The 72089-nt window shown below is 39.1% G+C and overlaps 1 protein-coding gene and 1 pseudogene across 2 annotated transcripts; both read right to left on the reverse strand.

Annotated features, from left to right (window-relative positions):
- Window positions 1–613: 613 nt before the first annotated feature.
- On the reverse strand, window positions 614–1130 carry LOC110541782 (cytochrome c oxidase subunit NDUFA4-like; annotated as a pseudogene).
- A 9906-nt stretch (window positions 1131–11036) lies between these two features.
- On the reverse strand, window positions 11037–56634 carry Klhl15 (kelch like family member 15). Of its 2 annotated transcripts, none has more exons than XM_021628477.2 (3): window positions 56072–56634; window positions 35412–36123; window positions 11037–16345 (listed from the first exon to the last, which is right to left on the reverse strand). In XM_021628477.2, the coding sequence occupies exons 2-3, from the start codon at window positions 36114–36116 to the stop codon at window positions 15236–15238; spliced, it is 1815 nt and encodes a 604-aa protein (XP_021484152.1). In that variant the 5' UTR covers window positions 36117–36123; window positions 56072–56634; the 3' UTR covers window positions 11037–15235. The 2 variants fall into 2 exon arrangements, with proteins under 2 accessions (XP_021484152.1, XP_021484153.1); XM_021628478.2 differs by lacking the exon at window positions 56072–56634 and adding an exon at window positions 50421–50571.
- Between the last annotated feature and the right edge of the window lie 15455 nt (window positions 56635–72089).

Below are 72089 nucleotides of genomic sequence, written 5' to 3' on the forward strand. Positions count from 1 at the left end.
TTTTGTTTGATGTAATTTTTTTCTCTCATTAGTTTTTGTTTTTTTTTTAATCAATCTTCTCCGTTACTTGGGAGGCCATAGATAATTTCTTTTGGAGCTAATTAAGTACGGTCTTTAAGCATTCTGAGTCTGGGAAGAACACATGCAAGACTTTGTTTTGTTTTGTTTTGTTTTGTTTTGTTGTTTCTTGAGATAGGATTTCTCTGTGTAGCCTTGGCTGTCCTGGACTCACTTTGTAGACCGGACTGGCCTTGAACTCACAGAGATCTACCTGCGTCTGCCTCCCTGAGTGCTAGGATTACAGGCATGCGCTAGTGTACTTGACCACATACAAGATTTATAGAGTGGTTTCACTGTGTGTGTGTGTGTGTGTGTGTGTGTGTGTGTGTGCAAATGAAAGTGTGCATGTGCCAGGACTTTAATGGAAGCCAGACGATGACTTCTTTGGGTGTTGGGTGTTGATCCCCATCTTCTAATTTATTTGAGATAAGCACTGTGTGTGTGTGTGTGTGTGTGTCTGTCTGTCTGTCTGTCTGTCTGTCTGTCTCTTCTATTTTCAAAGATTTACTGATCAATATAATAAACTTCAAAGAATCAACATAGTATTAAGTATTCAGATGAGCAATATTTCTTGGTTAAGTGGCTTCTGAAAGGCTCTTAATTTCAGCAGTTTGGAAGTTGGGACCTTCTTCAGTTTGCTACAGTCCACATTCACCAAGAAGAACTTATATTACTCATGGGAACCCAGTTTGCTCCAATTGACACCTGGATTGAACAATGCCAGATGCATCACACATTGTGCTGCTCCAGTACCTCTAGCTCTAAAAAATACAAAGAGGGAAATCAAGCTTGGGTGCTTCTTGGCCTGATTTATGGTCTAGTGGAGCATGGTTGCAGAGGAGGCCTACATGCACAGATAGTAGCAAAATGCCCACAGACTGCAGGCTAGGCAGCTTCTGCTGAGACCTCTGTCACTACATCTGCATCTGCCTTTGTATAGGTGCCGGGGATTTGAATTCAAGTCCTTATCTTCTGATAGCAAGTGCTCTACCCATAAAGACATCTCTCCAGCTGCAGTTGATTGTGTGTGTGTGTGTGCGTGTTTTGAAATAGTGTTGCTATGTAGTCCAACTTCCCTTTATCTTGCAATCCTCCTGCCTCATCTTCCATGAGTGCTGGGATTAAAAAGATGTGAAAAGACTATAAAATCCTACTTGATCATGGCAAACTATCTCAGAAGCCAAGAGAAAGAGCTTTCCAGAAGCCACAGCATAGTGACATGAATGTTAGTGTATATACCTGGAGTAGGCTAAGACACAACCAAGTTGGAATCTGTTAGCTGATATTATTACAAAAAAAAAAGGAAACCTTCATTGTTTACCTTCTTAAACAACTTCATTTTCTTTTAAAGAAGTTTATAGCACCGCTAAATAAAGTATTTAATCAGAACAACAATATTTTTTTATGTTGGCAATTGAACCTAGGGCCTCACGTACTAGAGCAGGAATTCTACCAGAGAGACATGCCCCAGTCTCATAGCAACAATAATTAATTTTTTAAAAAGCATCCCCAGGCCTATATTGCCTACTTGTCAGCATTTTTAAAATGAAATAGTATTCTTTAGTTCTTTGCTATTTAGCTAAGTTGAGTTCATAATTTATTTCCTCCCTCTTTGTTAATAAACTTTTAGATTTCGATATGGATGAATTATTCAGACTCTTAAAACTGCCTTTGTGGGGCTGGAGAGATGGCTCAGATGTTAAGAGTACTAGCTGCTGTTCTAAAGGCCCTGAGTTCAATTCCCAGCAACCACATGGTGGCTCACAATCATCTGTAATGATATCTGGTTCTCTCTTCTGTCGTGCAAGTGTACATGCAGGCAGAACACTGTATACATGATAAATAAAGACATCTTTCAAAATATTTTTTTAAAAACTGCCTGTGTAGTTTTTACACAACTTCCCCAAGTTTTTACCACTTGGGCTTTTTAATCTTTTATTGTCACGGAATATTTTTCGCTGGATTCTTTTCGAGATAATGTGAACCACTGTTGTTTTTTAACCCTGGCAACAGAGATAAGCAAAGGGCTTAGGAGATCAGGCTGTCTAAGCTCCCTTGTAACTCTTAGATCAGTCAGTCATGTCACCTCCCCGGACTTCGGTTTCAGTAAGACATGGATAGTAAGAATTCCTGTTGGGTTAGGGTTAATAAGTCAAAAGTGGGTGACTCAGTCCACATAGCAATGCTTACCATCGGTGCCTGCTCCACACGTGTCTAAAACTGGCTGGCTATAATGAAATTGTGAAAGGTAATCCAACAGGCCTTACAGATCAGCACCAGACAACAGTTTTTTCCCAAAAGTCTAGCTGTGACCGTTTTCTTCTTGAAGCTTCCTTCCGGCAGAGTACTTGGTGCTTTGGGGCCCACCTGCCTTAGCATGCATGCTAGCTCTATAACCCCCAAGCCATGTAACATTAGAGCATCTGTTTGGTCTCTTTCATCTAGACTGACATCCCTGGATCCCACACAGTGGAAGGCGTGGAAGGACAACCTCCCCAAGTTGTCCTCTGACCTCCACATTTGTGCCATGGTGTGTGCATTCATATACACACATACATAAATAAAATTTAAAAGGTGGCACATATATGTAGGCCTGAGGATAACTTACAGGAGTTGCTTCTTCTGCCGTATGTGGCCTGGGGATTGAACTCAGGTTGTCAGGCTTGATGGCAAGCACTGAGCCATCTCACTGGCCCATTCAAGATAAATTTATTTAATGGTTGCCAAACGTAGCTACGTGTAGGTAGTCAGGTCTTTCTGGAGTGTCGAGTCTTTCATTTTGGAGATAACCATCTTCTAAAGCTCAGGGCTCCCTTCTCTGTAAACTGCCATCGTTTCTGCTCTGAACTGGAACAGATTCTATCTGTGTGCCCCTATCTATTCTGGTGCGGGCTCCGTCTTCTCAGTATAGCTCCTCTCTTTCAAAATTCTCTCTGCTGTACCTGTGAAGGCTGCGGGTCCTCGGGGCGTGGCCTTGGGTGAAAGCCTTCGTCTCCAGAGCGGCCAGATTCCTTGTGCTGGGTCCAACATTTCTGGGTCTTTGAGGCACAGGGGTAAAAGCTAACGTGTCCCCCCCCCCCAGGGCCAGCTGAGGGAATGGGCTCTGGCCGTTTCCTGGCCCCCATTATCTCTGTAGCAGCAGGCGCTGGCAGGTAAGTGCAAAGTGTGACTCACCAGTGACAGGACTCCAGGCTTGGTGGAGTGGGACAGAAGCCAGACTCTGCAGGATGCCAGAACCCCGCGCTGCTCAGAGCAGCTGCAGCAAGCTGGGGCCTCCCTGTGGAAGCTGGCCACAAGGGCAGACCCACCTCAGGCCCAGACCTGGACCAGCAGCCCAGGACTGTGTGAGCATCTCAGTGTGCGCAGCTCTGCTGCAGAGCACAGGCTGCGCTGGATTTTTTAGTCCTAATCCTAGTTTTTCTATCCAGTCAGTTATCTCACGCAAAATCTCCAAGTGCCTCGGCAGACCACCTCATGGATGGCTCTGTCTCTCTCTGGATTTTCGTGTGAAACACAACGCCCCTCCCCCTCACACACACAGTGGTACTATCAAAACGCTGGGTTGCCAGGCACCTAGGAGTCCTGTATGCACAATTCAGACTTCATTGGACCCTTCTCTTTGAGTACTGTCCAGGGCTTGCCTCACTTTCCTAAGAATTCCCAAACTTCTACAGCTTTGAGCAGCTTCTGTTTGTTCTACACATGAGAATCACATACTTGAATACTTTCCCGGATTTAAGGTACAAATCACTTTGTTCCTACTGGCTAACCCTGGTCTACCTTCCTTCTCCCGTATGGGCTCAATATTACCCAACAAGAAGAAGTATTCATGACCAACACTGGTCACTGTACAGCAGTGGCCTGACTGCTCTCATCTTAATCCACCATGACTCTCTGAGGTAAGTTCCAAGATTTCTACTTAGCAGATGAGAAGACTCAGGTTGGACTAATATATCTAATATATTAGATCTTTCTTTTTAGGAGAGTACTATTTTTTCACAGAAAAAAAATCAATAATAACATTTGTATCATGATGGGTTATGGGGAGATGTGTTCCACTGTTTTGTCTACTGTGTTTCTCCCGTTTCCATTCCTGTCACAAACACTGGAGATAATCCACTTAGAAAAAGTTTAATTGGCTTCATTGCTTAAGAGGTTCCTATGATCAAGTAGTTTTGTTGTATTGGGATCTGCAGGAAGGCAGTCCATCATGCCAGAAAGCAGCTTGAAGCCAGGAAATAAACAAAGGAAAAAGGAAGAGAGCAGGATTCCACAAGAGTGGCTGAGGGAAGCCATTCAATGACCTAACCTTTTCTCACTAGGCCCCACCTCTGAAATGATGCAGCACCTCCCAAGGGACCCACACTGTGGAGCAAACCTTTCTTTTAGAGAGTATACCACTAAAACGCCTTTTGTAACTGAGTATAATCTTGAACTCCTCGGTGCTAGGAAGTATAGGCATGGTTAATGTGGTGCTGGGAATCAAAGTCAGGGCTTTGTGTATTCTAAGCAAATACTTCAGCAGCTAAGCTACATCCTCAGCTCCAGCGATCACTTTTTTACTTTTTTAAAAGACAGGATTTCCCTCTGTAGCTCTGGAACTTACTATGTAGACCAGGCTGACCTTGAAGATCAGCCTGCCTCTTCCTTTCTAGTGCTAAGATTAAAGGTCTTCACCCCCCCATGCCCATTCCCAGCAATCTTCTAAAGCTATAAAGTAGTTTCAATTTTTTTTTTTTTTTTTTTTGCTTCTGGATCTAAAAGGTAAACATTTTTCAGGGATATTTTTGGAATCTTCTAACTTGTTTCCAGTTCCATGTTGATGGGCACCACTTCCAGTCCACATTTTTGCTGCTAATGCACTTTCCCTTAATTGTAACTCTTTAGAGTCTGGTAATAACTCCCATTTTTCATCATCTTCTCTAGTTCAGAAGCCAGTGGTCGTGTGTGGGACAGTCTTCTATATGTCTCAGTGAGTTATGAAAGGGTCCACTCTATGCTGCTGTCTAGACCATCATACTCTCATTTTCTACCTAGCTCATCATTGCGATTATTCTATTTTGATCTAAAAGATGGTGGGTAGTGCTGGAGAGATGGCTCAGTGGTCAAGAGCACTGGCTGTTCTTGAGGAGAACCCTGGGTTCAAGTCCCAGCACTCACATAGTGGCTCACAACTATCGATAACTCCAGTTCCAGAGGATCTGTAGACCATTTCTGACTTCTGCAGGCACCAGACACATACATACATGCAGAGAAAACATTCACACATAAAATGAATAAGATCTAACCCCTTCCAAAAAAAAAAAAAAGAGAGAGAGAGAAAGAAACAAGATAGATACAACAAGAGACAAAGCTCATAGTGTGGTTCCTAGAACCAGGCTCTAAATGTTTAGTCCTCTGCCCAGGAAGGCCGGAGCCTGAAACAGAACACAATTGTTGAAGCAAGAATGACACACATTGTAAAACCTTCCCTCCAATCTTTTCTTTTATAAAGTATTCCATGATATAAAGTATGGATTTATTTTTCTGTCTAACTCCACTTACCTTCAGATTCATTTCAAGGATGCTCAGGATTTCACATTGTTTTCTGTCAATCTCACTATTTTAATCTTTTCCTCTAAGGCCATGGGATGCTTTAGTGAAAATTATAAAGTGATTTACTGGGAAATTGTAAAATCTAATTTTCCTCATATCCACTTTTTACAAAGTCATCTGTAGTTCCACAAATATTCATGAATGTTATTGTTGCTGTTTCGCATCTACTCCCATAGTTCTTTGGTGAGGAATTCCAACACTCCCAAAGCAATCCATATGCTTCTCCACTCACATTTACCCTTGCAATTCCCTCTGGTACAAATCCTCTTTATTTTCGGCCTTTTGCAATTCAAAAACAGGACTGTTCAACTCACTGTCTTGTTTTGAGCCTGAAGACACTGACACAGGTTCTCATTCTCTTATCCCAGCTAGCCTAGAACTCTCTTTGTAGACTATGTTGACCCTGAACTCACAGAGATCTGACTGCCTCTGCTGCCGAGTGCTGGGATTAAAGGTCCTGTGCCACCACACCCAGCCTGACTCCATTTGTGTGAGTACAGCCAGGTGAACTTCAGTTGAAACAATAGGATGCATTTATTTGTGGCAGAGGATCTTGCAGTGGAGCACAGTCTAGCCTCAAATAGTAATCTTCCTGCTTGACATTGTTTTTTTTTTAAAAAAAGATTTTATTACTATTTATACAGAACTCTGCCTGTATGTCTGCCTACACACGACAAGACGACACCAGATCTCATTAAAGATGATTATGAGCCACCATGTGATTGTTGGGAATTGAACTCAAAACCTTTGGAAGAACAGCCAGTGCTCTTAATCTCTGAGCCATCTCTCCAGCCCCTTCATATTTCTTTCATTTTTTAGATTTATTTATTTAAGATAAATAAGTTTATTTATTGTTTATTTAGCATATATATAAAAATAAACTCATATATATATTCAAATCTGAAAAGAAGTCAAAGTATCACTGTTGGTAGATTATATGATAGTATACATGAGTGACACAAAAAAAATCTGCCAAGGAACTCGTTCAGCTGATAGACACCTTCAGCAAAGTGGCTAAATACAGGATTAAACTAAAAAAAAAAAAAAGGAATCTGAAGCCCTCCTGTATACAAAAGACAAAGACAAATGGGCTGAGAAAGTAATTAGGAAAACAACACCCTTCACAATAGCCACAAAAAAAAAAAAAACATAAAATAATCTTAGTGTAACTTTAACCAAGCATGTGAAAGACTTGTATAGAAAAACACTTTAAGTCTCTGAAGAAAGAAATTGAAGATATCAGAAAATGGAAAGATCTCCCATGCTCATGGCTTGATAAGATTAACACAGTAAAAATGGCCATCTTACCAAAAGCAATCTACAGATTCAATGCAATTCCCATCAAATTACCAACACAATTCTTTACAGACCTTTAAAGAAAAATTCTCAACTTCATATGGAATAACAAGAAGCCCAGAATCACTAAAGATAAACCTCTACAACAGAAGATCTCCTGGAGGTATCTCCATCCCTGCTCTCAAGCTGTACTACAGAGCAATAGTAATAAAAATTGCATGGGACTGGCTTAGAAACAGAATGGTGGATCAATGGAATCAAATCGAAGACCCAAAAATAAACCCGTTCACCTATGGACACCTGAGTTTTGAGAAAGATGCCAAAACCACACATTGGAAAAAAGATAGCATCTTCAACAAATGGTGCTCGTCTAACTGATGTCCGTATGTAGAAAAATGCAAATAGAGCCATATTTATCACTCTGCACAAAATTAAAGTCCAAGTGGATCAAAGACCTCAACATAAAATCAGACGCACTAAATCTGTTAGAAGAAAAAGTGGGGAAGAGCCTTAAACTCGTTGGCAAAGGAGACAACAACACCAACAGCACAGGCTCTAAGATCAACAATCAACAAATGGAACCTCCTGAAACTGAAAACCTTCTGTAAAGCAAAGGACACTGTCAACAGAACAAAACAACAGCTTACAGACTGGGAAAGGATCTTCACCAACCCTTTATCTGACAGAGGGCTAATATCCAGAACATATAAAGAACTCAAGAAATTAGACACCAACCAACCAAATAATCCAATTAAAAATGGAGTACAGAACTAAACAAAGAATTCTCAATAGAGGAATATTGAATGGCAAAAACACTTAAATGCTCAACATCCTTACTCACCAGGGAAATGCAAATCAAAACAAATCTGAGAATTCACCTTACACCAATCAGAAAGACTAAGATCAAAAACTCAAGTGACAACACATGCTGGAGAGAATGTGGAGAAAGGGGAACCCTCCTCCATTGCTGGTGGGAGTGCAAACTTATACAACCACTTTGGAAAGCAATCTGATGCTTTCTCAGAAAATTGGGACTAGCAGTACCTCAAGATCCAGTATACCACTCCTGGGTATATACCTAAAAGATGCCCAACCATTCAACAAGGACATTTGCTTTTTTTGGACATATGAAGGACTATGGTCATAGCAGCTTTATTTGTAATAGCCAGAATCTGGAAACAACCAAGATGTGCCTCAATGGAGGAATGGATGCAGAAATTGTGGCACATTTACACAATGGAATACTATTCAGCTATTAAAAACAAGGAAATAATGAAATCTGCAGGCAAATGGATGGAACTAGAGGAGATCATCGAAAGACAGGCATGGTATATTCTCATTTATAATATAAGCTAGCCATACTAAAATTTGCAGACCTAAAGAAGCTAAGTAAACACTAAGGAGGACCCTAGGGAAGATGCTTAAATCTCATTCAGAATGGAAAACAGGATAGACACCAGAAGTAGCGGAAGAGGGGCAACAGGATGGGAGCCTACTATACAGGGTCCTCTGAAAGGCTCCACCCAACAGGAATCGAAGCAGGTCCAAAGACTCACAGCCAAACTTTGGGCAGAGTGCAGGGAGCTTTATGGAAGGAGGGGGCAAAGGGAGATAGAAGGACTTGGAGAAGACAGGAGCTCCACAAGTAGACAAAGCTAAAAAACCTGAGCCCAGGGGGTCCTGCAAAGACTGATTCACCAACCAAGACCATGCATGGAGAGGACCTAGACCTGCTCAGATGTAGCCAGTTGGCAGCTCAGTCTCCATATGGGTGTCTGAGTAAGAGGAACAGGGGCTGCTGCCTCTGTCATGAACTCAATCGCCTGCTCTTTGTTCACTTGCCCCTGGTGATGCAGCCTTACCAGGCCACAGAAGATGATAAAGGCAGTCCTAATGAGACTTAACAAGCAATGGGCAGATGGCAGGAGAACTGAAAGGGGGGGAGCCCTTTCAGTGGACTAGGGCAAAGGGATGGGGGGAAGAGAGAGGAAGGGACTGGGAAAAGTTGAGGGAGGGGACTTCATATTCAAGTAATGAATAAATTGTGAAAAAAAAATTAAAATTAAAAACAAGATTTAGTTACTTATACAGTACTCTGCCTGCATGTCTGCCTACTCACAAGAGGGCACCAGATCTCATTATAGATGGCTGTGAGCCACCATGTGGTTGCTGGGAACTGAATTCAGAACCTTTGGAAGAACAGCCAGTGCTCTTAAGCTCTGAGCCATCTCTCCAGGCCCCGTCACGTTCCCTTAATATTTATTTAAAATAAGTTTATTTATGTATTAATTTATATATGCAGGTGCACACGTATACCATAAGACGACATCAGGTATCATTATAGATGGTTGTGAGCCACCATGTGGTTGTTGGGAATTGAATTCAGGACCTCTGTAAGAGCATCCAGTGCTCTTAACCACTGAGCCATCTCTCCAGCTCCCCATTTCAGATTCTTAAGACTATGCACCACCATACTAAACTCCATTAGAAAGAATATATTTCTATTGAAAGACATGGGGCACACCTTTAATCACAGCACTTGGGATGCAGAGGCAGGCAGATCTATGTGAGTTACAAGTTTCTTGTCCAACCAGAGCTTAGTGAGACTGCCTTTAAAAACAAACAAACAAAAAATGTATTTTTCACTGGGTGGTGGTGGTGGTGCATGCCTTTTTAATCCCAGAACTTGGGAGGCAGAGGCCGGTGGATCGGAGTTTGAAGCTGGCCTGGTCTACAGGGTGAGTTCCAGGACAAACTAAGATTACAAACACGGTTCTATTGTTTTTGCTACTGTCAGTTTATTTTAACTTATGTTATTTGAAAATTTTATACATGTTTACAATATATCTTGGCTATATTTTACAGTGTCAGTTTTGTTTTTTTTTTTACCAACTCTTCAATATTTTCTGTTGACAGTTGTTTTTTTAAATTCTCAGAACAAACACAAGTTAAAATTAGTCCAGGCATTTTTTTTTCATTCAGATAAAATTTCACTAGGCACTACGTCATGTTATTTCTACCTGCAATAGAATACAGCAGAATCAAAGAATCAAATGTTCTCCAAGCAGGCTAAAGTCGTAGGCTCGGGGTACATGTCTCTGTCAGAGCATCCTGCCTTGTGTGACTTCCACATGCATTTTTGTCTTTTCTTTCTTCGCCGCCCTTTTTTCCCATATCCTCCCAGTTGAGAAATCCCATTTAATCTGCACAATCCAATGAAAAGTCACTCCTGCATAACCAAGTACAAAGTCAATTCTTCCACGAAACTGGTCCTTGTCTTCCTCAATGGCTATTAAGACCCCTGAACTCCCACAACAGGCTACTTTTTCCTCTGGCACTTTATTTTCTTTTCTTTTTTTTTTTTTTTTTTTTTACTGCTTCATATTCCCTCATTAGCATAACCAAGTCCTCTGCCTATTTTCTAAGTAAGAAATACCTTTAAGAACAACAAATGAAACATAGTAGAGAAAATCTAAAGCTCACCAACTGCCTTTTCTCGGTTCTATTATTTCTATTCTGGGCGACTACAAAACTCTTTTTAGTGGACCTTTAACTACTTGGCTTTGTTTTATCATTTCCACTGCATAGAATATAAATAACTTTACTCTAATGCTCTCATTTGAATAATCTGCTGAAAACACTGGTAGAAACCACACTTTTCTAAGCATGTTGAAGGGTTACAAAATGTACTTGATTTATTAAGTTATTATAGTGACTTGAATGCAAAGGACTAAATTTAAAAAAAAACAAATAATCAGGCAGCTTGGTCTTCATGTGTGTCTCCTAGTAAGAGGAGGAGGGGCTGCTTCTGACGAGGACTCTGTTATATACTTTTCGAGCACTTCCCCTTGGTGGGACTGCCTTGCCAGGACATTGTAGAAGATGTGCTCAGTCCTGATGGGAATTAATGTACTGGGAGGAGTGGGGCGGGGAAGCTGCCCTTTTCTGAGGAGGATGGGAAGGGGGAAAGGAGAAAGAAGGAGGGGAGGGTGGGACCAGAAGGAGAGAAGGGAGGGGGCTATGATTAAGATTTAAAGTGAATTATTTATTTAATTAAAAAACTAAATAATCAGATAAAGACATAGTTTTAAAGATTAAAAATATTTTATTTAAACTTTTCTTCATAAACACTTTTAACTTTTTCAATTTAAAAACAGAATGGATAGCATAAACATGTTGAATAGATTATATCCACGGCTTGGGAAAAATTACCTGACAAAAAAATGTAAAGGCTTTCAAAACAGGTATAAAAGGCAAACCTTAAATTAGTCTAAGATTTTAATATCGGCCCTATGATTATTTGACTATTGGCCCCAAAGGTACCTAAAGGTCAAAATATTTTTCTATAGACAAAGTATACCCAAGAGTATAGGGCATATACGAGTTAGGTTTAAAAAAAAAAAGAAGAACCTTTCTGATCACCTCTTAGGAACATTCCTAAACAACACCCAATCTTTAGTGATATACTTTTACTGATATAGATTAGTAACTTTTAATGCAGTTGTTCCCAAAGACATCAAAAGAAAACCCAAGAATTTTAAGAGGGAACAAGCTGATAGCTTTTCAATGTTACTCACATATTTGGAGTTATACTGATATAGTGAAAGGATGAGATTTCCATGAAATTATCTATTCCAGTCTATGCCTATGGACTATTTGAAGTAATAAACTCTCAATAAACTAATTTTTCAGAACTTTAATTTTTAAGATAAATCTCTTTTTTTAGAAGATATTTATTCCCCGACTGACTCTAAATGTAACTGAACAACTGTATGGTCTCTCAAAATGTTCAGAATACAAAAAGAAAACTGAAAATGTTGTAGGCAAACAAGAAAACTGGCACTAGCAGTTTCATTGCCGTATAGCCCTCAATTATTTCTAATTTACACTACTGTCTATGTTGTTTTACCAGTCTAAAACTTTAAATTACGTATTCTCAAGAGAGCTAGTCTCTTTTGAGAGATAGCTTATAAACTGAAATATCAATTTATATTATAAACTGAAATGTATGACCTATACCCACATATACATATATAAAAATAGTCCCACAAAACATTAGACATGTTTAGATTATGCAGCTCAAATAATTTGTTATAAAATATTTTAAAGCTTAGTTTCATGTAATTAAGACAAATCTCTCCATTTTACCACTTCTTCCCACACAAGTGTGTATGTCCTTTACTGTGATTCAAGCAAGCTTCCCAGAATGAGGTGTCCAAAGGTGCTGCTTTAAAACAGATATGTGAAGGGCTCAGTAAGTATTTCACAATTAGAGCAACACTCACACAGAGCAGGGCAATGAGAACACAGAAAAAGCTATCAAGAAAAGCTAATCATTCTATAATGCTTTGCCTTTTAGTAGCATTTCTTCTAATACAAAACCTTCAACATGAGAATCTTGTATTTTATGAAGAGGCTGGAGTGCAAGGATTTTCTTTAACATCAAAACTTAGAAGGTCAAAGACATATAAGAAAATAAGTAGTGCCATTAAAATGCCATTAAAGAAAATCAGCTTTTTTTGTGAAGTCTAGTATTTAAAATGTGAACTGGAAGATGACACATTTAAAGATCCTAACAGTTAAACCATATAATTTAAAACCACTTACTGAGTTTTTTTTTTCAAAATGACAATCTTCAGCATATATAATGCATGTTAACAAAGTGGTTTCAAATAAAGCACAGAAGAGCTTGAAAAAAAACTCTGAAAAATTTTCCATAGTTTAGTATAATAAAAATAAATCTATTGCAGCTATTAAACCATAATTTTAAAAGGGAATGTAAGTTATTTGTGGATTTATAATCTAAATTAGAACTACAGTTTCCTGATACATTCAGAACCCAAGCAATAGTAACTAGTCTTAAAGCTCAAAACTGACTACTGCTAAGATTATAGTCAGACATGACTTACGTGAAGCTGAACCCAGAATCAGTTCAAGTTAAGATTTCATGAATTTTCTGAAACAATCACTGACCTTGGCCTTGTATCTTCAAAATGGAAGACCAAGAACAGTCAATTGTTTGCGCAGATGTTAACCTACACAGGACTATGGAGTTGTATCAAGCAATTACAGAAAACTGCTACTGGAGTGTAAAGTTTTTGATATGAGTACCCTGTCTGATGTCCTTTCCTTGGTCATTTCCAGCAAAAGATATCAAGGAAAATAACGAAGACATTTTCTTTAAAGCAACACATATAGACTTCTAAGTATATTAAAAAATAATTAGATGGCTAACCTAATTTATAGTTTCCAAAAACAAAATAAACTTACTTAAAAAAAATTACCCACATTCTAAGGGAAACTCAAATATCAAACTTTATTTTCCAAAATAAATAAATGAAAGACCACCTAATGAAAATTGAAGAACCATATAAAAGAAGCCACTACTTTGATTCCTAAAAGAAAAAAAAAAAAAAAAGGTTTTCCTTTTTAAAAGCTACTTGTGTACCTGGCACTTTCTAAACCTCAAACACCTCTGGTTTTACAGTTTTGAAAATCAGGCTTTCTTCACACTATGAACTGCAGTGTGGTGGGAAGGGGAGAAAAATAAACCAAAATCGTCACATTTCCATGACTTCACACTTCCATTTTATGTTCAATGGTGCCAGCAGCAAAAATAAAACAAAATAACCAGAAAGTTTTATACAACAGCAGCCATATAGAAGGCATTATTACAATATTGCACCAAAAATCACATATCTGGCAATCTATGCCAGGTTAAGATTTAGTCACATACAGACTGTTCATGAGAAACAAAAATGGCATCAGTTTGAATTATCCACTCACAGATCACTCTTGTTTAATTCTGTCAGCTATATTTCCTTCCTTTGCATTTAAAGAGTTGAAATGTGCAGCTAATCCTAAACCGTTTATTACAAATGCCTTTAAAACAGCTATTTGAGATTCATTCTAAACCTTCTGGTGACTATCCTTCATGCTAGTAGCTTTCAGAAACAAAAAACAGAAGAAAACACTGAGGGTTGACATCTCTCTCTAGTGCCACTGAATTATTTTGTACAAACTAATCAAGCAGATATAACCAGCAACATTATAACTTATTTCTTACCTGTAAGTCAAAACTGAGCTCAAACTGTGTAAGAACTGCTGCCCCACAATTAACACCTCCAGCAGCCTTACTGAATAGAAACAACAGGAGTTGCACTTTTAAGGGGCGTTTACTTAGGAATCTGGTATTACCTAACTTTTCTTTAAAAGTGCTTACATGATGCAGGGTCAGAGCTTGACACAGACCACTCCAATTCTCACTAAAACAGGGCAAACAACATTAAGCATACTGCAAAGAAAAACACTTTCAAACAAGAAAAATATACAGCAATATGAAATATTAATGTTTAGTTTTGAAAACAAAATGTCAAACATTAGTTTTAATAAATCCATACATGTTTCAGAAATAGAAGTTCAAATTTCACTGAACTAGTATGGACTGAAGATAGACTACTTTGATACAGAATGAGGACTCCAGTTATTTTAACTTTCTAAAAATATTAATACATTAAAGACATTACATCTAAATTTCAACAAGTACAGCGAACCGTGTGTGCAAGTGCACTAGCTTAAAAATATAGAATCCTAACCACACATAAAAGGGATGTGCCTTATATATTTATAGGATGTATGTGAGTATGGGTATGCTTTCACTAACACAATGCAGATAAGAGAAGGCAGCTTAGAAATAGTGTTCTGATATAAAAAACTTTTGTAGAAAATTTAAATTTTTGCATTTTCAGCAAAAGCCATGCAAAAAGGTCAAGAGTTTTAAACTTTTAAATAATAAACCAAAACATATAGCAGACTAATGTTCAAAAAGAGTTCAAACGAAGAGGGAGTAAAATCACATCCAGTGACACTTACTGGGTCTCCACTTAGAAGATGCACAAATCCTACACTAACATCTGAAAGAAATGTTTAAAGCAGAAAATCAACTTCCCAGGTAAGTGAAGCAGTGTATAAACTGCTTTTGGGAGTAGTTTCAAGAGCTAGTGCTTCAAATGAACTTATTGCATGAGTTTGAGGCCACTCAAAAAAAAATAAATAAAAGATGCTAGCACAAAATGAAAAACTTACAATTTTAGAACAATGGCTTTGATAGTAAAACTGGTGAGGTTTTTCTTTATGCTTTTAAACTACTGTATCACAAATGCTTTTTTTTTTTAGCCTTTTTGTTGTTGCTGTTTTTTTTTGTTTTTGTTTTTGTTTTTTTGTTTTTCTTTTCTTTTTCTTTTTTTTTCTTTTTTTTTTTTTTTTTTAAGGGAAAAAGCTGTCATCAGTTGCAACGTCTAACCTCATCCAGTACATAGTCCGGAAAATGTAAGTTGCAAACTTGTAAACCATCCAGCTTGCAGGGCATACGAGGGTACTCATCCTCCTTCCACTTATTTTCATCTGGGTCAAAGGTGAGAATGGAATCACTGTAATGGCCATTATAACAAAGGCCCCCAAGGACCATTATCTGTTTGTCCAGCACAGTCACACCATGGCCACTTCTACCAATCGGCATGGACGCCAAGATGGTCCACTGATCAGTATCTGGGTTGTATACCTCTGTGGAAGGGCAGCCCTGAGATTCAAAAGAGGCCCTCAAGATCACACAGACACCACCGAAGACATAAAGCTTGCCATTGTAAGAGATCATCTTGTGAAAGCATCTGGCGTAATTCATCTTGCTCTTATTCTCCCAGCAGTTGGTGACTACTTGAGTTCTCCTGGTCCTCTGTTCTATGGTCCCTTCTTTACTGGGGTCAAACACACACACTTGTTTAGATGTAGAAGATGAAGTTATTCCTCCAGTGATAAACAACTTGTTACTGAGCACTGTCCCCTCATGTCCGTATTTGTTAACTGGATAAGGATCTACAAATTCCCACTTATCATTAGTGATATCATATCTCTCTGTTGAGTAGAAAGTCTCATCCCTTGTTCTGCCAGCTACAGCATAAATAAACTTCCCAATAACACCAACAGCAAATTCTGAACGAGGTACAGACATGTCTGCCATGCGCAGCCAAGAATTTTGTCTTGGATCATACCTGAACACTTTTGATGAGGCATGGAATTCTCCATCTGGGCCCAGTTCTTCTCCACCTAACAGGAATACAAAGTTATTGACAATAGCAAGGCAGTCTGGCCTTAGAGGTACTTGGGGGCCCTCCAGTTCCCACCAGACTCTTGGTTTCTTTAACAGAAGAATTTTACTATTAACCATACTGTGCCCAATCATTCCTCGGAATACTGTAGTTTGGGGTTTGGCAGAACGAATACGGCTTGATTTCATGTCCAGTAAGGGCTGCTGGTGAACATTCTGGAAGTAAGTCAATGCTTGGTCAACTTCATAGCGCAGCTGTCGAGAGTATCTATAAAATTCTGATGTTTTAACCTAGGAATTTAAAAGAATTTAATCAAAAGTTAAAGCATAAATGGAAATGAAACAATTAATGCCTACTAAAATGATCAGAATATTATTTTAAGACTCCTTTGCTAAAACTGTTTTTCCTGGCAAAATTATATACTTTGTTTTCTACAAAGCTTTTTCTTTATAACTGCTTTTATAACTTGTACTTATAATCACACATATATGTTCCCAAACCCTTAAAAACAAACAACCTCTTTTTAAAGTACAAGTTAATTTTTAAATAGAAAAACATTTATGAAAGTCTATCAGACACCTATTACGTTAAGTCCTAGGCTACATGTGGGGATCAGGTTTCACAGTGGAAAAAGACCGTATCTGCAGTTTCCTTAACCAATGATAATATATACCATAAAACAACCTCAAGTGCATCATTTGGAGAGTTATGGTGGTAAGTTAGTGAAAACTTCACATACATACAAAATTTCGAGTATGTTTTTGACATAAAGACTAGTCTGAAAACTGAATAAATTGTAATAATTGAAATAAATAACTAAATAAATAAAATTAAAAATAAAAAAAGACTAGTCAGTTTGAGGCCAGCCTAATTTACAGAGTGAGTTCCAGGACAGTCAGAGCTACCCAAAGAAACTCATCTGGAAAAAACATACATATATACACAAAAAGACAGTTTGACATAAACAACTCCATAGTAATAATTCTGCAGACAATAGGTAACTTATCTGTAATCTAAGTTTGGGTTTAAAAAAAAAAACTCAGTTTTTTTATGTAAATGTTTTTGTTTTAATCCCAAGTGTGGGATTTTAGTTTGTGCACAGCTGATAAATGCCTCATGTGGAGCATGATCTTTGCTAGCTGGTGTGCCTCGTGCCTCACAGAGGGCAACGTGGTCTAGGACTCTGAGGTATATAAATATGTGAGCCCAGAAAGAGAAGGTGTGGCAGTTTGGAGACCAGAGACTAAAGGTGTGGTGGTCTGGAGAGACAAAGCAGAGAGGCTTTGTGGCATAGCAGCTTAGAGGAGACTGCATGCTACATTTGCTGTTGACGGAGACTGGTATAGCACCAAAAAGAACCCATTGACCCTAAACAGCCCAGAGAAGCAAAGCCCCTCCCCACTAACCTTCTCTCCTACCTAGGATTGGAGAATTGGAAGAGAGAAGTTTTGTTTTGTTTAAATTTATTCAGTGTTCTGCCTGCATGTACACCTGCATGCCAGAAGAGGGCACCAGATCTCACTATAGATGGTTGTGAGCAACCATGTGGTTGCTGGGAATTGAACTCAGGACCTTTGGAAGAGCAGCCTGTGCTCTTAACCTTTGAGCCATCTCTCTGGCCCTGGAAGGGAGAGGTTTTAAGGAACCCCAAATAAAATATAGTTTAAAAATAAGTGCAACACTCTTCTGTTTTTGGAACCACAACTACTTTAATATGATTACTGTCGAGATCTTTGGGAAGCACTATGGGAAGATATAAAGGCAAGTGTAAGAAGTGGTTTGTTTCCTCAAATAACTTAGGATATATTTAGAAAACCAAAAGCATACATAAATTGGCCAATAGAATAATTTGTCAGGTATGAACTATTACAGCACATCTCTGTATACTAGCACTTTAGATACTGGTATTAAGAACATATCAAACCAACCTGAAATGTCCAAGAAATACTTTGTAAAAGAGGATGCTGGAAACCAGCAGGGGGTGAGAGAACCTGTTTCTTAATGGCAAAGATGCAGTAAAAGGATCCTATACCTGGACAGGAACAGTGTGGAGAGAGGGGAAAAATCTTTATCTTAAGACTGTTGGAGGCACCGTGCTGGTTGAGGTTGCAGCTCTTGCTTGTACCTGATACCCATTACTAGTTCGGCACTAAATGCAGAACTCTCTCCCTTCGGCAGGGTTCCCTGCTAGCTCTCCCCTTCCTGTGCCTATATGTTAATTAGGTACTAACATTCTATTCTTATAAGAGGAGCATGCTGTATAATGCAAATCAAGCATCCTTGAAGTGCCTAGTTCCAACCAATTATGTACACCTATTCTTGGAGCCCCCACCTTATTCCTCTAGGGGTATACAACCTTTGCTCTCTGAAATTAAAGTTGAACTAGCCACCAGCTGTCCCCGGGGTGTGTGATCCCTGTACAGTTTGTTCTTGTTCTCGCCCTCACTGGCCATTCCAGACATGCTTCTCATCTCCTGCCCCTCCTGACTTGTGGGCTGCTAGAAGGCAGCCCCCAGGCAGGAAGAGAACCAAGGGCTAAAGATGTAGCTAAGAAGAGTACTTGCCTACTATGTGGCAAGGCCCTGAGTGCATTTCTACAGCACTGGAAACAATTTTACAGTGTCCTTGACTAATCTGATATTGAACAGAGTAGAAAAGTGAGAACTTTAATGTGATCTGTGGATTGAAACTTGAGGCATTTATTTACACAAGAGTGGTGGGTTATCAGTATGAGAAAAGCAGCTAGCTTGGGAAAGGTATTCAATTCCCTGGCAGGTAAATTGCAGGCAGGGTGCTAAAGGTAGAAACTTCCATGTCTGTTGGAAATCCAAAATGTTAGCTCAATAAAAAGTCAAAAGCAGACATACGAGCTTTTTCTTCCTCCCTCCTAGGTTTCTTTCATTAATCCATCCTTGTCATTAATTTTCCTAGATAAGTCCAAAAAGATATCCAATATAGCATGCAATCAAAGTTATGTGTTTTCTTAACTGTATTCAGTATAACTGATTTCCTCTAACTGCAAGCATTTCGTCTATGTAAATAAGACCACTACTTTGATATGGATGCTCCCTCCATGGGCTTCACTAAACTAGTGAAGGCAGACATCTTTTCTAACTCCAGAAGATGACAAACAGTAGCTGTATTGGGTACTTCACCTGTGAGAGAGCAGTTAACACTACCTGATTTCCTGCTAAGAAAATTGAGGCTTAGGATATTGCTATTTACATAACTAAAACTAGTAGATTAGGATACGAAGACAATTTTACTCTGAAGTTGGTTTATCATTTCCAGCATGTCCAGAATACAGATTCTGTTCTGTTTTAGAAAAATCTTTAAATAATATGTTCATTAATAATAATTTAAAAAACTAGCAAGAGATTGGACCTAATGATTCTTCTCAAAGAAACTGTAACTGTCCTTAACAAAAACTACCATTCAGCAGAGGAATATGAATGTGTAAAGTTGAGGACAGCTTGGTCTACTAATAAAGTTTCACAGCAGTCAGGGCAGTTATACAGAGAATCCCTGTCTTGAAAAAACATACAAACAAAACAAAACCAACCAATCCAAACAAAATCAGTCATGCCTGGTGTGTTGGTCCACATTTTGTAATCTCAGCACTTGGGAGGCAGAGGCAAGGGGATCAGAACTGCAAGGCCACCTTTGACTACATAGAAAATCTGAAGCCAGCTTGGGCTACATGAAATTCTGTATCAAATTAAAAAAATATCAGTTACCAAAATTACAATGATTACACATTCAGCTCATTTCTTTCTGGCAAAACAAGTGCAGAAGAATTCATCAAATAAACAATGTAAACATATGACTGTAATAATGAAAAAGACATGATCTTTACTATTTTTACTTCACCTGTTTAAAAAACATCAATGAAGAACCAAGGCGGGGGGGGGGGGGTGTCTGGAAGGATGGCTCAAGGTTAAGAGCACTGGCTGCTTTGCCAAAGGTCCAGAGTTCAATTCCCAGCAACTACATGGTGGCTCACAACCATCTACAATGAGATCTGGTGCCCTCTTCTGGCATGCAGGCAGAACACTGTATACATAATATACAATTTAAAAATAAAAAAGAACCAGAGAGAGAGAGAGAGAGAGAAGACCTAAGTGTCTTATCTCTTATGAGGAACAATGAGACTAGTTCAGCTACTAAGGATAACATCATTGATAACTTATTAACATGAAAAGATGCTCACAGAATATTCAGTCAGTCAGTCATTTTACTGGTACTGAGAACTGAACTCAGGTCTTAAATGCAGGCAAGCAGCACACTACAAACAGAGTTATCTCCCTAACCTGCACAGTATATTCTGCTCACTTTCTGAAGAACAACAGTACCCTGGCACTGAGTTGGGTATATAGCTCAATGGTAGTGCACTTGCCTAACATATATAAACTGAGGTTTAATTCCCAACACCTGAAAAGAATTTAAAACCATCAAAACTCTACTTCAAGCCTGGCATGGTGGCACATGCCTGGAATCTAGTCCACAGGAGGCCAAGTGGAAATCAGCCTGGATTGCCTAGTGAAATCTTGTCTTGGAGGGTGGAGCAGACATAGCAGATTAAAATTTTATTAGTAAAAATGAGTATTTTCCTTTCTTATTTACTTTTTCTATAAATTGTCTAATGGTATGCTTTATCGTTTTCTTATTGATTTGTTGGAACTAAAGGTCCATACTCTGTAAGTCAACAAGAATTAATCATGGTGGTGCAACCTATCATCCTACCAGTCAGAAAGATCAGGATTTTAAGAACATCTTCAGCTACAGAGGAAGATGGATACCAGCCTGTGCTACATGAAACTGTATCTTGATAGAAAGAAAAAGGAAGGGAGAGAGGGAGTGAAGAGGAGGAAAAAACACAAAACTAAATTAACAAGAACCACAAACCTCAAATTACATATTTAAGTAATGAAATAAAGTGGTCTGGGTGACACACAAATTTCCAAATAATTAAACATCTTATTAAGAAATCCAGTATGGAGATTAAGGATTCCATTTAGAAATTTTCTGATTTGGGAACACATTAGTTATACAACCTTGGACCTTTAATCCTGTTTCCTCATCTGTTATTATTGGGGTAACAATAGCATCCATGCTTTTAACTCTGACAAATGACTGAAACAGTCCATGTGCAAAGGATTTAGTTCAGTGTCTGTCATATGACTACATATAAAAATCACCAGCTGTTACATTAAAAGGCAGGCAGAAATGAGAGGAACCTACTTTGGACCTAAAAGTATAAATAAATATGAGTAGTGACATACTAATAGAATACTATTCTACAGAAAGCAGTCTTATTACTCAGAGACTGAGAAAGGAGAAAACTTCACATACTAGACAGGTAGCTTTCAAATTTTTTTCAAAAGTCAGAAGCTATGCAAGGAAGCTTGGAGGCTGAAGTATAAAGCTAACTCCTTAATTGCAAAACACACTGATGGAAGAAAATAGAAAGTAAAAAACCTGATGTGGTGCACAAAGAGTTACCTGAAATTCAGATGTTAAAAAAAAAATCTCATAAGGCCAGGTGTGGTTGAGCACACCTTCAATCCCAGCACTGGGATAGGAAGAGGCAGGTGAATCTTTATGAGTTTGAGGCCAGCAGCCTGGTCTACAGAGAAAAGTCCAGGATAGTCACGGCTATTACACAGAGAACAACTGTCTCAAAAATTAAAAAAAAAAAAAAAAAAAAAAAAAAAAAAAAAAAAAAACAAGCTCATAGAGCAAGTATCATAAAGAGTGGGACAAACTATAAAAATAAGATAAAATATGCTGGCACTTTACAAAGTACAAGATACTAAAAACAAAAGAAACAAAAAAAAACAAAAAAAAACCAGCAGTTTAGAGGTTGAAGTAGCAAGTAGAAGAAAAAGTAAAATCTGTCCCCCATGAACTACTTAATCTATTAACAAATAAAAAGAGGAATGCTTCAGGTGGCACAGGCCTTTAATTCCAGCACTTGAGATGTAGAGGTAGATGGATCTCTGGGAGATCCAGATATACATAGCAAGTTCCAGGCCAGCCAAAGACCCTATCTCAAAGAAAAAAGTTACCTAAATGAACTATAGTATATACCATTATTTTTACTGGTTATATATGGCATGTGAAATTAATCCAAAATGTACTGATGTTTAAAATGTTAAATGAGGAAAAGCAAAGAACACTACATATATTCTCAAAGAATGAAAATCAGCTGTTTTTCAGTTGGAAGCATTGGGGGGGGTGGTCTACACATGTGTTCATCATACAACTAGCAGTGAGCTCCTGGGGTCTACTGTGTTTTAAATCTCTCTCTTGTATATATCTATGTGTATATATATATATATGTGTGTGTGTATATATATATATAAGTATACACACACACATATACAAACACACAAGGATTACAGTCTTTTGCAATAATTAGAGAGTTATCTATTTCCCTCAAACCAGGACAACTGAACCTCTGGAATCAATAAGCCCTCTGCCACTGGAAGCAGTTCATTTGTGACTACCAGCAGGAACCGCAAGTAGGAATCCCAGTGTCTCAGAAGAGTAGGCTATATGACCAGACATCCTCTTCCACATTATAAATCTGGCTCTTGGAGGTCATCATACTGGCCCACCTTACCATCCAGTCTTGCATTTTATACCCAACCTAGTTTCTTTGTCCTCTTCCCCATTCATTCTGTGCTCCTTTGAAGCAAGTTCCAAAGAGCTTATAAGATTCACTTCTATGTTCAAGTCCAATCAAACTATTCTACCTCTAAACCTCCAATAATGAAATTCAGGCCTTTTGAAATAGTTAATTCAAAGATCTTCCAACCAAAGAAATTTAGTTCCTATTTCTTTTGGCCAAGGCAAGTTATAGATCTGCTTTTCTCTTTTCCCAAAGATACTTACTGCTGTGCTTTTTTAAAAGCTACTTGGTAGCAGCAAGTACAACCAATTTCTTATTTCATTGTGGAGGTAAAACTAATGCCTCTACTAAGTCTTGTCTAAGTAATTTTATACCACACATGCACTCTATTTTAAAACAGAAAGCATAGGGCTGAACCATATGAAAGAAATTCTTCGAAGTGTATTCATGAAGAAGAGTTACCAAAAAACAAATGCTGCTCATCTTTTCATAAAAAAGCATTTCTTCCATCATCCATTCCTCATGTAACAGCTAAGCCATTTGTCTATCAGGTGCTCTCAAAAGACAAATATACAAAGAATGACACAGCTTTCATGTTCTGAATTACTTTCTTTCTCCATTCATAAACATTAAAAGCTGTCTTGTTTTAACGCTTTGAAAGATTATTACTTTTCCTACTTTCATACATTAAGAATTTTATTATACAAGTGATAGTTTTCCTTTAAGATAAAATCCTAGGACATACATATCTCTTAAAAATAGTGGTCTAAATTTTTAGTTGGCCATTTCCTTCTCAAAACTTTTCATGTTAATGTAATTGTGTACCTACATATATTCATAGTTAGGGAAAGAAGAAATATGACCAAGGATTAATTCTGATTGTGGTTCCTTAATGGCACTAAAACAGCTAGTCACTAGAACAAAGTAAAAATTCTGATTCCTCTCAAATATTATACAATCCATTTATTAAATAAGCAAATTTTAAAGGTAACTTTTTATTACCTGTTAAGAAGTGAAATTAACTTGTAATATAACAGGTATTTCCCTACAATTTACTAGGTTGAACTCAAAATCTGATTTCAAATATCTACTAAAACTGACTACAGTCTAAAAATTAAGTTTTTAGGCAACAAATTTAAGATACTATCAGCTGTTTCACTTTCTGATTACTCCTGATGATCAAACTCAAGACCATACATACATATGCTAGGCATATTCTCTCCTACTAAGCTATACCCACAGCCATAAAACTTTTTTATGTCCAACATTATTTCCACTAACCCAAAGAAAATGTTCTGTATTAATATTTCCTTCATTGTTAGGCTCTGAACCTTACTCCTTTAGATAAATTTTCTTCCTTACAGGAAACATCAGCTATAACTGTTAACAGACACTTCTGACCCGTCTTACATCCTAAAATGCTAACTTAAATCTCAGGATGGGTGCAAAAAGTAGCATGTCCAAGTTTGTATCTTGGTTGTAAGCTTCATCCTCCCTTTTCTACCATGCTCCAATCTTCTGAAGAGGATGTAGAAACAAAGTGCTACTACTATGGGGCTTATGATAAAATAAATCTTACCTTTTAGAAACTACAAACTGTATTTCATTTAATTTGGGGATTTTGGTGGTGGTGGTGGTAGTGGTGGTAATGATGGGCAAGTTTTATGAGACAGGGTCATACTATGTAACCTTGGCTGGCCTGAAACTCACTATGTAGCTTAGGCTGATCTTCAACTTGTGAGAAATCCTCCTACCTCAGCTTCCCAGGTGCTGGGATGTGGCAACACACCTGGTTCATTTGATAAAAGTTTTGACTGTCAGTAAAATGTGTTGTATTAGAAATCTACCATGTCAAAGTCTTTATGTTCAGGGGGATAAGGGCAGGGTTCAGTGGTAAATTCCTAGGCTACCATGCATAAAGCCCCAAGTTTCACACTCAGAAGCAAAAAATATTCATGACCAGAACTAAAGCTTATACTGATTTATGTCAAATAAAGGCTAGATGCACTGGGCAGTGATGGCACATGCTTTTAGGGAGGCAGAGGCAGGTTGATCTCTATGAGTTCAGCCTAGTCTACCGAGAAAGTTCCAGGACAATGCTATACAGAAAAACCCTGTCTCAAAAAACAAGAAAACAAACAAAAACCAACAAAAGTTAGTTAGATGTAATATGCCTTTTATTGATCCCTTTGTCCTTATTTTAAAAAAAAATAATGAAAAGTAAATCCAGATTAGGTGTGAATCCTCTCTGTAGTAATACTATGATCACTCAGCTCTTGGTACCAGAAAGGGACTGGTTCCAGGACTTTACACTGATGCTCCAATCTCTCACTTATATTTACGGGGCACTCATTTTCCAGCATGCTCTAAACCATCTCTGGATTTCTTATTTTAAAAAATTAGAACTAAACATGCTTAGAAAGCTAAATTTACTTACAACTTCAGAATGACAGAACATTCTCAGAGACAGTAGGAAATCATTTAAAAACAGTTCTTAATATTTGAATAACTGCAAGGTCATTAAAAAAATTATCTGACAGCTAAAAAATAAAATATAGTTAATAGTTTTTACTGTGGATCTACTAATATTTAAATAGCAGAAATAAGTTCTAAGTTCTAGAATTCACTACTTATGAGAAATCTTTCCCTATTTACAGAAACTCTCTACTATACAAATATTTGATTTATAAATATAGCAAAGCAAGCAAGCCAAAAAAAAAGTTTAATCCTAAAACTAACTTCTCGGTGAATCATGGATGGTACTCATTTACGAAAATGTGATTCATTTTAGGTAATAAATTTCAAAATTAAAACTTCAAACTGAGCAGGAGGCAGAGGCACATGGATCTCCGAGTTCGATGCCAGCCTGATCTATAGAGTAAATTTCAAGACAGCCAGGACTACACAAAAAGCACTTAAGACTTTTAACACCCAAAATCTAAACATCCTCCTTGTTCCTAACCTTTTCTCCAGTCATTTTGACATTTGATCTATTTTTTTTTCAGCCACGGAGACTAAATCCAGAAGTGCTTCCACACTAGAGCAAGCTCTCTACACATCCATCCAGCCTCCTTTAATCCTTTTAATTTTCTGTTTTTCTATCCTTTCTCCCAACTTATTAAAAGGGGTTACTTCTCTTACACATCAGCAAAGGGATCCTTATTCTGATTGTTTCATCTTTCTTGTTGGAAAGGGAACACTGAGATGTTTTTCTTTGAAAACAGGGTCTATGTTGCCTAGCACTCACAGATATTTGACTGCCTCTGTCTCCTGAGTGCCAGGATTAAAGGTATACAACCACTATGCCCGGCCAAGAATGAACTTTCAAACTCGTTTTCAGTAGGTCCCAGACTACTTATTACACCAACACACTGCTTTTCCCAAGGCTCTAACAGCAGCCAATATCTAGGCTTCTAACATTCTTGAAAAAACTGTGAGTATAAACTGAATCCAAGTCAGAGGTAGAAAAAAATAAAGCACTCTGTATATGCAGCAGACTTTAAAGCCTAAAAATCACTGTGGGTCATTTAAAAAAAAAAAAAAACAAAAAAAAACTACCTGTTAAGACTGATGTAACTGGGCAAGCACACTTAACACTGGCCTTGTTCCCAAAAGAAAACCCATTCATTGTTTGCACTCAAAGGGCCAAATGAGCTAACTGTTCATTTAAGCAACTTCAAGTTCTAGCTTCGTAAAGACTACTTAATATCTAAAAAGGATTTTAAGCTCTTTCAAGTCCAACTCAATCTAATCAAAAATTCTGATCAAATGTCTAATTTTCTTTCTTTAAAAATATTTTTAAAGGTTGGGGAGATGGCTCCATGGGTAAGAACACTTTCTATGGAAGCATGAGGACGTAAATTCAAATCCCCAGCACCCATGTAAGAGTATGGTCAGTACTGGGGGTTAGGAAAAAAAAAAAAAGATTCCAGGAGCTTACTAACTAGCCAGCTTAGCCAAAATGGCAAGCTTTAGGTTTAGTGAAAGTGATAGGCTTCCAACATCCTCCTCTAGCCTCTATGTGCATGTACACAGGCACATATATACAAACACTTAATACACATGTGTACAAGCAATACATACACACACCCTAAGTATTGTCAAATATAGCACTGTTTCTTATGTGCTTCTAAAATTGTGAGGGATAGAGGGAAATTTCTACTTATTCTAGCTCTAATTCAAGTCATAAGATATACACAAAGTCTTTAAGAGGTTTTAACTAAATGGTGCTAAAATTTCAAGTAACACTTTGATGTAAGTTTTACTTCAGGCAAGTGCCAGATTAGTCAGCATGTTCCAAAACATACACGAAGGGATTTCAGAGGCCAAGAACACAGTTTATCACATGGGCTGCACATCAATTAATGAGATATCTATCACACCCCAAGCATAAGATCAAGAACAGTAACTGTGTTAACAGTTCACTGTAAATGCTGTATAGATCAAATATGTTGATGGAGAAACTGTGTGGATGATTAGTGTTTGGTAAAGAACACTGACAGCTACTGTATTCTAAGGTATAGATAATCAATCCAATCCTTGAATTCTACCAGTTTCTAAGTGAGTTCAGAACGCTTTATATCATGTTGCTTTAATTCTGGGGTATGTGTGCTTATATGTACATGGAAGCCAGAGGTCAACCTCGGATGTCGTTTTTCTGGCATTATCTACCTGTTTTTGAGACAGAATTTCTTACTGGCCTGACAATAGCAAATTAAGCTAGGCTGGCTAGCCAGAAAGCCCCCAGGATTTCGTGTCCTCTATACTGGGATTATAAATTTGCAACATCATGGCAGACTTTCTTGCATGGGTACTTAGAATCAAACTTGTATGTTTGCATAGTAAGCACTTTACCAATTGAGCTATTTCCCCAGATACCAAAATGTAAGAGCTTTTTGTTTATTCCGAGACAGGGTTTCTCTGTGTAGCCTTGCCTGTCTTGGACTCATTTTGTAGACCAGGCTTGCTTGGAACTTAAGAGGTCTGCCTGCCTCCACCTCCCAGAGTGCTGGAATGACAGTTGTTGTTTTTTTGTTTTTGTTTTGTTTTGTGTGTGTGTGTGTGTGTGTGTGTGTGTGTGGTTGTTGTTCTTGTTTTAAGACAGGGTATCACTATGTAGCTGTGGATGTCCTTAAACAACATAAAGCAAGCTGGCCTTAAAATCACATAGATCTGCTTGCCTCTGCCTCCTGAGTGCTAGGATTAAAGGTGTTCGCCACCATGACCAGATCAAATTGTAGTTTTTAAAGCCATAAACTCTAGATGAGCATTGTGACACAGGCCTGTAATTTCATCATTTAAAAAACAGAGGCAGGAGGACAGCCACAAGTTAAGCCATCCTGGGCTAGAGTGAAATTCTGTCTTAAAATATCCAAGTGTTAGAAAGCTTTTCTGAAGCATTATTTTCACTGACTCTTGAATTAATTTTCATTAATGAAGACATTTTAAGCTATCAAAATTGTCAAAGTGGTAAATATTCTATTACACGTATGTGGGGATGTGCATGCCATTTTATGTGGATGAAGGTAAGATGACAATGCTCATCTTCCACCATGTAGGTCCCAGGGATTGAACTCAGGTCATCAGGCTTGGCAGCAAGTATCTTTACTCACTGAACCATCTTGCCAGCCCAAAGTAGTAAACAGTCTTAAAATAAACTTTTATAAAATAAAGATTTATTAAGTCGAAACACATTCCCAGTGATAGAAAAGTACTATTCTAAGTTCTATACATACAACAGATATTCATTCTGGCCTTTTCTCCTTAAAAAAATTAGTATTGCACTTTAAACACTGTAGGGATGCATCATATAGCCCACTAGCAGAGTATATGCCCTTGGGTGTGCTAGCATCCAAAACTTTTTAAATTTTATACAAATCCAATTTGGGGTTAAAACAGTGAATTCTTCTTAACCAACAAGGGGAGAAAAGGCACATTATGGAATCTAGAGTATCATGAGGTAGTTCATAAAACAAAGTATTTGAAATAAGATGCATTCTGCTTTAAGTAAACTCATCTGTTTCCCAACTCTAAAACTCTATAAATACAAAGCTGAACTGATCTGTTTTTCTATCACAGGACTTAATAATTTTGAATTCGGATTTATACAGTATCTATAGGGCCAACTTTACTTTATGCATTTTTATGATTTATGAAGAGGATCCAGGTTAAAAAATATTAAAATGTGGACTCAAAATACAGCTAAGTGGAACATCTGCCTAGCATGTGTGAGTCCTTGGATCACTTCCCAGCACCACCAAAAAAAAGTTAGGATGCTACTAGACTTTTGTTTTTTCAAGACAAGAGTTTCTCTGTGTAGCCTTAGCTGTCCTAAACTCGCTTTGTAGACCAGGCTGGCCTCAAACTCGCAGATATCTGCCTGCCTCTGCCTCCTTGAGTGTTGGGGAATACAGGCATGTGCCACCATGCCCAGCTCGCCACTAGACTATTATTTATTATTCATTTTCTGTTTGCTGAAGCAAGGTCCTATACCATAGCTTAAGCTAGCCTCAAACTCAAGGCAACATTCCTGCCTCAGCCCTCCAAGTACTAGCATTACAGGAGTGAGCCACCTTTCCTGCTATGTCAGTATATTAAAGAAACGAACAAATGTGTTTTTAATCAATAATTTAACAATTTTGTTACAAATACAGAGTATTTGTGGAGTATAATTTTGCCCAACATGCATTTACTTATTCTACCTATTTATGTATATGTGGGCATGTGCACACCATGGCATGTGTGGAGGTCAGAGGACAAGTTTTTTTAAGTCAGGTCTCTCCTACTATTTATGTCCTAGGGAAGAAACTCTGGTTGTCATTCATCTGACAAGCCCAACATTGTTTCTCGTTTTTATAAGCCGGGCATCAGGTGGTGCACACCTCTAATCTCAGCACTGACAAAGCAGAGGCTGGTGGATCTCTGTGAGTTCAAGGCCAGTCTGGTCTACAAAGTGAATTCCAGGACAGTCACAGAGAAACCGTGTCTCAAAAAACCAAAAGAACACATCAACAAAGACCAGCCAGGTACAGGGCCTCACAACTGTAATGGTAACATTCAGGAAACTAAAGTGGGAGGATTGCCTCAAGTTCAAATCTAGCCTAGGCAACATAGTGAGTTCCAGCCAAGCCTGGAACTTAACTGCTTCTTTTAAATGTGTCTATAAATAAGAACTGGGTCCAACCCCCACCTAGCATCACAAAATTTTTAACTAAAAAACAAAAGATTCTGAAATTGTCAGATTTAATTAATAGTTTAAAATGTGTTTTTATACCTTATATTCTTTCAGAGTTATGATTTTTTTGTTGCTGTTCATGCTAACAATTTAGAATTCACAATTTTGGAGATCACAACTTTAGAATTTCATAATTTTATTAACTTCTAAATGGCCTAAAGTGAATCACAGGTAAATAGCATGCATTTTACACTTCCCGGGGCTCTCATTAGTCTAGCAGCTTTAAGAAAGATCCTGAAAAGAGAAGAAAGCAGACCTGGATTCCAGTCTAGGCAGTGCCACTTGTTCTGGAATAATATTCCTAACCTTTCTGAACTTGTTTTCTTACCTCTACAACAGGGATAACACTTGGACCTTACCTATGTGTACAGCCTGGCTCAAACACATATATGTATATGCACACACAAAACATGTATGTTTGTGTGTGTGTGTGTGTGTGTATGCTACAGTGTTCTAATAAACAGTAGAGACAACTTTGAGAACTCAGGAAATCTGGAAGCCTTAGCCTGCGGTGACTGGTCACAGTATAAATTGAGGCAGTGTGTACAGATGAGAAAAATTCAGAAGGGATATTACAGGGAATAATAATGAAGTAGAGTAAACCTACTGAGTTCAACACAGCTAGAGGGTATTCGGATCCTGAGATTGATTGGACGGGGTAGAGCTCTTCCTCTCCCCAAAACAGAATACCTCTCTTTCTTTTAAGATGCCATCGCTCAGATATGAAAGCTACTGGTTCAGGAAGAAGTTCCTTCTCAAAACTTTGTATAGGCACTTATTTTCCTGAGGACCGAAAAAGGATCCTGACAAAAAGATGTGACATTCCTTAACCACTCCATGGAGTCTTTAGGTGTGGGAGTTCCTTAACACTAACTGTACATAACCATAACCAAAGGGTGTGAATTAGGAAAAGGGGGTTAAATATGTGAGAAAGGCTGTTTACTATATCCATATTCAGTTGCCAATGAAACCTCACTTAATGTTAGAGCAATATTCTGCTATAAAAATACAAACCAAACAACAAATCCAAGATAAAAGATGCAATTTTACATGTCGTACTATCTACATTTTAAAAAGAACAAAAGGTGAAATTTTCTTTTGACATATTAACTCAATATTGCCAAAGTACAATTTCTACATATAATCATAATCTCAAAATTATTTAACTCTGGGGATGTAGTTCAGTAATAGAGCATCTAGCTAGCAACCATAAGGTCCTGGGTTTAATCCTTAGTTCCAAAATAAATTTGAGATAATTAACATCCTTTTTAGTTGCCCCTTTTTAAAAAGATTCATTTATTTTGTGAGCATGAATATTTTGCCTGCATGCATATGTATGTGCACCACGTGCATGGCTGGTACCACGGATACCCTGAAACTGGCATTAGCCAGTTGTAAGATGTCATGTGGGTGCTGGGAACTGAACCCCCTTCCTCTAGAGAAGCACCCAATACTCAACCACTGAGCCATTTCTCCACATCCATTTTTGTTATCTTTTATCTTTGAACAGTGAAGCTCAAGTAGCACAATTACACACTGATTTTGATGGTGCTGGAGATTGAACATTGTGTATGCTAAGCTTATACTCTACCATTCAACTAGACTGAGGTCTCAGGCTGTTGTTTTTTTTTTTTGTTGTTGTTTGTTTGTTTTTTCCCAAAGAAGGAATCTTTCAATTTTAACACTTCACACAGTTTTAACTCCAATAAACTGAAGTATTCTACTTTTAAGAGAGGGGAATTTTATTCCTCTCAAAGAAACAACACAGAAGAGAGTGAATAAAATTGTAGTTACAGAAATGAGCTGCTTAATGTCATAATACAAAAAGAATGGTGACTGGTGATTTCTAAGCCTGACCAAAACAACTAAGTGGTTTTCTAAGTTTTTTCTCTGACATTACAATATTTTCCTGTAATTGTTCCTGAAAAACATGATGCAAAAATGTAGGTGTGTTAATAGGAAACACGGGGCATAAAGAAACTAAGTTAACAACAACACAAGGAAATCAGATACACCTAGAAAACCACCAGAAAGTGAAACACTGATTATGAATGAGCAGTCTGGTCTTTCTCAAAAAAAAGGGGGCGGGGGGGGGTGTTGTGGATTAAGAAAGTTTACATATACATGATGACCAAGAGCAATGGATTCTAGTGGATTTTGGAGGCAACTGCAAAAACTTGAATATGTATTAATAATTTGATGGGGGTTCTTAAGTGTCATTGCCTCTAAGGTAAAAATAGTATTATAATACTATTTTTAAATAAGAAAAGTCCTTACTCATAGGAGAAACATAGTATTTAAGAGTGAGTTATTTGTATTTACAACTTATTTTCAAAGCCTAGAAAAATCTGGCAAATGTAACAGTTCTTGAATCTAGGTAACAGCTACAGACTATACAGGTGTTCATTACACAAAAGGAGAGACAATTCAAAATTAAAACAAAGACAACAAAATGTACTGTACAAACCTTGACTAAATTTTAGTTCATGAAAAGCAACTAAAAAAGACACCTTTGAAATAACAGGAAAGGGCCTGGCTGTTACATGATATTAAAGAAATACTGTTAATTCCCTTGGGTATGACAACAGCATTTTGGTCATATAGGATGATATGCTTAATCTTGGGAAATGATAGCTGAAGCTGTTAGGGAATGAATGGTCATAATGTCTATAACATTCTTTGAACCTGTTCAGGAAGAAAAAAAAAACATAATAAAGACTATACAGTTGCTACCTATCTAGCAAATATAATAACTATTATCTTACATGTTATGTTTGTTTTGGAATGATCATTCTATTCTTTCAGCTTTTTGTATGTTTAAGTAAGTCTACAAGAGAAAGTTTAAAACATGTAAAAGTTAAAATAAGGCCATATCAACAGTCCCTGCAAGATGTGACATGCAGATATAATCTCTGCACTTAAGAAGGCTGAGGCAGTGATGAGATCTGACAGATTAAGATCAGAAGGAAGGAGAGGGGGACCTCCCCTATCAGTGGTCTTGGGGGGGGCATGCCTGAAGAAGGGGGAGGGAAGGTGGATATGAGGGGGAGGAGGGGGTTTATGGGGGGATACAAAGTGAATAAAGTGTAATTAATAAAAGTTAAAAAAAATTAAAAAAGAAGGCTGAGGCAGAAGATCGCCCTGAGTATAAAACCAGACTGGGCTCTAGAACATGTTGAAGTCCAGCCTGGAATGGAGTAAAAGCCTTATTTGAAGAAAAAAAGAATGGCTTTGTTTGAGACCTACAATGTTCTGAATATAATAATAATAATAACAGCAGCAATAATGATGTATGGATACTATTTTCAAGGAGCTTGAAATATAAGGTAAACGAGGTCTAAATTCCTTAAGACGGCCTCTCTCATAGCCCTGGCTACACAGTTTCAGGAGCTTGATGTGCATACCAGGCTGGCTGGCCCCTGCCTGAGTTCTGGGATCAAAGGCATACAGCATTTTATCTAAATATCTAATTGCCAACCAAATTCTACATATTGGTTTGGTTTCTGAAGTTATTATTTCTATAGATAAGGTCTCTAATCTGCATAACTGAAGAGCATCTCAACATTTAAAAATTCACAGATTGCTTTGATAAACTTGAATCTCACACATTATTAAGGCAAACTTACTAGTATTACTCAACTTGAAATCAAAGATTTTATGTTACAAAAAAAAAAAAATGTATCTTCAGTTTTCCTAAGAAATTCCAGAAGGAAGCCTTAATAACATTTTTATCCTGATAAAACCAAATGACAGGCGAATGGTGATAACTACTATTATGCTGTAGGTGTAAAAGGAAATCAACAAATGCATGTTAAACAACTACCCCAAAGCATTACCTTTTATCTACTATAACAACTGCCTATCTTGAAAACTGATAACTGAAATACAAACTAGCCTAGCAGCTCACCATTTACAAATCATGAACTGCTATCATACTATCCCACAGAGAAGAAATTTTATTTTCTATCTCAAAAATAACTTTCTACTTCAATCTAGATTGAAACTGAGGGATAAGACGCTCTGTTTTAGTGGTAAGAAAGCATCTACATTTAATGTATAGACAAACCATGAATCCCCTGGGAAAGAGCAATAAAAACAGTACAGATAGAAAAAAAATCAAAACATAAGCAGCAAATGGTTTACGTAGTTGTTGTAGGGCTGGTTCTTACTTAACAAAAGCATGTAAATTCTTTCATTTCGATTAATTCTACCAAATTAATACATTCTGATAATAAGGATAAAAGTCCGTAAAATTGAGTTTTTTATTAAAGGTGATAATGACTTTTCATAGTAGTTCAGAAGGAGGAGGCATGCCAGGCTCCTGAGTGTTAGTTAAAGGTGCAAATTTGTTTACTCTTCAAATGGCAAAACCAAACCTCCTTTCCAGAGATTATATTTTTTTCACAAAATCTAAAGATCTGGTAACTAAAGCTAAATGTTTTAATATAAAGGGTGTCTGTCGACCAAGTTGGCTGTGCTTTCTAGAAAGGAAAGATGAAAGAGGTAAACAGAAGCCCAGAGGTAACATGTGATTAGTAAATCAATTAAGTTAAGCAATTACTGAAGCTGCTCTCTCTCCTTTGGGCAAGAATGGATCACAAGTGAGACTTTGATATAAAAAGGAAGATGCTTACATGCAAAAAAGCCAAGACTGTTTTAGAGGTATTTAAGAGAGTTACATGGTAGAATGTACACAGAGATGCTTGAGGAGTCTGTACAGAGATGTTTTATGGTCTACTAGTTTGGAAATGTCAAAAAGTTTTTTTTTATGGTTAAATTCAGTTAGTATTCACAATAAAATGGGGAACAGAAATAGGTAAGAATATGGAAGAAAATCATTCTGTAGCCTACTGGTTATCAAGAGCTATTTATGTGCCCTTACTGCATTTTAAATAAGAAAATGCATTTAATGTATACGCATCATGTAGAACTGTAAAAATCCTCAATGCCAATTCTAGCATGGATTACTTAAATTAACTTTCAAAAATAACTTAACACAGTTCACATTAAGAAAAACTAAAGCGGAGCTGGAGAGATGGCTCAGCAGTTAAGAGCACTGACTGATCTTCCAGAGAACCCAGGTTCAATTCCCAGCAGCTACATGGCAGCTCACAACTGTAACTCCAAGATCTGACACCCTTAAACAGGAAAAAACACTAATACACATGAAATGAAAATAAATAAATTTTAAAAAAGAAAAACTAAAGCAAATTTGTAATATTTGCATTATAATCCAACCTTAAAAGTACTTTAAAAATGGAACTATTCTACTACCTACCTGGTTTACCCTTCACCCATAAAATGTATTTTAACAACACTTAAATGCGTAAGATATAACAAAGTCAGCTTCTTATATATAAAATATTCTTATAAACTACTCTCCTTTTTTTTTTTTTTTTACTCCTGACCAACTGTGGGAATCTTATTTATAAAGACATCTGTTTTAACTTAATGAAGAGTCCTGTCTACTGCTTTCAAAGGCACCAACCTTCTCAAAAATGCTGGCTGGAGTCATCAAACAAAACCTGATGTTCTGAATGATGGTATCAGTATGTCGCCACCGTCGTCTGTCATGTCGAAGCCAAGACTGCACAGCCTCATACAGCTCTATTTCTGGAAACCTGCTCAGATGATCATTATCCAAATAAGACATGAGCTTCTCAAAGCTCAGATAGGACAGAAAGTCAGGCCTGGTCATGAGTGGCACAAAGTTGTCTAGCAGAAAGGCATCCAGCTTCTCCCTGACTCCCTCGATGTTAACACCAAAATCATCTAACAGTCTCATAATTTCTGCACAATTTTCTAAGCAGATTTTGGCTAAGAGAAAAGAGCAGCAGAATTTCACCACTTCTATAAGCTGAACATACATTGCTGCCTGAAGGATTTCATGAACAGTACTCATGCTCAGTTCTATAGTTCCATAATACATAAACTGAAGAACATGGCTGAAACCGGTAGCTGTTAGACCTTTCAAATGAATTTTGTTCTGATCTCGTTCCCTCATGTCTGCTGTGAACATAATTCTGAAGTAATCACTCTGGGTGGCCAAGAGGGCTTTATGGGCCTGGAACTGATGGTCTTCAATAACCAAAGTGACATCAAGAAGCAATCCCTCCTCATACAGTGCTCTGAACCCAGAAGAGACACTGCTGTCATGGATGGAGGAACAGAATCCTTCCACGTCCCCTGCCATGAATCACCTGAAAAAAAAATAAAGAAAATGGTATTATTCGTGACCATTTATTCAGACCATATTAAGAGTTATAACAATTTTTATAATATCTTAGGTCTACTAGCAAAATCCTAAGCGTACAAACCTTTAGAGAGAAGGCAACCTTTTTTTTTTTTTTTTTTTTTTTTCAAGAAAGGGTGTCTGTGTTGTCTTGGACTCACATTGTAGACCAGGCTGGCCTTGAACTCACAGAAATCAACCTGCCTCTGCCTCCTGAGTGCTGGGACTGCGGGCATGTGCCACAGAACCTGAGTCCTAGAAGGCAACCTTCTATGAAAGTTTTCAAGCTGTTTTTGGCTTTCTACCTGGAGAAGAGACTCTACTAAAGATAGATCTATCAAACAATGGTAACCTATTAACTTACATACAATACACTATCTGACTTACTTTATGCAAAATATATGCATGTTCCAAAATTAGTAATACAAAAGATTTCATAAGAAAATAATTAGTTAAGAAAAGTCAAAAATAGAAAAAAAATATACAAAAACAAAACAAAACAAAAAAACCAAAAACCTTGAAAATTCCTAGAAATTCACCCAAACAAAATAATTGGATAAACATGCCAAGTTGTACAGAGAAAAATCTTCTTCAACTATTAAAAAAAGATCTGGCACAGTAGCATACATCTACAGTTCTAACTGTAAGAGAAAAATTCCTTGAATCCAGAGTTCCAGACTAGCCTGGGCTCAATGAAGGAGGGAGAAAAGGAAAGTGGAGAAGTGGAGGAAGAAAGGAAGGGTGATAAGCAAGGCTTGCTGAGAATTCAAAGTCAACTGGAGTTACAAAGCAAGTTCCAGACCTTCCTTGTCCACAAAAAAATATTCAAAAGCTTGACATTTGTGAGGGTATGTAGAACATACCTATAATCCAAGCGCTAGGGAAGCAGAGGCAGGAGAATTGCAGTAAGTTCCAGGCCAGCCAGGGCTATATAACAAGACACTCTAAAATAGAAAACAAGTCTGACAACAAATTATTAAATAAATATGATACGGCCTAATGTTAGATTACCGTAACAGATAAAAGTGGTGGTAGCAATCTCTCTATTCTGACAAAGGATATTTATTAGATGTTAGCACAATATATTCAGTATTCCTTCAAAAATAAAATACATATGTACTGGTTCAGATAAGACAGTCTGGAAAAACAGATACCAAAATGATGACCCTAAGCAGTAAGTTTTAAGAAACATTTCTTTTCTTTTATACTTACCTCATTAACCTCATTTTAAAAAACAGATAAATGGTTTTATATTTAAAAAATGTAATTTCTGAAGAAAAATAAACAAATTTCTACACAGTTAAGAAATGAAGCTGAGACCATACAATTAGATCTAAGAGACTGGGCATGAAGGTAGATCTCTGTGAGTTCAAGGCCAGCTTTGTCTATTCAGGATAGCCAGAGCTACACTGTGAGACCTTGTCTCAAACAATAACAACAAACCAAATCAGATTTATGGCTAGGGATGTAACTAAGAGGCAGACTGCATATTTAGTATTCAGGCCCTGGGTTGAATTCCAATCATCACAAAAACATAAATAAGAAAAATAAATTAGGTCCAAATAAAGCAAAAATAACTTATTCTGTTTGTGAATTGAAGTAGTTTCTCTATTGCCCACTAACACTCACCACAGGCAATCTTCTATCTTGTTCTTTCTTTGCATGCTCACACAGCTCCTACCTTCCTCTGTAATAATTTCTCCATTCCTGAATGCCCTCACAACTCCTTCTAATGTGTCCTGTGGAACCTTGCTTCATTATACACATTTCCTCACATGTACACATTGGTTCAAAGTTCTTTCTACATCCTCATTTAAATTAACCATTTTCCCTCAAATTCCTACTTTCCTTAAGTCCTGCTTTAATTCCCACCTTCATCCACCATTAAAAAACTACTCTTCCAAGGCATACAGATTATTTCTAATCCTATCCTTAACTTTCTACTGTCCTTTTCCTAAATAAAACTTGCCCCCCTCTTTTTTTGTTTTTTGAGACAGGGTTTCTCTGTGCAGCTCTGGCTGTCCTGGAACTTGCTCTGTAGACCTGACTGGCCTCAAACTCATAGATATCTGCCTGCCTCTGCCTCCCTAAGTGCTAGGATTACAGGTGTGCACCACCAGTGCCCCACTAATACTCGGGACTTTTATTAAGATTAAAAAAAAAATCTACGCTCTGTCATCTCTTGTTACACATCTCTTGATCAATCACTCTCCCACCTCACTGGCACCTAGATGATTTATATGTACTCATTCAGCATTCACAAAAGACAACTTGCACAAAAACTGAGTCACAACTTCCAGTATTCCTCAACTCCTATATACTCTCCCTTATTCCACTGCAAACCCTTAAGACCTGCCCTCATCCAGAACTAGTCCACACCTGAAATTCAAACTATCAACTTCTTAATTAGCACTGCTCCTTTTAAAGAAAAAAACTCACCATATGGTAAAAGCTGGTCCAAGACTCATAAGCCTCTACCACCACAGCTAGTGACATTCTTTCTCTTTCTTCACTTGCCATATCATATTAACTTTATCACTCTTTTCTGCATCTTATACTTTCACATACCAGATCAACAACTCCTCCATTTCCCTTGCCTCTTTGCCTGTCCTACATACCTTACCACTGAACAAAAACCATGCTGATCTGTCTTTTAATTCTTCGCTTGATTTTCAAAAAAGGGTTTCTCTGTGTAGCCAGGCTGGCCTGGAACTCACAATCTGCCTGCCTCTGCCTCCCTGAGTGCTCAGATTAAAGGCGTGTGCCACCACACCCAGCTCTGTCTTTTACTCTTAAGGTAGACTCTGCAGTCTCTATGGACAATTTTTCTTTGAACAACTGTAAGGCCATTCCCCACTGGTGAATAGTGTAGTGATGCATAATCAAAGCAAAACTGATGCGGACAATCTCTGAAATATTATAGCCATTGAAGGAGGGGTAGTTTTGAGACAAGGTTTCGGAATCTCACTCTGCAGTCCAGGCTGGCCTTGAATTCACAGTATCTTCTGTCTCTGACTCCCAAATCCTGAAATTACAGATACACACCACATACCCCACAACACACTTTGAAAATTTTCACTTTGAAAATAGTTGAGGGAGTCCAAGATGGCAGTGACCAGGACACACCATATCTGAGGGACACAGTATCCGAAACTCCAAAATTGGTAAGTGGAGAGGCAGCTGAAGCCAGAACATCAACACTAAGGCTTCCAGAGCGAGAAGGGAACAACCCGTAAGCTGGGACCATTTGGATCCAGGTCACCCATGGACATTTCTGGAGACTGAGAGTGGCGAATATTCAACCCCCCTGCACTTCCCTTTGCCTCAAGCACAGGCCTCCCTGCTCTGCAGAGGCTACGGGCAGTGGCTGCTGCCCCAAGCATGGCCCTTCCTGCTTGGCGGAGGTGGCAGTGATTGCTCCAAGCACAAGCCTCCATGAAACGCACAGTGCAGAGGTAGGCATCCCGGGTCTGCAGCAGTGGCGGATGGCTGTATCAGCCTCCCAGGTCTGCAGCAGCAGCAGGGTGGTGGTTAGCCCAAGCAGGAGCCTCCTTGCTCAGTGACTGAGACGGCAGAGGGGGCTACCCGAAGTATGGGTATTTCTGCCCAGTAGCCAAACAGTGGACACCACCGAGCTGACAGATCTCTTACACTCTCATTTGCCCTTGTGGGCCCAAATCTGAGGGTAGAAAACAAGAGGTACCCCTGTGCTTTCCTATTAGGCCTGCGAGTGAGTGAGTGTGCCTTCAAGTGAGTGCGTACAAAGCTCCAGATCAAGGGTCCCTCTACACTAACAGCCAGACATCTGATCCCTCCTACCCACACCCCCACTCTATGTGGGCAACACAGAGATCCTTGGGGCAGCATTCTCAACATTGAAGCCCCTGTTCTGTGGGTCTACCAGTAGAGTCCAGGCAAGCAATTTCTGGAGCCCAGACAGATCTCAATACTAGGAGGACAGTATGACAGGCCTGTAGGCCACTGAGGTATTCGGGGCACCTGCGCATGGCCATTGCGACCTTGAAAAAAATGCCTGCACGCACACCCTCTCCTGCGCTTAAGCTCCACATTCCAGGTATATACACACTCTAGCACCCTGTCCCTCAAGGCACACTTCCATGCATACACCCATGCTTGTACACATGAACCTGTGACCTTCCTCCCTTAGCTATAGCTGAAACATCAACATTCACTCTCAAACTGGTGGACCTCTCTCATCTTCATGAAGAATACTCCAGACACCAGAGACAGACAGACCCAGTCTCAAATACAGACTCCAGGAACAGTGAAGATTACTTATAAGCAGATGGCTAGAGGTTGGCATAAGAATGAATCCAACAGAAATCAGGACATTATGGTTTCACCAGCACCCCCCCTCAAAAAAAAAAATCAATGGATATGCTAATTCATCGGAAACACAGAAAAATTATCTCAAATCTATGCTCATCCAGTTATTAGAGGCACATAAAAAGAAAACGAACAAAGCTCTCAAAGAAATACAGGCAAATACAGGCACAACTAATGGCATATAGAGAGGAAACGAACAAAAATATAGAGGCCATCATGGAAAGACAGGAGAGTCCACATTCAAACAGATGAAGGAAATGGTGCAAGACGTGGAAACAGAGTTAGAATCAATAAAAAAAAAATACAAACAGAGAAAACACTGGAGATGGAGAACTTGGAGAAAATATTAGGAACCACAAAGGTAAGCATCACCAACAGAATATAAGAAATGGAAGAGAGAAACTCTGGTGCGCTGAAGATACAACTGCAGAAATGGATACTTCTCTAAAAGAAAAAGTAAAATCAGAAAAGTTCCAAACACAAAACATCCAAGAAATGAAGGACACCATGAAAAGACAAAATCTAAAAATAATAGGAACAGATGAAAAAGAAGACTCTAGGCTCCAAGGTCCAGAAAACATTTTCAAGAAAATCATAGAAGAAAACGTTCCCCACTTAAAGAAAGAGATGTCCATAAACATACAAGAGGCCTATAGAACACCAAATAGACTAGACCAGAAAAGAAAATTCCTCACATCACATAATAGTCAAAACACTAAATCTACAGAACAAAGAAAAACATTAAAAGCAGGAAGGGAAAAAGGTCAAGCAACATATGAAGGTAGACCTATCAAAATCACACTAGACTTCTCAACAGAAACTATGAAAGCCAGAACGGCCTGGGCAGATGTCATGAAGACTCTAAAAGACCACAGATGTCAACCCAGACTACTATACCCAGCAAAGTTTTCAATCAACATAGATGGAGAAAGTAAAATATTCTATGCCAAAACTAAACTTAAACAATATCTACACAGCAACCTACAGAAGATACTAGAAGAAAAACTCAAATCCAACGAAAACAACTACACCCAAGAAAACACAGGAAATACATAACTCCACAACAAAAAATTAAAAGAAAACAAGCAATGAAGCACGGTAACACCACCAACTCCACAAATAAAAGGAACTAACACTCACTGGTCACTATTATCTATCAACATTAACAGACTCAACTCTCCAATAAAAAGACACAGACTAACAGAATGGTTGTGGAAACAGGATCCAACATTCTGCTGCATCCAAGAAACAAACCTCTGCAACAAAGATAAACACTACCTCAGAGTAAAGGGCTGGAAAAAATGTTTTTCAAGCAAACAGACCCAGAAAACAAACTGGAGTAATTATTCTAAATTCTAATAAAACAGACTTTCAACCAAAATTAATCAAAAAGATGGGGAGGGGCACTTCAATCTCATCAAAGGAAAAATCCACCAGGAGAACATCACAATCCCAAACATCTATGCCCCAAATACAAGAGCACCTGCATTTGTAAATGAAACATTATTAAAGCTTAAATCACACATCGATCCCAACAACTTTGTAGCGGGAGACTTCAACACTCCATTCTCACCAAGGGACAGATCATCTAGACAGAAGCTAAACAGGGAAATAATGGCACGTACAGAGGTACTAATCAAATGGACCTAACAGATCTCTACAGAACTTTTCACTTAAATTTAAAAGTGAACACCTTCTTCTCAGCACCTCATAGAACCTTCTCAAAAATTGACCATATAGTAGGACACAAAGCAAGCCCCAACAGACACAAGAATATTGAAATAATCCCTTGTATCCTATCAGACCACCATAGCCTAAAACTAGACCTCAACAACAACAGAAATAACAAAAAGCCTACACACACAGAAACTAAACAACTCTCTACTCAATGACAGCTTGAGTCAGGGAAGAAATGAAAAAAGAAATTAAGAGACTTCCTATAATTCAATGAAAATGAAGGCATAACGTACCCAAACTTATGGGACACAATGAAAGCAGTGCTAAGAGGAAAGTTCATAGTACTAAGTGCTTCCAGAAAGAAGTCTGAGACATCTCATACAAGCAACCTAACAACACACATAAAAGCCCTAGAAAGAAAAGCAGACACACCCAAGAGGAGTAGACAATTGGAAATAATCAAACTCAAAGGTGAAATCAATGAATTAAAAAAAAAATAATTCAAAGAGTCAATGAGACCAAGAGCTGGTTTTTTGAGAAAATCAACAGGATTGATAAACCCTTAGCCAAACTAACTAAAAGGCAGAGAGAAACTATCCAAATCAGCAAAATCAGAAACAAAAAGGGGGACATAACAGGCACTGAGGAAATCCAAACAATCATTAGGTCTTACTACAAAAGCCTATATGCCACAAAATTTAAAAATCTAAATGAAATGGATAATTTTCTTGATCAATTCCATTTACCAAAATTAAATCAAAAAGAGTAAATAGATTAAATATTCCTAAATCCCCCAAGGAAGCAGAGTCATCAAAAGTTCTACCAGACATTCAGAGAAGAGCTAACTCCAATTATCTTCAAATTATTCCATGAAATAGAAACAAAAGGAACATTACCAAACTCATTCTATGAAAGCCACAGTCACCTTGATACCCAAACCACACAAAGACCCATCAAAAAAGGAGAACTTCAGATCTAACTCTCTTATGAACATTAATGGAAAAGTACTCAATAAAATACTTGGAAACCAAATCCAAGAACACATAAAAGGTATCATCCACCATGACCAAGTGGGCTTCATCCCAGGAATGAAAGGGTGGTTCAATATACGGAAATCTATCAATGTAATACAACATATAAACAAACTGAAGGAGAAAAACCACATAATCATCTCCTTAGATGCCGAAAAAGCATTTGACAAAACCCAACACTCATTCATGTTTAAAGTCTTGGAGAGATCAGGGATACAAGGCACACACCTAAACATAGTAAAGATAATACACAGCAAGCCTATAGCCAAAATCAAAGTAAAAGGAGAGAAACTTAAACCAATCCCACTGAAATCAGGGACAAGGCAAGGCTGTCCACTCTCTCCATATTTCTTCAACATAGTACTTGAAGTCCTAGCTAGAGCAATAAGACATGTAAGGGAGATCAAGGGGATACAAATCAGAAAGGAAGAAGTCAAAGTGTCACTATTTGCAGATGATATAATAATATATATGAGCGACCCCAAAAATTCAGCCAGAGAACTCTTTCAGCTGATAAACATCTTCAGCAAAGTGGCTGGATACAAAATTAACTAAAAAAAAAAAAAAGACAGAAGGGTTGAGAAAGAAATTAGGGAAACAACACCCTTCACAATAGCCACTAATAACATAAAGTACGTTGGTGTGACTCTAATCAAGCAAGTAAAAGACCTGTTTGGAAAAAAAAAAATTCAAGTCTCTGTAGAAAGAAACTGAAGAAGATACCAGAAGATAGAAAGATCTCCCATGTTCACAGATTGGTATGATTATCACAGTGAAAATGTCCATCCCACCAAAAGCAATCTAGAGATTCATTGCAATTCCCATCAAATTACGAACATAATTCTTTACAGATCTTGAAAGTACAATTCTCAACTTCATACGGAAAAACAAAAAACCTAGAATTGCTGAAAAGATCCTGTACAACAACAGATTGTCTGAAGGTATCTCCATCTCAAGCTGTAATACAGAGCAATAATAATTAAAAACTGCATGGTACTTGCACAGAAACAGAACGGTGGATCAATGGAATCGAATAGAAGACCCAGAAATAAATCCGATTATCTATAGATACTTGATTTTTGACAAAGCCGCCAAAATCGTACAATGGAAAAAAGACAGCATCTTTTCTACATGTAGCATCTGGATGTCTACATATAGAAAAGTGAAAATAGATCCATACTTATCACCCTGCACAAAACTAAAGTCCAAGTGGATCAAAGTCCTCAACATAAAACCAGACAAACTTCATCTGTTATAAGAAAAAGTGGGGAAAAGCCTTGACCTCATTGGCGCAGGAGACACCTTCCTGAACAGAACACCAACAGCACAGGCCCTAAGATCAACAATCAATAAATGGGACCTCATGAAACTGAAAAGCTTCTGTAAAACAAAGGACACTGTCATCAATACAAAACGACTGGAAAGGATCTTCACCAACCCTTTATCTGATAGAAGGCTAATGTCCAGAATATATAAAGAACTCAAGAAATTAGACACCAACCAACCAAATAATCCAATTAAAAATGGGGTACAGAACTAAACAGAGAATTCTCAATAGAGGAATACTGAATGGCAGACAAACATGTAAAATAAAGCTCAGCATCCTTAGTCATCAGGGAAATGCAAATCAAAATGACCCTGAGATTTCACCTTACACCCGTCAGAATGGCTAAGATCAAAAATTCAAGTGACAATACATTGCTGGAGAGGATGTGGAGAATGGGGAACCCTCCTCCACTGCTGGTAGGAATGTAAACTTGTACAGCCACTTTGGAAATCAATCTGGCGCATTCTCAGAAAATTAGGAATAATGCTTCCTCAAGATCCACTATACCTCTCCTAGGCATATAACCAAAATATGCTCAAGTACAGAACAAGGACATTTGCTCAACCATGTTCGTAGCAACTTTATTTGTAATAGCCAGAATCTGGAAACAACCCAGATGTCCCTCAATGGAGGAATGGATACAGAAATTGTGGTATATTTACACACTGAAATACTACTCAGCAATTAAAAACAAGGAAATCATGAAATTTGCAGGCAAATGGTGGGATCTAGAAAAGATCATCCTGAGTGAGGTATCCCAGAAGCAGAAAGACACACATGGTATATACTCACTTATAAGTGGATATTAGACATATCATATAGGACAAACATACTAAAATCTGTACACCAAAGGAAGCTGGTCAAGGAGGAGGACCCTGGGTAACATGATCAATCTACAACTCAAGGTAAGCAAATGGGACAGATGTCAGAAGAGAGAGAAAATAGGGAACAGGACAGGAGCCTACAACAGAGGGCCTCTGAAAGACTCTACCCAGTAGGGTATCAAAGTAGATGCTGAGGTTCATAGCCAAACTTTGGGCAGTGGGCAGGGAATCTTATTAAAGAAAGGGGAGACGGTAAGACCTGGAGGGACAGTAGTTTCACAAGCAGAGAAACAGAATCAAAATAGCTGGGCACAAGGGTCTTTTCTGAGACTGAGACTGCAACCATGGTCCATTCATGGAGATAACCTAGAACCCCTGTACAGATGTAGCCCATGGCAGCTCAGTCTCCAAGTGGGTGCCATAGTAAGGGTAACAGGGACTGTCTCTGACATGAACTCAGTGGCTGGCCCTTTATTCACCTCCCCCTGAAGGGGAAGCAGCCTTACCAGGCCACAGAGGAAGACAATGCAGCCATTCCTGATGAGACCTGATAGTCTAGGATCATAAGGAAGGAGAGAAGGACCTTCCCTATCAGTGGACTTGGAGAGGGGGATAGGAGGAGATGAGGGAGGGAGGGTAAGATTGGGAGGGATAGAGGGAGGGGGCTACAGCTGAGATACAAAGTGAATAAACTATATTAACAAAAAAAATTTAAAGTGAAAAAAAGGAAAAGTCTAAAACTCATGATTTGGAATTGTATTTTTTAGTTATCTGCTGAAACATTACCTACAGATCATGCCAGGCTTGAAGAACACAATCAAAAGATATAGCAATTAGTATCTCTGGCTCTGAAACCCTGCTGAGTGAAAATGCTGGGACCCAATCTCAACTCTTTGACTATGGTTGAATGTTTTAACCAAGAGCCTTTCCAGCAAATCAACTGGCAACTCATCTGACTCTTGTCACCTGGCTCTATCTCCTCTTTCTGGAGACAACAACTGCCAATCTCACTGTTCTATTATCACAGCTTCACTTTTATTTACTGAAGAAAAAGCACCTGTGTGCTAGGTACTACATTAGATACAGATACATTTGCCAATCCAGAATCTTCTCTGCACAACGGATATGGTTAAGGATGAAAAGGCAGCATTCAAGATACACTAAGGCACCACTCTTCCACTCTCATAAAGAGGTGATCACCAGATTTTCTACTGCTTTGATATGTTGTCTATGACACTGTTTTAACTTGTTCACTTTTTAACTTGTTTAATCAGTATTGAACCTGGCCTGTGTTCATCTAAGAAAAGAATGTTAGAAAAACATCTGAGCTAGGTATGGTGGCATCTACCTGCAATAGTGGAAAGAAGGCAAGGAGTTCAAACTCATTCTTGGCTACAAAGCAAGTTCAAGACTAGCTTGGGCTACACCAGGTCATGACTCTTTAAAAAAGAAAAAAAAAAGTCTGAGGGCTAGAGAAATAAATGGCTCAGCACCCAAATGGCAGCTCATGACTGTAACTCCAGTTCCAGAGGCTCTGGCACCATCATACAGACATACATGCAGGCAAAACACCAATGCACATAAAAACAAATCTCAAAAAATATCTGAAAAGATAATATACAAAAAATATTTAAAATGTTTTTTTCTTGGCATGGTGGCATGCCAGGCAGTTTTACTAACTGCTAATCTGTTTTGTAATATATCTACAACCAAAACATAACACTGTTTTTAACAAAAACCTGTTCACAAAATATTTAAAAGTCTCTGACTGCCTCGTCTGTTTTCCTGAACCCTTGTGCAGCATGATGTAGGCCACTGCTTCATGGCTGCCAGCAGCACATTATTCTGGATCTTTTCCTATTCTACTCAATTCTCAAACTACCCCCTTGAGCATTGGTGTCATTTGCAGATCAGTTCTTGCCCCCTTTCTCTCATCTAAATAAACACTGAATCTTTTCTAAACAATATCCATCTAAACCCATGGTTTCTAAGATCTACTTTTACCAGTATCTTGACAACGTTTCCATTTTCAATCCTTCTTCCTCTGCCATATAATAAACCAACTGCATAGCAGACACTTCTGTATATGCTAGGTGGGATAGTATCATCTTGGAATTTCAAAAATCAATATACCTAAAAAGAATCCTAATCCTATCCACCCCTACTCATTTTTTCCATCTTATTAAGAAGCATAGTTTAAGTGCCCTTTTCTTCCCATGTGTTTTGTTTTGTGTTTTTGAGTCAAGGTCATACTCTATAGCCCATACTGGCCTGGAACTCATTATGTAATGCAAGCTAGCCTCAAATTCACAACAATTTTCTTGCTTCAGTCTCCAGAGAGCTATGGTTATAGGTATGGACTACTATACCCAACTCCATTAATCTCTTAGTTCATATTTAAAACCTATTGATTCCACCACATTAAATGTTCACTAATCAAAGATAGAACAGTTATTCACCAAATGAAATTAAGATCAAAATATTTAGTATGGCATTAATTAAAAAGTATACAATTTTAACCAGGTCCGTGCCTACCATGCACAAACCCGAGATCAATCTTTAACACAGTTAAGAAGGAAAAATGATCCAGTGTATTCAATAGTTACTACTACCTAGAAAAGTTTCAAACAGCTATGTTCACCTTTATGAAAACCAGTATCTAAATGAAAATTTTCTTTCCTTAGGTTTATTTTATATGCATGAATGTTTTGCCTGCGTGTATGTATGCACACATGCATGTATGTATGAATGTACCTGCTTCAGAAGATGGCTCTACATTGGTAGAAGTAGAGTTACAGATGGTTGTGAACCACCATGTGAGTTCTAGGAACCAAGCTCACTTTCTGTAAGTGCAACAAGTGCTCTTAACCACTAAGTCACCTCTCTAGACCATAAATAAAAAAATTTTAAGGAGATACAAGGACTGTAATACAACTCAGCCTGTGCAAGGCTCCAGGTTCAATCCCTATCCTGGTTCAATACCTATGCACCAAAAATAAAGGAAGCTATTATACTTTGGGGGTATATTTTTTTTGTTTTGTTTAGAGAACTGGCTATGCACTCCAAGCCTGTCTCAAGCTTATGATCGTCTTGCAGGATATATTTTAAAAGGTAATCCAGACCCATGTGGTGGTCCATGCTTATAATCCCAGCTACTTGGAAAGCTGAGGCAGGACTGCCACAAACTGCAAAACATTTTGGCCCATAGTGTAATATTTAGTCTCATAAAAAAGGTAATCAAAAACACCTAACTATGGCAAAAATATCATATGGCAATGAAGCAATGGTAAACTCCCTGTCAAAAAAAAAAAAAAAGAAGAAGAAGACATGAACAGCACACCTGTCTTGAGTACTGGGTACCTTCGTTGTTTGCCCAGCCTGCATAGCATTCTTAGCAGGTAGGATCCTCTTTGGTTCTAGCCTCAATCACATATGGTCAGATCTACCTGGGAATTACGAATCAAGATGAATACCACTTTGTTAAAAAATCTGTAAAGGCCAGGGACAGGAGAAAGGGAAGAGATGTACATTAACTGTATGTGATTAGAATTAAAACATTACAAAGAGCAGCTATAGGTATCCACTTGTGGCCTAACTATCACAGAAATGCAGTCAACTGAAAAAGAAAGCCTAGACAAGAGTAGAAAGAGTGCTTCTTAACATCTTCATTTTCTAGTCCCCAGATCTAGATCTAAAAGAAATCTTTAAGCTCTTTCTCCCTTTTTATTACTTGAGCTGACTTCTACTTATAGCCAAGGATCCTAAATAGCAGTCTTATAATGGAAATAGCTGTTACTTAAGATTTCTTAGGCTCCTGCCTCTATAAAAAGAGAGAGAGAGAGAGAGAGAGAGAGAGAATTAGACATAATCTCTGAACTTTTGCAGCAAGTATTCTCATTTTTCTTCTTTTTATATGATTGTACAGATATGCAATGCATATTGAAAGTAAAGTTGAACAGGGGTTCTTCACACCTTTAATCCCAGCACTCAGGAGGCAGAGGCAGATTATTACTGTATTGAGTAAAATGTATTAAAAATAATGTTACCTGTTTCTTTTCTCATAGTAAAAAAAAAAAAACACTATGTATAGCTAACAAAATTCTTAAAAATGCATTATGCATCTGACATATTCTACTAAACAGCATGGATTTATAATATCAATGTTAACAGTACGGACTTATGTTATCAATGTTTAAGGCGTCAAAAAACCAAACTTATGGCAAGGTTTAAACTCAAACAGAAAAAAAGAAAACTATAGCACAAAAACACATTTAAACAAATTAATAATTAGAAAAAGCAAAATTATGATTATAAAAAGAAAAAGCTAGTAAAGCTTATATAAAAATTCTCTACAGAATTATACCAATTTTCAAAAGTTATTATAAATAAAATACAAACTTCAAATATTTAACTCTGTGATCAATAAGGACTGGGAGAAAAATCCCTTTAGAGACTTTTGAGAAAGAATTATACACAAAATGTTCAATGTTCGGAAATTCTGTATCCAAACTTCTCATAATGGATCTCTAGATCAAAGCAAATTATGGCTTATAAAGCTAATGTATACATATTCTGTACTTGGCCTTCAGAATTTAAAATAGATTTTTTTTTCCAAAAGAGGAATGGACCTAAATTAGACTAAATTACAAGGCATGTTTACACTACTAGGAAAGAAATACTGAACAATACCTTGTTTAATCAACTTGGTACTGACAAAGCTGGGGGTGGGGAGGAGACAGGCGGAAGGTAAGACATGTAGCTCATACCTCAGTGATAGAGGGCCAGTACATACACATACATATAAACATACACACACACACACACACACACACACACACACACACACACGGGGTAGGAGGGAGAGGAAGGCAGGGTAGGAGAGACACTGATTGATTCATATCTTTGTGTAGATAAAATGGTCTAGAGAGAAGCAGGGTCACAGTCACCTGAAAGGACTTGTCAAGGTCAAAATTATTCTCAAAATATTTCAAAAGCTTTAGGGCTAACAAAAAATAATTATAAAGCTTAGGATATGTAGCTAAAAAGGTAACACACTTACCTAGCAGGCCTGAGTTTCCTAAATTCAATTTAGGAAATTCTACAGACCCCCTCTCAAAAACGTATCTCTTTACTTTCCAATGTCCAGATGTCTTCTCTTAATGAGTATACAAAAATGTGGCTATGTCATGTTTTTCTATAAAAGCAAATGTTACAGAAAGATTTGGAAAAATACGATCAGTAATAATCTAATTATTAAGGATTTTCATTTTGTATTTTTTGAGATAGGGTCTCACTCTGTAGCCTAGACTCACTCTGAACTCATAGCAATTCTTTTTCAATTTCTCAAGTCCTGGCATGAGCCACTACACCTGGCTTCAATCATTTAATTAGAAGACAGAAATTTTTCATTAAAAACCATTATTCATGTAACTTTAAGAAAGCTACTTTTCAAAAGAATTACAAATATTTTAAAATTCCTTAGTATCAGTTTCTACATATACCAATACAGCCCACATAAACCAAAGTTCTTTAGAATCCAAATAAATTCTAAGAGATATGAAGGGCCTCTCAAGTATCAATGAAGGAAAGATAAGAGATAAATGACCACACAAACATGCACACGCACACACACTCACACAGCTCTGCCTTGGAAGACTATTACAGCTATTTATATCCCAGAAATTTTTAACAGTTCAAACTCTCTAGTGACCAGTAAAGAAAAAAGTCTGGTGGGGCTAAAATTGAAAGGAAATCAAAGGCACAGAAATTAAATGCTTCCCTTTTAGTTAGAAGGCTACCGTTCTGATTTGAAGGCAAAATTCTAGACAACTGAACAAAGGATCTTTCAAAATCAACTAACTTCTATGTTTATAATATAAGTAGCAATTTACTGCTTTCATATTCCTTCCAAAGCTACCTGAAAATTCATACAGAACTGTAAGCTGTTCAGTATAAAAGCTAGACTCTCAAAAGGTTAATACGTTTATCCTTAATGAAAAATGTAAAGGATTCCATACTGCCTTCACCATCAAGTTGTTCTACCAAAAATGACACCTGTGAAAAAAAGTCATACTTGTATATTGAAATGAAAATGCGAAGCTTACTATTTAAAAAAATAGAATTGACTTTCAAATCTTAAAATCTTGCACAATTTCTATCACCTATGCATTAAATTTAAATTCACTCATCTCAAAAGCAGCTAAATTCTCAATATACTGATGGTTAAAAAAATTTAGAAATTAGGATTTTTCTTTTTTTGAGCTCTAAGAAGCATTCCTTTTACCCTCAAATTTATACTACTACTCGAATTGGAAAAGAACACAAGCTGAAATTGAATGGGAGAAAGGACTGTGTATTTGTTTGATACTGAAGCCCTTGTCATCAAAATATTTTTATAACGCAGTACTAAATTGAAAATGACGACTTAAACCCAGAAAGATCTGGTCCTCCAGCCTTAAGACTGCACCTATTTATTATACAAATTAGCTTACAAGTATGTTTAGTGCTTAGTCATCCTATACTATAAGAAAACTAAGAAAAGCCCACCCATTTCAATGCTGTTTCTCATCTTTAATGCTCCTTTACTTATTCCTTATTACAAGCAGTAGTGGTCCAAGAGTGATGTCATGGAAAACAGCTTCCTTGGCCTTTAGAGATTAGATCCAGTGAGAATTCTACGAAAAGTCTCTATTGGCAAATAAAACCCCAAATCTTCTAAGCTGCATTTTAACATGAGATCACAAATCATGTACTGTTAGTATTTTCATTTTCCCCCAAGAATCATACAATTAACATGAATCTTTCGGAAGCTCCTGATGTTATGATACAGATATCCTGCAAATCCATGATGCAGTATTAACTAAATTCAAAGATATTATCAAGGACAAGAGATACTTTTTTCTATTTGTTCTTATTAGCTTCAGTGATTCAGCTAAATTTTCCCCCAATGCTTATGGACAGAGCCCAGATGCAAGTGAGATGCAAGTGCTCTATCACTGAGATACACCCCAGCCTGATGAGCTTTAAGGATCTCATATTTAAAAAAGAAAACTGAGCTTACTCAGTAGGTAAAGGTGGTTGTGGCCAAGCTTGATGCCCTGAGTACAATCCCAGGGACCCCACCTGGTAGTAGAGAATGTGTACGAACACAATGGATGGATGGATAAACAGGTGTAAATTTTAGAAGTTCCTTCGGTCAGTGAGATAGCTCAGTGAGTCAAAGAGCCTGCTGCCAAACCTGATCTGAGCTTGATCCTTGGGCACACATGGAGGAAGGAGAGAACCAACTCCCACAAGTTGTATTCTGACCTTGAAGTGGTTCACATGCATGTATATCTGAATAAAAAGAGAGAGAGAAAAATAAACTAAAGGGCTGGGATATAAGTTAGAGGTAGGGTGTTTGCCTAGAACACCTAAACCCTAGGTTCAACCTCTACCTCTAAGGACTAAAAAGAAAAAAAAAAAGTCTTGGACTATGTTTTGCCTTTTCACCTTTCATTATTCCAAAATCAAAAGCTCTGGACTGGGTATGTCATTCAGTAGTAGAGCATTTGCCTGTGTATGTGAGGCTCTGGGGAGTTAAATCCACAGCACCTTCTTCCAAAACATACAGTTAAAATTCTTAATTGTGGGCCACTGAGATGGCTCCACTGGAAAAGGTACTTATCACCAAGCCTGACAACCTGAATTCAATCTTTGGGAACTAAATGATGAAAAATGAAAACCACCAGCAAGTTGTCCTCTGGCCTCCATATGTACACTCCCAAACATACATACAAAGATTCAGACAAAAATTTTTTTTTCAGAAATTCTACCTTGGAAGGGCACCTACTGCAGGGTATGGTGGCACACACCTTTGATCCCAGTACTTGGGAGGCAGAAGCGAGCAGATCTCTGTGAGTACAAAGGCTTAGCCTGATCTCCATGGTGAGTTCCACCACCCAGGGCTACACAAAGACCCTGTTACACACAGAGAAAAAGTCAAATCAAAAACCAAGGGCATCTCAAACATTTTTGAGACAAGGTCTCAGGTTCCAATCTGCCTGGGCTGAGAAAGCTTCTGCCTGCACCTGCTGGTGCTGGAACTACAGAAATGAGCCACCATACTTTTAACTTTTTGCTCAAAAATGTTTGTTTTGTGCCAGGTATAGTTAGTTATACATGTCTATAATCCCAGTACATGGGAAGCTGAGGCAGGAGGATATCATTCAGTTTAAGACAAACCTGGGTTACAGTGAAAGACTAAGGAGGAAATAAAAAAAAAAAAACAAAAAACAACCTGTTAAAACTATTAACACTAATTTGAATCCTTAGCACCTAGAACAGTATGTGGCACATTGTAAATGCTTAATAAACACTTGATACATTTATTCTTCACAAACTTCCATATTCTTATATTTATGGTTGCGAGCCTAGCCTTTAACAGCTGAGCCATCTCTCCAGCCCTCCGTATTCTATAACCACTTTCAATTTAAAGATGAAAAATCCAAATTGTAACATTAGGTTACTGGCCTAAGGTTATGATATTACATTATGGAGCTACGGCCTTCCTGAGTTCTACACCTTCCAAAGTAACCTATTTTCTACAAACCCTCACCAATGAACAGCTTTTGTTGTTCTTCAATTAAAAAAAAAAAAGCCCAAAGGAACTATAGCATTCCAGTTCTGAAGAAGTCTCTAGTAATAAATTAATCTGAACCATATCCTCACCCTTACCAAGATTCACTGTCCTCATTTAACATTCGGTCCTGAAATATCTGCAATTTGAAAGCCCATACCTGACTATGGGCCACCATTATCATGGGAGGAGGGTCAAAATTAGGGGGAAAATGTTAAAGGTACTAAAATGTAACACTTTTTCCTTTTTCCCATCTCTCTTGACTTGTCCTGATGTTTTTATTTGTTGATAAATGTCGTCCTAAATAAAGAGAAATTAAAATTTTCAATTATTACCACAAATTTGACCATTCATTTATATTATGCAATGCCAGTTTTACACACACTATTAAACCAAGTATGGGACTCCCCTTCTAAACACCCAGGAAGTCAGTGGGACCAGCCTTGGTTCCATATTTCAGCCCCAAGTAACCCAAAGCAAGGCAGGGAGGTCAAACTCAGAAATTCCCCAGAAAGTAGTGATCTGCCCAAATTAGCTTCAGGACAAGGAATAAACCCCAAATATAAAAGCAGCCAATTTAAAGTTGGCTGTTCCTTTTCCAACTTAATCCTGCTTCCTTTCATTATTCTTTTTACAAAACACACAAGTCCACTGTGAAAAACCACTGGCATTGGATTAGGAATTTAAAAATTTAACATATAACTACCCAGAAAAAAACATTTATTCACAACTAAAAATAATATACTCCGAAAACGCTTTCAGTTTTTATTGACTATTTATAAGCCAAAACAGTCTAGCTTCGATATTTTAGCAAATAATTTTAATTTCAAAACACAAATATTTACTATCTTAATTTTTTTTGCTAAATTAACCAGTAATAGTGTTAATTAACATCCTTTACCACTGCCAAACTCAGACTCAAAGCACCTACTAAGTGTTGTGACTAAAAACTGAATTACACAAATACTGCATTAAGTGCTAAAAAAAAAAGTTAAAATTCCCTGCACATTTCTAGACTTACTGAGCATCAGAAAAACATAAATGTAAGCTCTTTAAAAAACAATTTTTCAAATGGGTATTTAGGCATCCTGTTCCCTAGATATGAAAAGCAAACATTGAAATTAGAGCATATACATCTAAAAAACACTTTTAAAATGACATCAGTAATTCACATTAACAAAGGAAGAGAAATTCTTAAAAATATAAAAGAAAACTGAAAAAAAATGTAAGGTGTTTAATAATCTGAGCAAGAAAAGGGCCTGAGTGGCCTAGAAAGCTGAAAAGCCCCACGGTAATATTAAATTTGAATTAAAGAACGCCGTTATTTAAATAAGCAGTTATCATTTTGTAGGAGGAACGCCAAGCATCATGACTATTAAACAGCTATCGATCACTGCACTATTTTGCTATTCCGTATTTATTTACTTATAATATAGAAATTAAGAGGCAGCAACAGTTAGCCACATTAACCACTCTAGCAAAGGTTACCTAAAGAAATTACCTTGTATTTTCTGCAGCGCTTTACAGATATCGATTATTTTCACATATATGACCTCACATAGTCCAACCTACCTTCTGATGTGACTATTACTGCCTACATTTAATAGATACGAAACGATAGAGAACAGAGGTTCCTATTTTCTCAGTCTCACAGGCGGACCCAGGCGTTCTGATTCCATGGTTTATGCCTCACAATTCGCATAGTTCTATTTCAGGCACAAATAGGATTTTTAAAAGGAAGAAACCGGTGTGTGTGTTGGGGGGGGGGGGATAACTGTGGTACCTGCAGCTCTGTGCTGCAAAAAATGGCTGAATTATGCTTCTCCCTTTTTTCTCCTCTCTCTCTCTCTCCGTCTCTCTCTCTCCTTCCCTCCCTCTCTGTCTCTCCCCCCTCCCTCGCTCCCCGAAAAAAAAAAAAAACAAACAAACAAAAAACAAAAAAAAAAAAAAACGTACATTTCAAACAATTTAAGTAAACTCAAAAGACAAATCGGTTTCCAGAGGCTACAAAATGTTTGGAGCGCGGCCGGTGCGGTGGGGGCCACGGTCAAAGCCTGGGCTCCGCAGGCCGGCGGCAAGGGGCGGCTACGCACCTCGGGGGTCCTGTCCAGCCTCTAGTGGACGGCAGTCAGCATCAGGAAGAAGCGGGCCAGTGGGCCGAACGGTGGGAGGGTCGGGCGCCGGGACGGACCACGATAGGCTCCTCCGACCCCTACAAGGGACCACTCCCTGGCTTGGCCGCGGCGCTCGGGAGCGTTGCGAGCATAGGAGCCCGAGCCCCCCGCCTCAGAAGCAGTCCTGGGAGACAAGACAGCGCTGAGGAGAGAGGAGCGAGTCCAGACAGTCGGCTCAGGCGTGAGGCGCGCGGCGTCGGGGCCAGGGCCGAGCCTTGCCAACGCCGGGGAGGGGTGGAGGGGGCCTCGCGGCACCCCCACGGGACTCGGCGCGAGGAGCCGTCTCAGGGCTACGAACCCGAGAGGGAGCTGAGGGGGCCGAGGGCGACAGCAGAAGACACGGCAGGAGCGACGTCGACGACAGCAGTCTCCGGGTTTCTGCCCCCAAAGCGCGCGGACCCTCAGGATCACCCACGCCGGGGGTGGAGGAAAGCGGGAAAGGGGCGGGAAAGGGGAGGGGCCTACGGGGCCACGAGCCAGGGGCCGCTCCGGGCCTCGCGCCCCCTGTGGGCCACGGGAGCCGCCCGGGGCCCGCCCAAGGAGGCGGGGTCCGCCGCCACGGGGGCCGGGCCGCGGGGGCTCTAGGATGCGGAAGCTTGCTTCTCTCGCGGAGGGGGCGGGACGGGAAGGCGCGAGTTAAGACAACAGGCCCAGGTGGCCCCCTCAGCCCCCGAGGGCGCCCCGTGGGGCCCAGCACGCCTCCTGGAGGGTGTTTACCTCCCCCCGGTCAAGCGCCAATGCCGCCATCTTTCAGCCTAGTGTGCGTCACTTCCGGCGCCACGGAGCGGGAGGGAGTATAGGAGCCCGGTGGAAGGGGGGGGGGTTGTCGGGTGTCTGCGGAGCGCGTTGTCCCTAAAGCGGGCCTGCCACAGTGGGGAGTCGGGGGTAAGGGGCGATGAGAAAAACAAGTAGCGGGATGCTGTGTGCAGAAGCTGCCCCTCCGAGCACTGCCGTCGGGGCTAGCGAGGCTCACCTGTGCACCTCCCCAGGCGACAGCGTCACTCCTGTCCGGGAGGTGGGCCCCGAGGCGCTGCGGAAAACGCAGTGTGCGCAAGTTGAGGGCTAGGAAACCCGGAAAATGGCATTTTTCTTTTTCTTTTTTCTTTTTACATCTTGCACACTATGTGATGAGGGGAGCTTTGCCAACGGTACCTGTTGTAAAAGTGACTAGGTTAATGCCAAATGACATCATTTTTTGTAAGGCAGTTTGCAGTGACTAATTACGTCACAGCTCCACTTGACTCCTTGCATAGCGATTACGCGTCTCGCGTGCAAATTTTGCGGAGATGGAAAAGGAAATCATAGAAAAGGACATGGCTTCATCATGGGGAGAAAAGAGTGATCTTAAAAAAGAGGGTTTGTTTTGCAACAAAACAACGAATATTCAGAAGACACAAATTTCTGTTGTTGGGGACTGTGTGTGTGTTGTGTGTTTTACAAATCTGCTATAGGACTCTAGGTCATGGCGTTTTGTTTGTTTGTTTTCCAAGACAGGGTTTCTCTGTGTGGCTTTGGCAGTCCTGGACTCGCTTTATAGACCAGGCTGACCTCGAACTCACCTCAGAGATAAACCTGTCTCTGCTTCCCCAAGTGCTGGGATTACAGGCATGCGGTACTGCACCCGATGGTAATGGCTTTTAAATGTCAACCGTTTTTTGTTGTTGTTTTGTTTTGTTTTTTTTTTTTTTTTACAGGTTTGTTTGTTTGTTTGAGACAAGCTTTCTCTGTGTACCTTTGGCTGTCCTGGACTCACTACAGTCCTATCCGCCTACCTCTGCCTTCCCAAATGCTGGGATTACAGGCATGTACCACCATGTACCACCACACCGGGCTAAATATCAGCTTTTCTTGATTTAATAATATGGAAACACATGACTTGAGGTGCTGGGAAAGGTAGACGGGGGGGGGGGGGGGCGCTAGGGCGGGAGGGGGCCCTCCTTAAGAGAAAGGGAGAGGGGAAGGGGGAAAGAGGGGATGAAGAGGGAAGGGGTACCCTTCAGATGTAAAATAAATTTAAAAAGAAAAAAACATAAATTTAAAAAAAAAGAATATGGAAATACACCATGAGACTGTTTTGTAAATTTATTCTATATCTCTGTGAGGATGCTGTTGATGACAGAAATACACAGTGGAAGCCACTGTTCTGCAACCAGTTTAAAATTCAAGCACCTACTGACTTGTTTCTGATCTGAACTGATACTTTTGCTTCCTGTACCTCTCCCTCTGCCACCGACACCCAACCCCCATCACCATTTCTCTCTAAATGAGTATCCTGATGAACTTTTCTAGAGATGTCTGAATAAAAATGATCAGCATCTCTTTCTAGCAAACCTGATTAGCATGCTATGTACTGTTTGCTACTTCATTGTAAAAATATTTTGTAAATAGTGAAATAAGCTCACTTCATTGTAAAAATATTTTGTAAATAGTGAAATAAGCTCGATTTTGACATAAACCCTGAAGTTCCCAACTTGTTTCACCCATTCTATCTTCTCCCATAGCCTCTTTAATGCATTATGTTGGTTATTTTAAAATCCTAGCTTGTTGGGCTGGTGAGATGGCTAAGCAGTAAAAGGTGCTTATCGCCAAGACTGACTAATAAAGAGTTCTAGCCTCAGGATCCTCAGGGTGGAATGAGAGAATGTCTCCAATCACAAGTTGTTCTCTGACTTTAACATGTGTCATGCTTGCTCACATAAACAAACATAAAAATAATCTAGTAACAAAAATTTAAATTCTAGTTTGCTCTTTTATGTTACTACATGACTACCCCAGGACATATTACCTTAAAAACAGCAAATTTAAAAATTAAACCATAAAATTAACTTTCAATTGCACACATTCAACATCTGAACTTTGTAAGTTTTATATGCCATAAACAGCTGAAAGTTAAAAGGTTTTACATTAGCTAACAGACATGTGTTTTGAGCTATACATTACCATGAGTGAGTGGCCTGTCTAGAGGCTTCTTTCTGTTCCTAATTTGGAGAATTGACATGTTTGTGTGTCCTTCGTAATGTGTGTAACAATGAGTGGTGTCACAAAGTTTTATAGCATTATGTGATCTCATTTGACATTTTCTGTTATTCTGCTCAAAGTCTTTTACAAATACTTTTCTGTTTCTGGAAGTGGACTTTTTTTTTTTTTTTTTTTTTTTTTTTTTTTTTTTTTTTGCCAATGCATATGAGTGTTTGGCTGCTTGTGTTTATGTGCACCTGATGTATGCCTGGTGTTCAGTGAAGTTCGAAGAGGGTATCAGATCCCCTAAAACTGGAGTTACATGAAACTACCTACCATGTGAGTACTGAGACTAAAGTCAGGCCCCTACAAGAGCAGCACATACTCTTAGCCACTGAGCTTCTGTCAAGTTTCCTGAAGTGTGTAATTCTATCCATCTATACGTTTACTACATATAAAATCCCCCTCCCTTCAAAGTGATCCTTAATAAATGATGTTGATCCCCAGAACCCACATTAAAGTGGAAGATGAGCTGGACAGTGGCAGCACACACTTTTAATTCCAGCATTTGGGAGGCAGAAGCAGGTGGATCTGTCAGTTTGAGGCCAGCCTGGTCTACAAAGCGAGTTCCAGGACAGCCAGGGCTACACAGAGAAACCCTGTCTCAAAAAAAAAAAGTGGAAGATGACTATCAACTCTACAAGGTCTTCCTCTGACTGTGGAGAGCAGTGCTTTGTTATTGAGCTCTCAGCGAAAAACCTTGGCCCTCACCTGGAGACAGGGATAGGCAGAATGTTTTGCCAAGTTCACTTCCTTTTGTCTGTGTAAGGATCACACAGACAAGTGGTCAGGGTAAACAAGTTTAACTTCTTGAGGTGCTTTGCTCTGACTATAAAACTGGATTGTAGAATAAACCAGTGTGACAGTTTCTACCAGCATCCCTCAGGAACTATTCATTTGACTCTGCCGGCGGGCTCTGGCATCTGACTTCTACATATATGTTGAGACACACCCATCATATACATACATATAATAGTAAAAAAAAATCAAAATAGATTATTTTACCACTTTCACTTTTTCCTTTCTAGAGATGAAACCTAAGCCCTCATGCATACTAAACAGGCACTATCTCATTGAAACATGCTGTCAGTCCTTACTCAATTTTAAGTACTGTACCACATATAGGAGGGTCTAACCAAGGAATGCCAAGGAAAATGAAACCCCCTTATCCAAATAAATTGACACCTGCCAAAGTAATTCCTGCTTTCAGTCACAGCAGGCATGGCTCAACAACAGTGATCTGTTCCGAGAAATGAATGATCAAGCAATTTAACTCTTAAGAAAACCTAACAGGAGTCTACTGAGCGCATCTGAAAGACTCTAACTAGCAGTGTTTTCAAAGCAAAGACTCATGACCAAACCTTTGGCAGAGTACAGGGAATCATAAGAAAGAAGGGGAGTTAGTCTGATGGGGAAAGGATAGGAGCTCCACAAGGACCAAATATATCTGGGCACAGGGTCTTTTCTGAGACTGACATTCAACCAAGGACCATGTATGGATATAACCTAGAACCTCCACTCAGATGTAGCCTGTGGTAGCTCAGTAACCAATTGGTTTCCCAAAGTGAGGGGAACAAGGACTATTTCTAACAGGAACTCAATGACTGGCTCTTTGGTCTCCCCACCCCCGAAGGGAGGAGCAGTCCTGTTAGGCCACAGAGGAGGGCTTTGCAGCCAGTCCTGAAGATACCTGATAAAACAGGATCAGATGAATGGGGAGGAGGTCCCCCCTATCAGTGGACTTGGAAAGGGGCACGGTGGAGATGAGGGAGGGAGGGAGGGACTGGGAGGGAATGAGGGATCGGGACACGGCTGGGATACAGAGTTAATAAAATGTAACTGATAAAAAAATAAAAATAAAAAAAAAGAAAACCTAGACAGGCACCTAATGTGACAGTGTACACCTTTCATCCCAGCATTTAAGAGGCAGAGGCAGGTAGATCTCTGTTTGAGGCCAGCCTCATCTACATAGTGAGTTCCAGGCCAGTCAGGGAGGGCCTGCTGAGTGAGACCTGTCTGGAAAAAAAAAAAAAAAAGACATATCAGGTACTGTGATTTGCTATGACTGACAGCATGACAGGTTTGTTTATACCAGAATAAACCACAAAAATGTAATGTGTTACACCACACTGTTAAAATAGCTGTGACGTCAGTAGGCAGTGGGGATTTTTCAGTTCTAGTACAATCTTTTAAAACCACCACCATAAGTGCAGTCTGTAATTGAAAGTACCTCCTTTCTTTTTATTTATGTATTTTTTTAATTTATTCTACATTTACTTAGTTAGGGAGGGAGCCATGGAGTCAGATAACTTTGAAGAGTTAGGTCCATCTTTTCTACCATGTGGATGCATGGGATTCAACTTAGGTTGTCAAATTCAAGTTGTCGCATTTGGTAGCAAGTGCCTTTACCTGATGAAACTAGTCACTGGCCCTAACTTTGTTTTTTGAGATAGCCTCTTAATTATGCCAGGATGGCCTTGAACTCATTACCTAAGAACAACCTTGATCCTCCTGCCCTTACCTCCTGAGTGTTGGAATTACAGTAGTGTATAGCGTAGAGGTTGTCAACCTTCCTAATGCTGCAACCCTCATGTTGTGGTGGCCCCCTAACCATAAAATTACTTTCGTTGCTACTGTATAACTTTAACTTTGCTACTGTAAATGAATCATGATGTAAATATCTGATATGCTACCCCTGAGAAGAGTCTCAACCCACAGGTTGAGAACCACTTGCCTAACACACTTCAGATGTCAACAATTGAACCCAGGACCAATACACACTAGACAAGTGTTCTACCAACTGAGCTACATCTCTATCCATGAAACAACATCCTTAGACAACCCATGATTGTACTTTTCTCATCATACTGGAAAGCAACCGCAGTTCCTTCGTTCTGGAAGAGACCCCAAAAAGCATTTCGAAGCTGTCTCTGTCTCCCAAGTTCTAGGATCACAGTTGTGAGTGCCCTGCCTGCTTTGTCTCTTCTTAGCTCTCTAGCCTAAGTGTTTAAGAATACAATACACCTTCCTCAGTCTGTTGATCTGGACTTAGAAGGAGGACCTGAGGATTGTAAGGATTGACAATACTGTATTTCCACTTCCCCCCTTCCTTTATTTTGTGTTCTTTGATGTCTTACGAAGGTGAAAGCCCACACTCTAGTGTGTACTTGCAGTACCAGAACTAACAAAGCTGAGGCAAGAGGATGCAGAATCTGAGTCAGCAAGAGAGTCTCCACAGAAAACAAAAAAGTACCTTAAGCTCTTGAGATGCAGGGCTAGTGGGAAACTGGTGTGCATATGAACACGGGAAAATAACTGATTAGTGTTTAAGCATCTTGGCTATAGCTGGTTACTTTTCCCTAGCACTGGCTCCTCTTTTTTTTTCTTTAAGATTTATTTGTTTATTACATGTACATATTCTGCCTGCACCAGATCTCATTACAGATGGTTGTGAGCCACCATGTGGTTGCTGGGAATTGAACTCAGAACCTTTGGGAGAATAGCCAGTGCTCTTAACCTCTGAGCCATTTCTCGTCCCTGCACTGGCTTTTCTAAACTTTTCTCTTTCCTCTGGCCTGCTAGTCTGCCATCACTTCTTCAAATTTCTCCAAATCTCTGCCCACCTTTTAATTCATGAACCTGACCCACTTTTCTCGGAAAAGTAACAACTGTAAGGGAATCACATCAAAACTTCCACCTCTTTAAATAGACCAAAGCTTTTGGAGATGTCTACACAATGATTTTCCTCACTGGCCATCCCTTATGTAAAATCTGTAGTCATTCAGTGAGAATCTTTACATTGCTTCCCCTCTATTCTCTCAGAGCATGAAGCAAGAATCCCTTCCCAGGATCCAGAAGGGGTAATGCTCAATCCTTAAACACCAGAAAGGATCCTTCCTACAAAGACAAAAAGATATTCTGAAAGGTAGTACCTAGAGTATGTACCTTGCTGTTTTTCAGGAATGTAGGCTCTCCAAGAGAAAAACTAATTAGTAACTCATAGTTGCAAAGTCAAAATGACTCATCTCATTTAAGAAACCCACTCCCCAGATAGAGGTATCTGAAGTATGTATATTGTATTAGCTCAGAACCCTGGGAGGTACTCTAGGAAAATAAATCAGTAAATTGACTTAAACGTACATAACCAGAATGACTCAGCAGGATCTGTATAACCCCAAGAAACACAGTGCCTAAACTATGTACATTGTATTATTTCGAACTACAGGGAGCTATCCAAAGAATATTAATTAACAATGTTATGTCACCAAGAAAGAGAATGCAGCATGACATATTCTGAAATTGAACAAATGCGTCACTTTCTAACTTCTATCCATAAGATCTCACCCAGCAGCCAGGCACTGTGGCGAACAACTATACTCCCAGCACTCAAGGAGACTAAGGCAGGGGGATCTCTGAGTTCGAGGTAGACCTAAGTCAACCTGGTCTACAAGTCCAGGACAGCCAAGGATAAACAGAGAAACCTTGTCTCAAAAAAAAAAAAAAAAAAGAGGAGGGAGGGAGGAGGTGAGGTGCTGGAGAGATGACTCAGTGGTTAAGAGCACTGGCTACTCTTCCACCTGATCTAGGAGTCCAGGACAGTCAAGGCTACACAGAAAAACCTCACAAAAAAAAGGAAGGTGAGGTGCTGGAAAGATGGCTCAGTGGTTAAGAGCACTGGCTACTCTTCCACCTGATCTAGGAGTCCAGGACAGTCAAGTCTAAAAACAACAACAACAAAAAAAAGGGAGGTGAGAGGCTGGAGAGGTAGGGCTCCGTGGTTAAGAGAACTGGCTACTCTTCCACCTGATCTAGGAGTCCAAGACAGCCAAGGCTACACAGAGAAAACTTGTCTCCAAACAAACAAAAAAACAAAAGGAATGTGAGGGGCTGGAGAGATGGTTCAGTGGTTAAAAGCACTAGCTGCTATTCCACCTGGTCTAGGAGTCCAGGAGAGCCAAGTCTACACAGAGAAACCTTGTCTCAAAATAAAAACAAAAAACACAACAAAAAAGGAGTTGAGGGGCTGGAGAGATGGCTCAGTTGTTAAGAGCACTGACTGCTCTTCTAGAGGTCCTGAGTTCAATTCCCAGCAACCATATGCTGGCTCACAACTGTAGGTAATGGAATCTGATTTCCTCTTCTGGTGTGTATGAAAACCGAGCATTCATAGACAATAAATAGATAGATAGATAGATAGATAGATAGATAGATCTTAAAAAAAAAGACCCCACTAGCAATTTTTGTTTTATTTTTTTGAGGAGTGAGTATGGGAAAGAGGCTAGACACTGAACCCCGGGCCTTGCTACGTAAAGGTTCTATCACTGAGTCACATAACCTCCTCCAGCCCTGTCTCATCTCTAACTTTTAAACTCTAGAAAGCAATTTTTCTCCTAGCACCTTTTACTGCGCAGCCCCTGTAGACTACCATCAGGGTTCAAAAACATTCAGAGGTGGCCTCTGTGCAACAGTTTTAGGTGACATTGGGGTGTGTTCTGATGGAACCTTAGGCTTCGAAGGACTGAACAAAGCTTCTCAAAGGAGTGATCTGTAAGTCCGATTCAGAAGGAAGTATGGGGAGAGAAAGACAGTAAATAAGGCACCCACAATACTGTGTCCAAACCTAGCAGAAGCAAAAGGCTCTCCAAAAACTGCTAACAACTGAGCAGGATGAAAATCTTAGGCCAATAGAAAGGGAGAATGGAAAGAAGCAAAAGGCCACAGGCAGTAACCTGTGTTGTTTCTCTTTTTTGTTTTTTTTAACATTCATTCAGTTTGGTTTTAGACAATTTCGTGTATGATTAAACATTCTGATTATTATAATGTCCTATTTAATCTCCCCATGTTATAGCTCTGAGCAAAAGAGCTTTACACTACACAACAAACCTCCCACAAGAAATTTTGTAGGAAAGACACAAGAGGAAGGGTGGCCGCCTCTGCTCAGATGAGAAGCAGTAGAGAACTGAACAGAAGGCAGGCATAATAGAGGGTTTCTGCTTTTGAGCTTATTATTATTATTATTATGTAGAGCAGGGACTAGCCACTTTCCTATTTAGGTAAGGCAGTTATAGCCCTTAGCAAAGTTGGGGGTGGGAGGTTGGCACCTGGCCATTGGAGTTTCTCAGAGGCAGGGTATGGTGGTGGGGGCTCCTGGAGGAGGGGCGGTTACTTGGTAACTCGTGCACCTTGAGTGGTCAGGCCTGGCCACCACCATAGTCTAGGGGTGGAGCCTGGTGCCATAAGTCTCCAGGGGTGAGGCCTAAAGGGGGAGTCTATGTGCTCCGTAGGGAAAGCTGCCCCACCAACATCCCCAACCTTTATTATCCCCAACAAGTCTTCATATTAACTGTTTCGTTGTTGTTAACGTTTTGTTTTGTCTGTTATTGTGAGACCCATTTCCATCGAGAACAGCTGTAGATAGTTCCAGCGGTTTGAAACTATTCCTTGGAGCCCACTGGGCTCACCCATGGGTACTCAACTGAAGACAATGACTGCCCCTCCCCGAGAGTCCATCAACAGCCAATAGTTTAGCGGGAAGGGGTAGGAGTTCTGTGAGCTCCTCGCTAACTCATAATTGATAAGTCTAGTCTCATTTAGGCCCTTAGAACCTAGCCACAGCTGCAGTGAGGTCTAGACTGCATTGGCTGTGTCATACCCAGAAGATAATATAATGTGGGTCTTCCCTTATCTCCCAAGTATTACATTCTTCCTAGCCCCTGTGCCTTAGAGGGAGCAGTATAAATGTCCTGATGAGGGCTGAACACTCAGCTATTGTTACATTCTCAGCACCTTGAGCAGACGTGTGTCTCTGTATTCGCCACCATGCATTGTTGTCTTAAAGATTTCCATTGTTGTGATAAAATATTATGCCCAAAATAAACTTGTGGAGGAAATAGTTTATTTTGCTTACACTTCCACATCACAGTGCGTCAGCAAAGCAAGTCAGGGCAGGAACCTGAATGCAGGAGCTAGAGAGAGATGCTGCTTACTGGCTTGCTCCCCATGGCTTGCTCAGCCTGCTTTATTATAGCACCCAGGACCACCAGCTCAAAGGTGGCACCACCCACGGTAGGCTGGGCCCTCCTCCATCAATCACTAATTAAGAAAATGCACTATAGGCTTGCCTACAGTCCCATCTTTTGGAAGCATTTTCTCAGCTGAGACTCCCTCCTCTCAGATGATTAAAGCTTGATTCCAGCTGACATAGAAATGAGCTGGCACAACTGGATTTTTGATTACAGTTTAACTTATTTACGTGGTGGAGAGGGGGCTAATGAGCTATAGTTAATGTGCGGAGATTAGAAGACAGGTTGCAGTCACACCTTTAATCTCAGCACTCAGGAGGCAGAGGCCAGTGGATGGAGAGCTCTATGAGTTCAAGGCCACTCTGTTCTATGTAGTGAGTTCCAGGACAGCCAGAGTTACATGGTGAGACCCTGTCTTGAAAACAAACAAATAAAAAAAATATTAAAAAAAATCAAATAAAAAATAAGATAATTTTCAAATATTGATTTTACCCCTTTTCCATGTAGATCTCAGGAATAAAACTCACATTGTCAAGGTTGGACAGCAGGCACCTTGTACCCGCTGAGCCATCTTGATGGCCCTATGTTGCCCCTTGACCCATGCTCTTCCAAATGTATCATGTGGTTACATTGGTTAACATATACTGTTGAGTTTAAATTATCAATGAATTCCATAAATTTAGGAGGGATGGACAGAGGTTCACTCTACACAGAGGAGCTTGCCTCAAACTCATAGAAATCCTCCTCCCTTTGCCTCCAAGTTCTGGGAATAAAGGTCTGTGCCATAGGGGGTGAAGAGATGATGGTTCACAACTATCTGAAACTATTTCCAGGGGATCCTATATCGCCCTTTTTAAACTATTTCATATGGGGTTCCTTATGCTATACCTTTTCTTATGTAGGAAAGAAAGAAGGTTAGAAGGGATAGGAGATGTAGACTGCTTTAGACTTAGTTCCTTGGGGCCATTCCAGTCTTCGTAGTCAGGATATCCAGCAGTCCAGGTGATCAGAAAACTAGCAAACACAGCAAATGTAGCACCAGGAAGAACTAGCAGCAATCTTCTGCTTTCTTCTACCCTCTCTTCAAAGCCTACTTTCCTCCTTCTGGACTCTCATATTTATACCCTCTCAGAATGAAACTATCTACAGCTGGAAAAAAAAAAAAAAACATGCCCCTCCCTGAGGCTCTTGAATCTGATATCAACTTTGGACAAACTAAAAGCAGTCCCATATCTCACACTTGGGGTTAAAACAAAAACATATTTATATAACATAACCGAGTTTTAAAAGAAACCAAAATTTCCACTACAGGATCCAATGCTAGTCTCTCTCCTCCATGAACAACCACCCATGTGTTACATACATACATGTATGCAAAACACTTCTTATAAGTATTCTTTAAAACAAGGCTGTGTGACTATGTCCAGCCATAAACTTTAATTTGTAATCTACACTGCTTTACTTACTTGAGAGCTGGAAAGATGGCTCAGTGACTGAGAGCACTGATTGCTTTTCCAGAGGACCCGGATCCAATTCCCAACACCCACATGACATCTCACAACTGTCTGAAACTCCAAGATCTAATGCCCTCACACACACAGACATGCAGGCAAAAAACCAATGCACATTAAAAAAAAAAACTGATTTACTTATTTATTCCCTAAGTAATTATGTGGACGTACTATAAGCATACTATTCATTTACACTGGGGCCTATCAGTATATAAAATAGGAAAGTCCTTGCCCTCTTAGAGTTTACATAAGTCATGCCATAAGCAAAATAAGTAAGCAAATTCTGTGACCAGTTAAGACATGCTAAGTCAGCCGGGCCTAGTCCTATACACCTTTCATCCCAGCACTCAGGGAGGCAAAGGCAGGCAGGTCAATCTCTGAGTGTGATGCCGGCCTGGTCTACAGTGTAAGTTCCAGGACATCCAGGACTACACAGAGAAACCCTACCTCAAAAAAAAAAAAAAAAAAAAAAAGAATATGCTAAGTCTTATGGGAGGGATCCATGTCCTACAATTTTAACTGGGATGATAGAAAGATAGGAAGAGGTGCCATTTGAGCCTTGACATGAAGGAGATGAGAAACTACATTATATAAAATTTTGTAAGCCATTGTAAGATTATTGGCCTTTGAGATACTGAAAACCATTGGAAGATTTTGAGAAGAGAGGCAGAATGATATGACACTCAGGCTGAAGTGTCATAGAATAAGTGGGCAAGCATAGAAATGGGGGTAAGAGGAGAACCAAGGACATTCCCTGGAGGGGAGGATAAAGGAAAGAGAAAAGTCAAGAGCTGGAAGACTTCAAGGGGAACAGGTTAAATGAGAGTGAAAAAGAAAGCTCAAAGACTGAGCTCAAGGGACCTGCCATGGGTACAGAGCTGTCCAAAAGGACACAAAGAACTGGTCTAAAAAAAAGAGGCTGGGGCCAACGAAATGGCTCATTGGGTAAAGGTGCTTTCCAGGCAAAGCTGACAATTTGAATTCAATCCCCAGAATCCATTTAAAGGTAAAAGGGAACTCTATTTTTTTATTTTTTATTTTTATTATTAGTTACATTTCATTGACTCTGTATCCCAGCTGTATCCTGTTTCCTCATTCCCTCCCAATCCCACCCTCCCTTCCTCATCTCCTTCCTGCCCCTTTCCAAGTCCACTGATTGGGGAGGACCGCTTCCCCTTTCATCTGACCCTGTTTTATCAGGTATCTTCAGGACTGGCTGCAAAGTCCTCCTCTGTGGCCTAGCAGGACTAGGCCACAGAAGGGGGGGGGGGGAGGTCAAAGAGCCTGCCATTGAGTTCCTGTCAGAAATAGTCCCTGTTCCCCTTACTATGGGAAACCAATTGGTTACTGAGCTACAGAAGGGGAACTCTATAAACTTATCCTCTGACTTCCACCTGCTCACACACGTACATATTATACACACACAATAGTAGTAATTATCAATTATATATTAGTAATAATATAATACTTGTTATTATTATTATTGAAAAGATGAGGCAGCATGCTATAATAAAAGCTGGATAGAAAAGTAAAAGTAAGTATCATGGTTCACATCTACTATCTCAGGACTTAAGAGCCTGAGAGGGGGGCTGGAGAGATGGCTCAGTGGTTAAGAGCACTGTCTGCTCTTCCAAAGGTCATGAGCTCAATTCCCAGCAACCACGGGGTGGCTCACAACCATCCATAATGTGAACTGATTCCCTCTTCTGGCAGGTGTAAATGCAGATAGAACACTCATATACATAAAATAAATAAATCTTAAAAAAAAAAAAAAAAAGAGAGAAAGCCTGAGAGGATGCTGAGGTACGAGGATTGCCTTGATTGCCAGCCTGAGATGCAGTATGAGAACCTGTTTGGGGAGGGGAAGAAGGGGAGAGAACAATGAGTGGGGTGAGTCACACTTGTAATCCCAGCACTTGGGAAATGAAGGCAGGAAAATCATCCCTGGCTACATAGCGTTGAGTTTGAAGTTAGCGTGGGGTACATGATACCCTGTCTAAAAAAGAGGGTGAGGTGGACACTAGGGCTGGAGAGATGGCTCACTGATTAAGAGAGCTTAAGGATCTTCCTGCGGAATGGAGTTCAATTCCTAGCATCCACATTAGGTTATTGAGAACTGCTGGTAACGCCGGCTCCAGAAGATCTGATGCCCTGTTCTGAGCTTCACAGGCATGCATACAAGAGGCGTACAGTCACAGAAACATATAGGTGATAATAAAATAATAAAAAAATTTTTTTTGAAAAAGCAAAACATCAGTTATCAGATGTGCCAAGTGTTGTGGCACATGCCTTTAAGCCCAGCATTTGGGAAGCAAAGGCAGGTGGATCTTTGTGAGTTGGAGGCCAGCATGGTCTACAGGGTGAGTTCCAGGACAGTCAGGGCTACATAGAGAAAGCATGTCTCAAAAATAAAAAAAAAATAATAATAAACAAAACAACAACAAAAACCTGAAGATGTAATGACTATTGTAATGACTAATAATATTCAGTGCTAACTTTGAAATATTAACATAGACAATACCTTCTAGTAATAAAAATATTTAAAAGGAATAAGCCAGACATGTTGGTACATGCCTGTAACCCCAGCATGCCGGAGGCAGAAGCAAAAGGATCAGGAATTCAAACCAACCTGAGCTACATGTGACCCTGTCTCAAAAAGCCAAAACAGGGCTAGGGAGATGGCTCAGCAGATAAAAGTGCTTACTTCACTAAGCCTGATGACATGAATTCTTTCTCTCGGGCCCACATGATGGAAAGAAACTCCAGCAAGTTGTCCTCTGACCTACACACACAAACACACAATGAATAAATAAAATAAAATAACTTAAAGTCAAACAAAACATAAATTTTAAAAATGCATTTTTTTGTTGTACTTTTTATGAATCAATGAGAATTACAATGCACGTCAGAAGCCTCAAAATTCCAGAGGTGTTTAGGAGATTAACCAGGGGCTAAGTACAAATGGGACAAAGATTAGACTCTTGTAGAGCCCTCCAGAGAAGACAGGGAACATCAAGGAGCCACAGAAAGAGTAACCAGTTGAGATGTAAGAAAAACACTCAGAGAGGCAGAGGCAGGCAGACCTCTGTGAGTTCGAGGCCAGTGTGGTCTACAAAGAGAGTCCAAGATAGCCAAGGCTATACAGAGAAACCCCGTCTTGAAACAACAACAACAAAGCAACAAAAACAAAACAGAAAAGCTCTACTATGTGCAACAGGATAGAAAGATGCTGTAATCACTAACCATCCAATATCAATAAAAAAAAAAAGAATGAAAGAAAAGAAATAAAATTAATATAGCCATTTTAACTAACTATATCTACTTTGAAACACAGCAAGGACAATTATGGTCCTTGTAATTTAAAATGTTGAAAAGAACTACCGAAGTTAATAATTTTAATGTTTCTGAAGCAATAAAAAGTAACCCTATAGTTTAGAAGCCTCATTGGCTGGGCAGTATGGGGCATGCTTGCAATCCTAGCACTCAGGGAGGCAGAGGTAGACAGATCTCTGAGTTTGAGGCCAGCCTGGTCTACAAAGTGAGTCCAGACAGCCAAAGCTATACAGAGAAAAACCTGTCTCAAAAAAAAAAAAATCTCATGACACAAGCCATGTTTTCATGAATACTGCACTTCAGATGTGGAAGAAACACACATCTACACACAGTGACAGAGTCGAGCTGAGTAGTAGAGCAATGAAAAGTTGCTATGTGATGTTACATAGTGAAGGGAAAACGCTCCAATAATTTCTTTGAAACTTAAGAGTATAGGGATTGTGGTTAAGAATACAAATAAGATTGAATGCAGGCTCTTTGGTCGTTTATTGGTCTGAAAAATAAATTCGTTTTTTTTTTCTTTTTTAACATTTTATTTTAGTATTTTATGTGCATTCGTGTGAAGGTGTCAGACCACTTGGTACTGGAGTTACAGACAGTTGTGAGCTGCCGTGTGGGTGCTGGGAGTTGAATCCGTGCCCTCTGGAATTGCAGACAGTGCTCTTAACCACTGAGCAATCTCTCTAGCCCCCATTTTTTCTTTTCTTAAACATTTATTTTTTTTTTTTGAAACAGGATCTCACTATGTAGCCCTAGCTAGCCTGGATTCACTACTTAGACAAGTTATCCTGAACTTACCTGCTTCTGCCTTTTAAGTTAAAGGTTTGTTTTCATTAGGGCTGGGAAGATGGCTTAGTGGTTAAGAGCACTTATACCTCTTGCAAAGACTTGAGTTTAGTTTCAAGCACCCACATTGGACAGTTTACAACCTCCTGCAACTATAGTTCCTGGCAAAGTTTCTCTCTCTCTGGCCTCTGAGGGCATTGCATGTATATGGTGCACAAACAGACAAGCAGGTACACACACATAGACATACTTTAAAAAAGAAAATTC

This window comes from Meriones unguiculatus (genome assembly GCF_030254825.1).
Source record: "Meriones unguiculatus strain TT.TT164.6M chromosome X unlocalized genomic scaffold, Bangor_MerUng_6.1 ChrX_unordered_Scaffold_30, whole genome shotgun sequence".
Lineage (NCBI taxonomy): Eukaryota > Metazoa > Chordata > Mammalia > Rodentia > Muridae > Meriones > Meriones unguiculatus.

What these genes read in the sequence shown, in the direction of transcription:
- Klhl15 (XM_021628477.2), bottom strand. Translation starts at nt 36,116, where the DNA reads ATGGCAGGGGACGTGGAAGGATTCTGTTCCTCCATCCATGACAGCAGT. An exon ending in CAGCCAGCATTTTTGAGAAG is followed by an intron (nt 16,346 to 35,411) that starts GTTGGTGCCTTT and finishes TTAAATTCCTAG; the next exon opens with GTTAAAACATCAGAATTTTA.